This window comes from Capricornis sumatraensis, chromosome 16, assembly GCF_032405125.1.
Source record: "Capricornis sumatraensis isolate serow.1 chromosome 16, serow.2, whole genome shotgun sequence".
Lineage (NCBI taxonomy): Eukaryota > Metazoa > Chordata > Mammalia > Artiodactyla > Bovidae > Capricornis > Capricornis sumatraensis.
The window spans coordinates 51,519,020-51,579,967 of record NC_091084.1 but is presented as its reverse complement, the minus strand read 5'-3'; the positions used below and the strand labels follow the sequence as shown (position 1 = coordinate 51,579,967).

General features: G+C 42.2%; 3 protein-coding genes and 2 pseudogenes across 3 annotated transcripts; 4 read left to right on the top strand and 1 right to left on the bottom strand.

The window, feature by feature from the left end:
• The first annotated feature begins 3,898 nt into the window (after window positions 1-3,898).
• On the top strand, window positions 3,899-4,843 carry LOC138092201 (olfactory receptor 52B4-like). The gene has a single exon (XM_068988034.1). It carries the CDS (start codon window positions 3,899-3,901, stop codon window positions 4,841-4,843), a length of 945 nt encoding a protein of 314 aa, XP_068844135.1.
• Window positions 4,844-18,144: 13,301 nt separating this feature from the next.
• LOC138092200 (olfactory receptor 52B4-like) lies at window positions 18,145-19,102 on the top strand (annotated as a pseudogene).
• A 491-nt stretch (window positions 19,103-19,593) lies between these two features.
• On the top strand, window positions 19,594-22,284 carry LOC138092199 (olfactory receptor 52B4-like; annotated as a pseudogene).
• Window positions 22,285-33,568: 11,284 nt separating this feature from the next.
• Window positions 33,569-34,519, top strand: LOC138093038 (olfactory receptor 52B4-like). The gene has a single exon (XM_068989126.1). The coding sequence runs from the start codon at window positions 33,569-33,571 to the stop codon at window positions 34,517-34,519; it is 951 nt and encodes a 316-aa protein (XP_068845227.1).
• Window positions 34,520-38,093: 3,574 nt separating this feature from the next.
• On the bottom strand, window positions 38,094-51,004 carry TRIM21 (tripartite motif containing 21). Its single transcript, XM_068988619.1, has 7 exons — window positions 50,962-51,004; window positions 49,209-49,652; window positions 48,621-48,716; window positions 47,119-47,349; window positions 42,163-42,185; window positions 40,800-40,900; window positions 38,094-40,504 (listed from the first exon to the last, which is right to left on the bottom strand). Exons 2-7 carry the CDS (start codon window positions 49,614-49,616, stop codon window positions 39,966-39,968), a joined length of 1,398 nt encoding a protein of 465 aa, XP_068844720.1. The 5' UTR covers window positions 49,617-49,652; window positions 50,962-51,004; the 3' UTR covers window positions 38,094-39,965.
• Window positions 51,005-60,948: the final 9,944 nt, after the last annotated feature.

Genomic DNA, 60,948 nt, shown 5'->3' with positions numbered 1-60,948 from the left:
AACAGGCTAGAGGGGCAGGACCCTTGGAGGATGTTAATATGTGTGGAATGATACTAAACAGAGGTACTTCTAGCAGAAGTGAAGGGTGAGGTCCAGAAAGGGAGGTTGAGAGTATATGAACCAGGTGAAGTTACTGAAAGTTAGCAAATTAGCAGATCAGTTCAGTTCAGTCGCTCAGTCATGTCTGACTCTTTGTAATCCGATGGACTGCAGCATGCCAGGCTTCCCTGTCCATCACTAACTCCTGGAGCTTTCTCAAACTCATGTCCATGGCGTGAGATGGTTGGTAATGGCGTCCAACCATCTCCCGCTCTGTCACCCCCTTCTCTTCTTGCCCTCAGTCTTTCCCAGCATCAGGGTCTTTTCCAAATGAGTCGGTTCTTCACATCAGGTGGCCAAAGTACTGGAGCTTCAGCTTCAGCATCAGTCCTCCCAATGATTTCCTTCAGAATTGATTGGTTTGATCTTGCAGTCCAAGGGACTCTCAAGAATCTTCTCCAACACCACAGTTCAAAGCATAAATTCTTTGGTGCTCAGCTTTCTTTATAGTCCAACTCTCACATCTAAACATGACTACTGGAAAAACCATAGCTTTGACTAGATGGACCTTTGTCAGCAAAGTAATGCCTCTGCTTTTTAATATGCTGTCTAGGTTGGTCGTGCCTTTTCTTCTATGGAGCAAGTGTCTTTTAATTTCATGGCTGCAGTCACCATCTGCAGTGATTTTGGAGCCCCCAAATAAAGTCTGTTACTGTTTACATTGTTTCCCATCTATTTGCCATGAAGTGACGGGACCAGATGCCAGGATCTTAGTTTTTGAATGTTGAGTTTTAAGCCAGCTTTTTGACTCTGCTCTTCACTTTCATCAACTTCAGTTCTTTGCTTTCTGCCATGTGTGGTGTCATCTGTGTATCTGAGGTTATTGATAATTCTCCTGGGAACCTTGATTCCAGCTTGTGCTTCTTCCAGCCCAGCATTCCTCATGATGTACTCTGCATATAAGTTAAATAAACAGGGTGACAATATACAGCCTTGATGCACTCCTTTCCCTATTTGGAACCAGACTATTGTTCCATGTCTGATTCTAACTGTTGCTTCTTGACCTGCATACAGGTTTCTCAGGAGGCAGGTGAGGTGGTCTGGTATTCTCATCTCTTTAAGAATTTTCCACAGTTTGTTGTGATCCACACAGTCAAAGGTTTTGGTATAGTCAATAAAGCAGAAGTATATGTTTTTCTGGAACTCCCCTGCTTTTTTGATGATCCAGTGAATGTTGGCAATTTGATCTCTGGCTCCTCTGCCTTTTCTCTGCCTCAGAAAAGGAGATATCATTCATTAGATAACAGGTGCCATAGCATTAGGCTTGGCATGAGAAATAGAAAACAAATGGACTTACTGTAGATCACTCGGCAAAATATGAGAAAGATGTTGAAAATGACAAGGATCTGTGTGGGATTTCCCCAGGCAGGGTGTGGGAAGGGGCTTTGGGGAGCTACCAGGGAGACTTGCCTGTGTGTGAGAAATAGGAGGAGGCATTTGAGTAGGATGTTAAGAATTAACTTGTTTCAGAGTGAAGTCACTCCATTGGGACACCAGCCCCATAGGGAAATTCCCTAACCCTAGCTTTCTGGCTTCTTTCTATGGCTCTGATTTTAAATATTTCCCTCTTAGTCCCTGTCTCCACTTCCTGGCTGTGGTGAACTTTTGTAATACTCTAGGGCTTCCCTGATAACTCGGTAAAGAATCTGCCTGCAATGCGGGAGAGCCCGGTTCAATTCCTAGGTCAGGAAGATCTGCTGGAGAAGGGAAAGGCTACCCAGTCTAATATTCTGGCCTGGAGACTTCCATGGACTATATAGTCCATGGGGTCACAAAGAGTTGGACACAACTGAGCGCCCTTCACTTTCCGCTGAAGCCCTACCTTGTTGATTTGTCTTTCCTGGCTTCTTTCTTTTTGCCTTTATCTATTTTCCTTTTTTTTTTTTAAATCAGGCTGTGGGACTCACAAGTTTCTATTTGGTGCTCTCCCCTTGCCTTCTGATTTTCCACTTCCTGCAAGAGACAGGCTGCCCTCACTGGAGAGAATTCTCAGAGGGGAGCATGTGCTCAATGGGAAACAGTTTCAGTGTACATGCTAAGTTGCTTCAGTCATGTCTGACTCTTTGTGACTCTATGGACTCTAGCCTGCCGGATTCTCTGTCCATGGGGATTCTCCAGGCAAGAATACTGAAGTAACCATGCCCTCCTCCAGGATATCTTCCTGACTGAGGGATTGAACCCCACATATCTTACATCTCCCACATTAGCAAGCAGATTCTTTACCACTAGAGCCACCTGGGAAGCCCAACAGTTTTAGACCCAAGGCCAACTGATGAGTGATCAGTTTAGTGACAGAACGTTTTCTCTCAGCACCCACCCATGATTATAGGAGTTGATTTTCCTCCCCAAATAGGAAAATTAGAAGCATCGAGGGTAACTGGAGTAGAAAATATAGTGTTTATAGTGAGTATAAGATCAATCTTAAGAGACAAATATTTTAAGGTACTCATTCAATAGAAGGAATTCACATCTGTCTCCAATTCTTAAAACCTGTCTATTTACAATTTGCCCCTCTTTAAACCGTAAGTATATATTATAAGAGTCCAAAAATTTCCATTTCTCCCCTCTATCCCTGGTTAGTTATATGGTGCCTGAAAATATTTTTTTGCTCAAAATATATTACCTGAATAACTGAGTTAATTAATGAATCAAAGTGTACTAAGAAACAAATGTTCAATTTCTGCATGCAAAAAGACTTTAAATATCATGCAGCCCTCCCTCCTCATTCTGAGAAGAGATACCTTTCTTTTTTCAATTTCAGTCATTTCTACACTTAGTTTTCTAAGATGTGAGCTGGAGGAGTGCCTCACCTCAGGCACATAGGCCTTGTCAATGGCACCTCTTAAGGCCTTTTGACCCTCTTCACAAGTGAGGCTCCTATATGTGGTAAACACACAATTTTCAAATCTCATACCTATTAATTATTTCCTTGGAGTATTTGGCAAATAATTCACATTTGATGAGCCTCATATTCTTTAAGAGTGAAATGGAGATAATATCCAGTTCCTTGAATAGATAGTCAACATTGTAGTGCAAAAATATATAAAGTACCATATACCAAGTGATGACCCCAGCTGCTGGCATAAAGCAGTTGCATAATAGATATTAGTTTAATTCCTCCTTGAGCATTAGGTTCAGATCCATTTTACTCCAGGAACACCATTGGCCACTTAGAATCCTGTCTCATCAACTACTGTTTCAGTAAACCTCCACAGATAATTTTAAAAACTAGATCAACTGTTCTAAATGGATAACTTCATGACATCTAATGGCTGGTCCCCATGTAAATGGTTGAGTCTAAGTGTAAAGTTGTGATCAATGTCCTTCACAATCAGGAAAAATCTGCCTGTACAAATCCTCCCATACCTTCTCCAGTATTCTCTATGCCTAAGCCACCCTGACTGAAAATGTTTCAAGAATACATCTTTTTCTTTTCTTTCTCTGCTATATGATAAACTCCTCAACGTCAAGTTCAATTACAATCTTGCTACTGCCTCCCCAGAGATGTACCATGGTCCCTGCTGTATATTGATACCCATCTGTTGGTAGGAAAAGACATACAGCAGTATCTTTTTATTTGACTAGTTGGAAACCTGTATCTCCTTTAACTAGAGTAGCATTTGAGGCTACAGAACATATTCTATTCACCTTTATATATGTCTTATTATTTGCATGTTCAAAGAAGGCAGAAGTATGGAATATGCCAAAATCTCCTGCTGCTTTCACCGAGATTAGGAAAACCTGTGTTTTTATCTCTGTATGTGAATAAGAAGTGATGTATTTAGTGGTATTTCTAGACATGATGACTTTAAATCACACTGGTGTTAGCCACACAGTCTTCCGCTTGCTGGGCATCCCTGGCCTTGAGGACCAGCACATATGGATCTCCATCCCCTTCTTCATTTCCTATGCTATTGCCCTCTTTGGAAACAGTCTGGTCATCTGCATTATCCTCACAAAGCGCAACCTTCATGAACCCATGTACCTTTTCCTCTGCATGCTGGCTGGAGCAGACATTGTCCTCTCTACATGCACAGTCCCTCAGGCCTTGGCCATCTTCTGGTTCCATGCTGGGGAGATCTCCCTGGATCGCTGCATCACTCAGTTCTTCATCACACACAGCACTTTCATGTCTGAGTCAGGGATCTTGCTGGTGATGGCATTTGACCGCTACATTGCCATATGCTTTCCACTGAGATACAGCACTATTCTTACACACACATTGATTGGGAAAATAGGAGTTACCATCTTTCTGAGAAGTTATTGTACAATTTTCCCCATAGTATTCCTTTTGAAAAGATTGAATTTCTGCCAAAATAATATCATACCCCACACCTTTTGTGAACACATTGGCTTGGCCAAATATGCTTGTAATGACATTCGAGTGAACATCTGGTATGGACTCTTTGTCCTAATGTCAACAGTGGCTTTAGATGCCCTGCTAATTTTTGTTTCCTATGTGCTGATTCTCCATGCTGTCTTCCACATGTCTTCCCGAGATGCTCGCCACAAGGCTCTCAACACATGTGGCTCTCATGTCTGCATTATCATTCTCTTTTATGGACCTGCCATCTTCACGATCCTGACTCAGAGGTTTGGTCGTCACATTCCACCTCATATTCACATCCTGTTGGCTAATGTCTGCATTCTGGCTCCACCTATGCTGAACCCTATCATTTATGGGATCAAGACCAAGCAAATCCGGGAGCAGGTGGCTCACATATTTTTTCCAAAGCAGAAATAACTCCAAAGGAGGAACAGACTTTTCATCATCTCTAGCTGTTCATGATATGGACTACAGATGTGGTAAATGGAAACACTATTGATAAACTGAAACATAAATGTCTCAGTGAATTCTGTTTCCAGGGGAGGTCACAAGGTAGATTTCAGAGTTTACATCTTCTGCTGTCAAAGCAACAGAAAGTAGTACCATGTTTGACTGAGCATGGTGTGTCCTTCATAGAGCCTGTGGACTTCTAAATCATGTATCCTTCATGTCATTAGCTTGATTTGGTAAAAGATGAAATGAGTACTGATTTCTGGTTTTGAATTTCTTCAACCATTCCTGACTGAGTTTTCCACTCTTTGAGACATCTCGTGACATCCTTGGACAATCATATAAAAAGGGTACAATTTGTCAGTTGGGCAGGGTGTATAACTTCTGGAGCCTAATGGATAGCATTGTTTCTATATTTAATAATCCTATATTGTATATTTGAAATTTGTTAACTTGAGAGTTGATATTATGTTTTCTCACCACACACACTCATACACATATACATACACAAGTTCCACCTATGACAAGGGTGATGAATATGTTCATTAACTTGATTGTATTATTTTGCTATATATATATGTATATTTGATATATTTATATATCAAATCATCTGATTGTATACTTTATAAATATACAGTTTACATTTGACAAATATTTGAAAAAATTTTCTGGAAAGAAAAACATTTTATTCTAATGAATTTGCACCAGTAGCATCAGAAAAGCATGTTTAAGAGACCACAAAGATCTGAGTAGCCCCAAACTCAATACCATCTCAATGAACTTCCATAGAATGAGAAAACCCTCTTCCTCAGCAATCCTGAGGAAGCACCAAAGTTATTAATGATTGAGGAGAGGTTTACCTGGTGGTTTCACACTTTAAATCTTCACTATCAATTATATTTGTAATGTTAAACCAATGTGGGCAAGAGAGATGATTTTCCACATCTTTGATTGGAACTTCTTGATTAAGCTAACTCGTTCACCAATGTTTCACAAGGTTCTAGCACCTTGTGAAACCCTCACAAAGCTTAAGGTCACCCTGATTCTGAGCACACTCAAAAAACTGTTTCACCTCAAAGGAACATGAGACTTGCTGTTGCTGCTGTGTATGGCATAAAATGTATAACACATGAAAAGATGCTCAACATTACTAATTACTAGAGAAATGCAAATCAAAACTAAGATGAGATATTACCTCACACCAGTCAGAATGGCTATCATGAGAATACTCTACAAATAATAAATGCTAGAGAGGGTGTGGAAAGAAAGGAACCCATGTAAACTATTGGTGGGAATGTAAATAGGTATAGTCACTATAAAGAATAGTATGGAAGTTCCTTAAAAAACTAAAAATACAGTGACCATATGACCCTGCAATCCCACTGCTGGGCGTATATCTGGAGAAAAACATCCGAAAGAAAGCATGCACCCCAATGTTCATTGCAGCACTGTTTACAATAGCCAAGACATGGACGAAACCTAAATGTCCATCAACAGAGGAATGGATAAAGAAAATGTGATATGTACCTATTACTCAACCATTACAAGGAATGAAAGAATGCCATTTGCAGCAATGTGGATGGACCTAGAGATTGTCATAGTGAGTGAGGTAATTTCAGAGGAGAAATATCGTCTGACATTCTTTATATGTGAAATCTAAAAAGAAATGACACAAATGAACTTATATACAAAACAGAGACTCACAGACTTAGAGAACAAATTTATGATTTCTGGGGGGATGGATGGGGAGAAGGGATAGTTAGGGAGTTTGGGATCGACTTGTAGACACTTCTATATTTACAGTGGATAACTAACAAGGACCTACTGTATAACTCAGGGAAGTCTGTTCAGTGTTATGTGGCAGCCTGGATGGGAGGGGAATTTGGGGGATAATGGATACATGTATATGTATGACTGAGTCCCTTCACTGTTCACTTGAAACTATCACAGCATTATTAATCGGCTATACATCAACACAAAATAAAAAGTTAAAACAAATGTATGGCCTCTAAAGTGTTTCCTCATTAACATATGTCTCGGCCTCACGCATTCTGATTAGTTTTCCCCCAACGTGAATGAGTGGGTAAATATAACGGAGGTTTAGCACAGATGAACATGATCTGAACCTGGTGTAGCAGTCAGCACCCCAGCATCTCTGAATTAATATTCTGATCAGAAGTGTTTTCTATTGGAAGGTTTTTAGTCAAAAGGGGGAATGGTGGAATCCTCTGCCCTACTGAGGTCTGGGAAAGTCATTCTGGCTTCTGCATAGTTTAACTTAAATTTTGCTGACCAGAGCATCCTGTTTTGTGGCCTTTCAGACAGGCATTGTACAGCTGGTTTGGTCACTGAGGAAGGGAACTCATTTGAAATTCAGAACGGAGTAGCTGTGGTTCAGAGGTGGCTCTTATAAATCATGATTTTGTAAATGTTCCTGTTTTACTGAAAACTTGAATTTTCTGACTATTACTGCAGACCAGGACAAAAAAACCATAGGTGAGTGTAGTATTATCTCAGATGTGATTACTGCTTGTATTTTGCTTGTCATGCGGTCTCCTGTATTGTGACTGTTAGATGCCTTACATTTCCTCCCCAGTCCTAGTAAACGGAAATTTTTTCGAGGGCTGAGCCACAACACTGACCTCACTGGGAAATGAATCTAATTTCTGGGTCTCCAGCAAGATGCCATGTCAGTCTCCTCCATTCTCTGTACATCCCCTGCCCAACCAGTGACTCTTTGGCTACACCCTACTCATATAACTGACCTTCCTACGTACTTTCCCCAGACTGCAGATAGTTGTTGTTCTTATCAAAGGGACAGTGAGGGGACATGCCCCATTTACTGGCTTCCTGGTAACTAATGAGCCCACCTGATGTCAATTCCCCTCTAACTAGTAATCTCCCCTTCTCCGGGGAGCAAAGTTTGCCACCATGTTCTTCCTGTCACCCCCACTTACCCTGGGTGTCATGCAAGGAACTTGCCTCAGACATTTAAGTCCCCCATCCATTATACCATTGACGTCTCTGTTGCTGACTCTGGACTCTTTCTTCCATCTTTTGTGTGTGTGTGTGTGTGTGTGTGTGTGTGTGTGTGTGTGTGTGTGTGTGAAAGTTACTCAGTCATGTCTGACTCTTTGGGACCCCATGGACTATACAGTCCATGGAATTCTCCAGGCCAGAATACTGGAGTGGGTAGCTTTTCCCTTCTCTAGGGGATCTTCCCAGCCCAGGGATCAAACCCAGGTCTCCCACATTGCAGACAGATTCTTTACCAGCTAAGTCATAAGGGAAGTCCAAGAATACTGGAGTGGGTAGCCTAACCCTTCTCCAGTAGATCTTCCCAACCCAGGAATGGAACCAGGTCTCCTGCATTGCAGGTGGATTCCTCACCAACTGAGCTATCAGGGAAGTCCTCTTTTTTTCCATCTTAAATCTGGGCAAGCACAGGTCTCAAAAGCCTGTGGAGCCCAACAGGAACACTCTGTTGATTGTGCTGATGCTTATAAAAACCTATACATATGATAAAATTGTCTAGAACCACTCCCTTGAAATAAGTGCATGTAAAATTTTTAACGTCTAAATAAAATATGTGGATTTTATTAATGTCATTTTTTGTTTAGATATTCTACTATAGTTATGCAAGATGTTACTCTTGGGTAAAATTAGGTGAATTGTATGAGGGGCTACTCTTTATATTGTTTTTTACAACTACCTATAATTCTGTAGTTATTTTAAACACTGTTACCAAGCTGTATTGATCAGAACAGTATGGGATTGGCATCAGTTCAGTTCAGTTCAGTTCAGTCATTCAGTCATGTCCGACTCTTTGTGACCCCATGAATCACAGCATGCCAGGCCTCCCTGTCCATCACCAACTCCCGGAGTTTACTCAGACTCACATCCATCAAGTCAGTGACGCCATCTAGCCATCTCATCCTCTGTCATCCACTTCTCCTCCTGCCCCCAATCCTTCCCAGCATCAGAGTCTTTTCCAATGAGTCAACTCTTCGCAGGAGGTGTCATAAAAACAGACAAACCAATGGAGCAGAATGGAGCCCAGAAATAAGCTTTTACATATCTGGTTAACTATGGTCAAGAATGCTCAACAGAGAAAGATAGTCTGTTTAACAAATAATATTAGGAAAACTGGGTAATCAGGAAAAAAATGAAATTGGATGCCCATCATACATCACACACACACACACACACACACACACACACACACACACACAAGCCTCTCAAAATGGATTAAAGACCTAAACTCAGACTCCAAGCCATTAAAGTCCTAAAGGAAAAAATATCTTGAGTTTATCTTGGCCATAATTTTTTATGTATGACACAAAAGCACAAACAACAAAAACAAAAATCAACAAGTGAGACTACATCTAACTCAAATGTTTTGCACAGCAAAAGGAACAATTTATGAAATAAACATGCAAAGTATGGAATGAGAGAATATATTTGCAGAACACATATCTTGTAAGGGTTATTATCCAAAATATATATGTAGGGAACTCATACAGCTCCATAGCAAAAACATCCAAACTGCCTGCATGATACAGGATGCTTGGGGCTGGTATGGGGAAGGAGGTGGGAGGGAGGTGCAGGATGGGGAACACGTATACACCCGTGGTGGATTCATGTTGATGTATGGCAAAACTAATACAATATTGTAAATAAATAAATTTATATTAAAAAAATAAACATATACATGGGGTCAGAGTCAGAAGAAAAAAGACTTACAAAGAATCAAAAAGAACATGAAAATTTCTCAACATCACAAATCATCAGGGAATGAAAATCAAGACCAAAATTATTAATCATTTCACACTTGTTTTTTTAAAAAAGAAAGGAGAGAGCTATTTTATAGAAATAGGCTATTTTAATAAAAAAGAGAAAGCAAGCTTGTGTAGGATGTGGAAAAAAGGGAAACCTTGTGCACTGTTTGTTGGTAGAAATGTAAATTGGTTCAGCTACTGTGAAAAGCAGTACTAAATTTCCTCAAAAAATTAAAAATTAAAAATAGAACTATTACACGATCCAGCAAATCCACTTCTGGATGTCTATTAAAAGTAATTGTAATCAGGATCTTGAGGAGACATACGGAAACAACATAATTATCCAGGTACCAGTGAATAGATAAAAAGATGTAGTATCACACACACACATCTAGGTGCAATATTTATCCATGAGAAAGAGTAAAATTTTATCATTTGCCAAAACATAAATAGACCTCAAGGACACCATACTAAGTGGAATAAGCTAGTCATAGGAGGACTAATACTGCAGGATTCCACTTACATGAGGTGTCTAAATAGTCAAACTCATAGAAGCAGAGAGTAGAATGGTGGTTGCTAGGCACTGGGGAGAGAGGGAAATAGAGAATTGCTGTTCAGTGGGCTATAGACTCAGTCATACAAGATGAAAAGGTTCTGAGAGGTCTCTTGAACAACATTGTGCTTAGAGTTAATGATGCTGTACTGTGTATTTAAAATTCTAAGATGGTAGATTTCATGTTTCGTGTATGTGTGTTTTACCACAATAAAGAAAAATTCAACTATATGTTGTCTATAAGAAATTTATCTTAACTGTAAAGAATCAGATGGGTTAAAAATAATATGATAGAGTAAGACATACCTTGCAAACACTAACTTGAGATAAAGCGTATCTCAGAACAGTGAAAATTTTCAGGGGGAAAGAAGTGCATTATGAAGGATAGAATTATTGATTCTCCAAGAAGACACAACAATTGAAGTGTGTATATGCCTGACAGTAGAAGTCAAATTATGTGAGCCAAAACCAAATAGAACTGCATGGAGATAGAGACAAATCCATTATGTAGTTGGAAACTTTATCACCCTTCTTTCAGTATTGATAGATCTGGCAGGCAGAACATCCATAAAGATATAGTTAATATAACAAAACTATGAACTAACATGTTCTAATAGACATTTGTAGAGTACTATCTTCAATCACAGCAGAACAAAGATCATTTTCAAGTTCACCTAGAATATTCACTGGACTAGACTTCATTCTACAGGTTGTATTTAGAAGAGGTAGAGGAACCAGAGATGAAATTGCCAACATTCACTAGATCATAGAAAAAGCAAGGAAATTAAAAAAACAACAACAACTGTACTTCTGCTTCATTGACTATGCTAAAGCCTTTGACTGTGTGGATCACAATAAACTGAGGAATATTCTTGAAGAGATGAGAATACCATACCACCTTGCTTGCCTCCTGAGAAACCAACTGGACATGGAACAACAGACTGGTTCAAAACTGGGAAAAGTATAAGTCAAGGCTGTATATTGCCACCCTGCTTATTTAACTTATATGCAGAGTACATCATACAGAACTCTGGGCTGGATGACTCACAAGCTGAAATCAAGATTGCTTGGAGAAATACCAAGAACCTCAGATATTCAGATGATATCACTTTAATGGCAGAAAGTAAAGAAGAAAGTGAAGAAGAGCTTCTTGACGAGGGTGGAAGTGGAGAGTGAAAGAGCTGGCTTAAAACTCAACATTCAAAAAACTAAGATCATGGCATCTGATCCCATCACTTCATGGCAAATAGATGGGGAAAAAGTGGAAACAATGTCAGATTTCATTTTCTTGGACTCCAAAATCACTGCAGACAGTGACTGCAGCCATGAAATTAGAAGATGCTTGCTTCTTGGAAAAAAAGCTATGACAACCTGGACAGTGTTTTAAAAAGCAGAGATATCACTTTGCAAGGTCTGTGTAATCAGAGCTATGGCTTTTCCAGTAGTCATGCGTGGATGTGAGAGTTGGACTATAAAGAAGGCTGAGTGCTGTAAAATTGATGCTTTTGAACTGTGGTGTTGGAGAAGACTCTTGAGAGTCCCTTGGACTGCAAGGAGATCAAGCCAGTCAATCCTAAAGGAAATCAACCCTGAATATTCATTGGAATGACTAATGCTGAAGCTGAAGCTCCAGTACTTTGGCCACCTGATGTGAAGAACCAACTCATTTGGAAAAGACCCTGATGCTAGAAAGAATGAGGGCAAGAGGAGAAGGGGGTGACAGAGGAGGAGATGGTTGGATGACATCACCGACTCAATGGACATAAGTTTGAGCAAGCTGAGGGAGATAGAAAAGGATAGGGAAGCCTGATATGCTGCAGTTCATGGGGTCACAGTGTTGGATGTGACATAGTGACTGAACAACAAACAAGAAGACCTCATTCTGGGCTGTAAAGCACACCTTAACATATTTTAAAAATATCAATCTGATAAAGTATATTCTCAGACCAGAAATCAATGACAGAAAGCTTGAAAATATCCAAATATTTACAGGTTAAACAACATACTTCTAAAAAACACATGCATGAAGAAGGCTGAGTGCCGAAGAATTGATGATTTGAGCTGTGGTGTTGGAGAAGACTCTTGAGAGTCCCTTGGACTGCAAGGAGATCCAACCAGTCCATTCTGAAGGAGATCAACCCTGGGATTTCTTGGGAAGGAATGATGCTAAAGCTGAAGCTCCAGTACTTTGGCTACCTCATGCTAAGAATTGACTCATTAGAAAAGACTCTGATGCTGGGAGGGATTGGGGACAGGAGGAGAAGAGGATGACCGAGGATGAGATGGCTGGATGGCACCACGGACTCGATGGACGTGAGTCTGAGTGAACTCCGGGTGTTGGTGATGGACAGGGAGGCTTGGCGTTCTGCGATTCATGGGATCGCAAAGAGTCGGACACGACTGAGCGACTGAACTGCACTGAAAAAAATTTCAAGAGAATATTTTTCATATAGGATAGATTCTTGAGAGTAAAAAGAATTTATACTTAAGTTGTTTCTGACCAGGTTGAATATCTATGAAGTAATAAGAAAATATGACTTATTATTACTAGGATCATTTATGTGTTTTATTACACTGGAAACAATTAAATGAAAATTTGTTAAATTAACATACCAGTGTGATTCAAATTTAACAGAAATTTTTATCTAGCAGAGCTTGTTTTATAAAGTCTATTTCATCAAAAAATAATGATTCCCCACCCCCCCCCACCCCCCCGTATGTCTTAAAGTATTGTACAAGACCATAGTGCCCATGGCAATGCTTAGCCATCAAAAACAACTAAACAAGGGTAGAATTCTGACTGGTCTGGGAGTTTGGAGTTTAGTGACTCTGTGCTTTCCTATCAGTGTAAGAATTTCAGAAATAAATCTGCAGTTCAACAAAGTCAGGTTTCTTTTTTTATTCATCTCAGTGAGGGACACTGCACACTAGAGAAACAGAGGGAGTGTCTGACCAAACAAATAAAAGGTAGAGTTATAGGACTTAGAAGTGGTTTATGAAAAATTGTGTGTATTTATATCAAAACAGTTTGTTTTTAAAAGGTGAGATAACTGTCTTTCTGTGTCTTGGAAAAAGTAATGTACGAAAGTGGGGGTGGTGGTTTAGTGGCTAAACTGAGTCTGACACTTGTGGCCCCATGGACTGTAGCCTGTCAGTCTCTGTCCATGGAATTTCCCAGGCAAGAATACTGGAGTGGGTTGCCCTTTCCTCCTTCAGGGGATCTTTCTGATCCAGGGATCAAACCCTTGTCTCCTGCTTTACAGGTAGATTCTTTACTGCGAAGCCACCAGGTAAGCCATTGACAATAGTACTTACATAATTTGTGGAATATAAAGTTATTTCTAAGTTTAAAAATTTCATGTGTGCATTCAGGATGTGTAAGTTGCTCAGTTGTGTCCAACTGTTTGTGACCCCATGGACAGTAGCCCAACAGGCTCCTCTGTGCTTGGAATTCTCCAGTTTTATTTTTTAAATATAATATACAATCAACTTCTGCAGCTCAACTCCAGGAAAATAAATGACTCAATCAAAAAATAGGCCAAAGAACTAAATAGACGTTTCTCCAAAGAAGACATACATATGGCTAACAAACGCATGAAAAGATGCTCAACATCACTCACTATCAGAGAAATGCAAATCAAAACCACAATGAGGTACCATTTCACGCCAGTCAGAATGGCTGCGACCCAAAAGTCTATAAGCAATAAATGCTGGAGAAGGTGTGGAGAAAAGGGAACCCTCTTCCACTGTTGGTGGGAATGCAAACTAGTACAGCCACTATGGAGAAGAGTGTGGAGATTCCTTAAAAAACTGGAAATAGAACTGCCTTATGCCCAGCAATCCCATTGCAATCCCATTGCTGGGCATACACAACAAGGAAACCGGAATTGAAAGAGACACATGTACCCCAATGTTCATCGCAGCACTGTTTATAATAGCCAGGACATAGAAACAACCTAGATGTCCATCAGCAGATGAATGGATGAGAAAGCTGTGGTGCATATACACAATGGAGTATTGCTGCTGCTGCTAAGTTGCTGCAGTCGTGTCCAACTCTGTGCAATCCCATAGACGGCAGCCCACCACGCTATGCCATCCCAGGGATTCTCCAGGCAAGAACATTGGAGTGGGTTGCCATTTCCTTCTCCAATGCATGAAAGTGAAAAGTGAAAGTGAAGTTGCTCAGTCTTGTCTGACTCTTAGCGACCCCATGGACTGCAGTCCACCAGGCTCCTCCATCCATGGGATTTTCCAGGCAAGAGTACTGGAGTGTGTTGCCATTGCCTTCTCCTCAATGGAGTATTACTCAGCCATTAAAAAGAATACATTTGAATCAGTTCTAGTGAGGTGGATGAAACTGGAGCCTATTATACAGAGTGAAGTAAGCCAGAAAGAAAAACACCAATACAGTATACTAATGCATATATTTGGAATTTAGAAAGATGGTAACGATAACCCTGTATATGAGAGAGCAAAAGAGACACAGATGTATAGAACAGTCTTTTGGACTCTGTGGGAGAGGGCAAGGGTGGGATGATTTGGGAGAATGGCACTGAAACATGTAAAATATCATATATGAAATGAATCGCCAGTCCAGGTTCAATGCATGATACTGGATGCTTGGGACTGGTGCACTGGGAAGACTCAGAGGGATGGTACAGGGAGGGAGTAGGGAGGTGGGTTCAGGATGGGGAACCCGTGTATACTTGTGGCAGATTCATGTTGATGTATGGCAAAACCAATACAATATTGTAAAGGAATTAACCTCCAATTAAAATAAATAAATTTACATTAAAATTTTTTATTTATTTTAACTGGAGGTTAATTCCTTTACAATATTGTATTGGTTTTGGCATACATCAGCATGACTCCAGTTTTTAAGACTACTGAATGGGTTGCCATTCCCTTCTCCAGGAAATCTTCCCAATCCAGGGATCAAACCTGGGTGTCCTGCATTGCTGGAAGATTTTTTAACCATCTGAGCCACTGGGAAGCCCACAAGATTTCAGGATGAGTAAATAAAATTACTTTAGAAGAATATACAAAAACATTAGCACCTTTTCACATTTATTTTCTCACCAAAAATAAATGTGTATTTTTGGTGACTAAGCAGTAAATGGAATGATACTCTAGGTCGGTGAATGAAACAAAGTGTGACACAAATATTAAGAATCATAGGTGATCTACCAACTGTACATGGATATTTTTGTACCCTTAGAAAAAAGTGGAGATATTATCAATGACCCAAAAATATGACTGGTACAACTAGTCCAGAGATAAATATAAATAAACTCATCCTCACAAGAAAAACAAAAATTTGTAAATCATGTTTATGTAAAAATTTATGCATTGATACCGAAGATTGAACATCACATTAATATCTATTAGCTCAATATTTAATGGCAGTGTAGGTATTAAAACAGGACTGTGGAAAAGCTGGTTTTACTGGGAAAGACTTTTGTTGTAAAACATCCTAAAAATGAACACTCAGTGAGAAGTGAAGATCTGAGCATGTGAGGAGTGCAGGAGAGGAAACAGTGGGGAAAGGCTGAGGGGAGGCGTGGTGCATGGATGAACTTGAGGACTAGATCTTGGCCATTTGGGAGGAGGCACGGCTGGTGGAGACAGCTGTCCCTGGGGCTCTGATGTAAGTGTTTCCCCTAAGGGCTCTCCTGTCAGCGGATAAACAGCCAAGTGTCCAGATCCCAACAAACTGACTTTCATCACCATCTTAATGTCTGTTCCTGAAGACTCAGGAAAGGCTGGTGAGTGAATAGATGCCCAAGGGTAGGGTGGTTCCAGGATGAAGATAAAAACTGGGCTGGTCTTCTGTCTTAGACAGGCCAGAGGGGACAAACCTCTTGGAGGCTATTGACATACGTGCAGAATGCCTGGCAAAAATCAGAGGCATCAAACTAGTTGGTTACAGCCCATGTGGAGGGTGAGGTTTGGGAAGGGAAGTGGAGAGTCTGTAGGCAGCTGAGGTTAATGCAGTTTTTTAAAAAAAATTTAATTTTTACTTTATTTTGCTTTACAATACTGTATTGGTTTTGCCATACATTGACATGAATCAGCCACGGGTGTACATGAGTTCCCAATCCTGAACCCCCTTCCCACCTCCCACCCCATAATCATCTCTCTGGATCATTCCCGTGCACCAGCCCCAAGCATCCTGTATCCTGCATCGAACCTGGACTGGCGATTCGTTTCACATATGATATTATACCTGTTTCAATGCCAGTTTTATAAAGAATGTAAAGTGATCCAATATACAACAAGGGTCCTAAGAATTCAACCAGACATCAGAAAACAGAAGAGATATTGACTTAGACTAAAGACCTTTCTTCAAATATGTTAAAAGCCCTGACAATGACAGAGATCTGTCCTAGACTCCTAAAACAGGACACAGGAAGTAGAACAGGAACCTCTCAGGCAGGTGTGACAAGAGAACTATGGGGCAGGAGCCTCCTGGCCTTGTGTCAGACCAAGGTACTCTAACTTGGTCAGAGAACCAATGTCACAGGGAAATTCACCACTGAGCTTCTTGGTATTTCTGTCTGGCCCCAGTTTAAAAGTTCTTTTTGCTCCTCGCTTTCCCCAATTACTTGGAGCTTTCATAATTTGCCCTCCAGACCAGTCCTGCCTTTGTTGATTTGTGTCATCCTCGTCCTTTTCCTCCCTGCTATTTTTCTGGTTTCCTTTCCTAATCACCTCTGAGTCACACACCTGCCCTAACGTCCCTCTGCTGTCATCCCATCTGTTTTCGTGTGGGAGGTCAGCTGTTCTGGCTGCAAAGAATCTTCTCCAGAGCAGCCATGTGCCCTTGAGGAGAGAGTGCCCTGACTGAGCCAGCTGACTGGACTCCTAGGATTGCTGAATCTGATGGCAGAACATAAATTGGAGTAGATTTTCCTCCTCAGAAAGAAACATCAGGAGTGAAGACTTATTTTTGATAAGCATAAGATACAACTTAGCTACAGAGCGAGAAAGTTTAAAATACTCCTTTGTTAGGGGGAATTAACGTTTGTCTCCAATTCTTCAATGAACCTGCTTGTAGATTGGTTTTCTTTCAAACAAAAGGCCAATAGGACTCAGGCAAATTACTGTTTTTCTATATCCCCAGTTTGTAGTGTGGTGCCTGAAAATTTGTTTCTGCTTCCTGACTGACCAGATTAATGAATGAATGAATGAACACTAAGAACCAGATGACAATATTTCCACCTGCTGAAAAAAATCTTCCAAATGTCAATGCCCTATTTTCTAATTTCAGCCACATCTTAACTTAGGTCCCTAAAGTATAAGCCAGAGGAATGCCTCACCTCAGACACACAGGCCCTGTCATGTTATCCCTTAAAATGTCTCTTGAATCCATTCACAAGTGTATATGAGAGATTTCAAATCTCACATTCATCCATTTGGCCAAATCTCCAGTACTTCCTCCTGTCCTGCTCTCTTCAGTATCCTCTATGCACAGTTGCCTGGATCTGAACAAGCTGTGTTCATGGACATGCTATACTTCTATCTGAATACCCAATTTTCCTCTATTCATTCCTCTTTTTTTCATTCTTCTCCTTATAATAAACTAACCACCAAGGTGAAGTTCAAGTTCAAATTCAAGAAAATTCTTACAACCTTTCCAGATACATATAATGATTTTCACTTAATGTTCATAATCCTCTGTTTGTAGGAGAAATATATACAATCATATGTTTTATTTGATTATCTGGGGATATGCATATCTTTTAATGAGACTATCACTCATTTAAACAGAGAACATATATTATTGACTTTTCATGTTTCTTATTTGCTTGTTCACAGAAGATAGAGTGTGCGAGATAAAAGTCTTTATCACAAAGCCAAAAGTCTTTGTGACTTCACAAAGAATATTCCAGGAAAATTTGGATTTTCATCTCTGTCTGCTCTGTGAGTCTGAGGTGATGTCTCTAAAAGTTGCCCCAGATACACTTGCCTTAAACCACACTGGTGTCAGTCACACAGTCTTCTGCTTGCTGGGCATCCCTGGCCTTCAGGTCCAGCACATGTGGATTTCCATCCCCTTCTTCATTTCCTATGTCCTTGCTTTGTTGGGGGACAACCTCCTCATCTTCATCATTGTTACAAAGTGCAGCCCCCCTGAACGCTATACTTCTTCCTCTTCATGCTGGCTGGAACAGACCTGTCCTCTCCACGTGCACAGTCCCTCAGGCCTTGGCCATCTTCTGGTTCCATGTTGGGGAGATCTCTCTGGATCGCTGCATCACTCAGTTCTTCATCATCCATTGCACTTTCATGTTTGAGTCAGGGATTTTGCTGGTGATGGTATTTGACCGCTACATTGCCATATGCTACCCACTGATATACACCACTATTACATATACATTGATTGGGAAAATTGGTGTTATCATCTTTCTGAGAGGTTATTGTATGATTTTCCCTATAGTATTTCTTTGGAAAAGATTGACTTTCTGCCAAAATAATGTCATCCCACACACCTATTGTGAACACATTGGCTTGGCCAAATATGCTTGTAATGACATTTGAGTGAGCATCTGGTATAGACTCTTTGTTCTAATGTCACCAGTGGTTTTAGATACCCTGCTAATTTTTGTTTCCTGCATGCTGATTCTCTATGCTGTCTTCCACATGTCTTCCCAAGATGCTTGTCAGAAAGCTCTCATCATGTGTGGCTCCCATGTTTGCATCATCATTCTCTTTTATGGACCTGCCATCTTCACAACCCTGACTCAGATGTTTGGTCATCACATTCCACCTCATATTCACATCTTGTTGGCTAATGTCTGCGTTCTGGCTCCACCTATGCTGAACCCCATCATTTATGGGAACAAGATGAAGCAAATCCAACAGCAGATGGCCCACATATTTTTCCCAAAGTAGAAATAACTTTGGAGGACAAAAAGTTTTCAGTTTTTGTATTTATTGATGACATAAGCTATAGAATTGGTGGGTGGAAACAATATGGTAAACTGGATACTAGAAAATAGTGAATTCTATTTCCAGTGGAAGTTCACCAGGAAGTTTTCAGAATTTATATTTTCTGCTGTCAAAGCAACAGAGAATGTGTGTCATGTTTGACTGAGCAAACTTCATCCAGAACTTGTGAGTTTCCAAACTCATGTATCCTTCACATCACTAGATTGATTAGATGATGGATGAGTACTGTGTTTTGCCTTTTAATTTCTTCAACTATTTTTCTTGAGGTTATCATCCTTTGAGATATCTTGTGTCATCCCTGAACATTCACATACAAAGAGTACAATTTTCCAGTTATGTAGGATGAATAACTTCTAGAGATCTAATAGATATCATTTTAACTATAGTTACTAATATTCTTGGGTTGGCCAAGAAGTTCATTTGGATTTCCCTATATGATATTGGGCTTCTCAGGTGGTGCTAGAGGTAAAGAACCTTCTTAACGGTGCCAGAGACATAAGAGATGTGGGTTAGACCCCTAGGTTGGGAAGATCCCCTTCTTGGAGGAAGGCATGGAAACCCATACCAGCATTCTTGCCTGGAGTATCCCATAGAAAGAGGAGATGGAAGGCTATAGTTCATAGAGTTGCAAAGAGTCAGACATGACTGAAGTGACTTAGCATGATCACCCACCTAGAGCCAGACAACCTGGAATGTGAAGTCAAGTGGGCCTTAGAAAGCATCACTACGAACAAAGCTAGTGGAGGTGATGGAATTCCAGTTGAGCTGTTTCAAATCCTGAAAGATGATGCTGTGAAAGTGCTGCACTCAATATGCCAGCAAATCTGGAAAACTCAGCAGTGGCCACAGGACTGGAAAAGGTCAGTTTTCATTCCAATCCCAAAGAAAGGCAATGCCAAAGAATGTTCAAACTATCGCACAATTGCGCTCATCTCACACGCTAGTAAAATAAGCTAAAAATTCTCCAAGGCAGGCTTCAACAGTATGTGAACTGTGAACTTGCAGATGTTCAAGCTGATTTTAGAAAAGGCAGAGGAACCAGAGATCAAATTGCCAACATCTGCTGGATCATGGAAAAAGCAAGAGAGTTCCAGAAAAACATCTATTTCTGCTTTATTGACTATGCCAAAAGCTTTGACTGTATGGATCACAATAAACTGTGGAAAATTCTGAAAGAGATGCGAATACCAGACGACCTGATTTGCCTCTTGAGAAACCTATATACAGGTCAAGAAGCAACAGTTAGAACTGGACATGGAACAACACACTGATATTGGGCTTCTCAGGTGGTGCTAGAAGTAAAGAACCTTCCTAACAGTGCCAGAGACATAAGAGATGTGGGTTCGACCCCTAGGAAATAGGAAATAGGAAAAGGAGTACGTCAAGGCTGTATATTGTCACCCTGCTTATTCAACTTCTATGCAGAGTACATCATGAGAAACGCTGGACTAGAAGAAACACAAGCTGGAATCAAGATTGCTGGGAGAAATATCAATAACCTCAGATATGCAGATGACACCACCCTTATGGCAGAAAGTGAAGAGGTGCTAAAAAGCCTCTTGATGAAAGTGAAAGAGGAGAGTGAAAAAGTAGGCTTCAAGCTCAACATTCAGAAAACGAAGATTATGGCATCCGGTCCCATCACTTCATGGGAAATAGATGGGGAAACAGTGGAAACAGTGTCAGACTTTATTTTTGGGGGCTCCAAAATCACTGCAGATGGTGATTGCACCCATGAAATTAAAAGACGCTTACTCCTTGGAAGAAAAGTTATGACCAACCTAGGTAGCATATTCAAAAGCAGAGACATTACTCTGCCGACTAAGATCCATCTAGTCAAGGCTATGGTTTTTCCTTTGGTCATGTATGGATGTGAAATTTGGACTGCGAAGAAGGCTGAGCGCTGAAGAATTGATGCTTTTGAACTGTGGTGTTGGAGAAGACTCTTGAGAGTCCCTTGGACTGCAAGGAGATCCAACCAGTCCATCCTAAAGGCGATCAGTCCGGGGTGTTCTTTGGAAGTAGTGATGCTAAAGCCAAAACTCCAATACTTTGGCCACCTGTTGTGGAGTTGACTCATTGGAAAAGACTCTGATGGGGGAGGGATTGGGGGCAGGAGGAGAAGGGGAGGACAGAGGATGAGATGGCTGTATGGCATCACCGACCCGATGGACAAGAGTTTGTGTGAACTTCGGGAGTTGGTGATGGACAAGGAAGCCTGGCGTGCTGCAATTCATGGGGTTGCAAAGAGTTGGACATGACTGAGTGACTGAACTGAGCTGAATTTGATATAATTAAGCAGAAAACCTAGCAAAACATATATAACTTGTATTTCTCTTTGTCTCTATTAGGAGAAATTCAGGATAAGTCCACATTAACCTGTCTTAGGACTGGATGACTTCAACCACACTGATGTTAACCATATAGTCTTCTATCTGCTGGGCATTCCAGGCCGAGAAGACCTACACATGTGGATTTCCATCCCCTTCTTCATCCCCTATCTTTGCCCTCCTTGGAAATGGTCCACTCATCTTCATCGTCCTCATCAAGAGCAGCCTCCATGAACCTATGTATCTTTTCCTCTGCTGGCTGCAGTTGACATTGTCTTTGCCTCCACCACAGAACCCAAGGCATTGGCCATTTTCTGGTACAACAGTTGGGAAATCTCTCTTAATAGCTTCATTGCCCAACTCTACTTTCAGCATTCCTCCTTCATTTCTGAGTCAGGCATCTTGCTAATTATGGCATTTGATTGCTACATTGCAATATGTTACCCACTGAGATATACCACAATACTCACTGACTCTGTGATAGGGAAAATTGGTGTGGCTGTTTTCTTGAGAGCACATTGTATAATTTTCCCCATGGTATTTCTTCTGAAGAGGCTGCATTTTTGCAGAAATAACATCCTCCCACATACATTCTGTGAACACATTGGCTTGGCCAAGTATGCCTGTGATGCCATCCAAGTAAACATCTGGTATGGGTTTTTTGTCTTGATGTCAACAGTGATCCTAGTGATTTGGGAGTGGACAGGTTGTTCTCTGGCAGTCATGTCTAACTCATTAATATTCAGTTCAACTTTGGGAATAGTCAAATGTTATATTAAGTCCCAATCAGATTAAGAAAAAGTAGGCTTTCTGTCTTGGGCTGTTAAGTCTCAAGACATCTCACACATCCCTGGACACTCATGTAAAACCTTCATTTCTTCATATGCTTACTCAAAGTATGATGGGCATGAAGAGGTGCTATACTTCTAACTTTTGGCTTTTGGGGATTGTTTCTCAAAGATCATTCCCCTCAAAATGGTACAGAATAAATGCAGGCTTCCTTACCAGCAACTATTTTCATGTCACTTTCATGCAATCTATGATTCTGTCTCAAGGAACTGCATATCTCTAACTTCTCCATGTTCAGTCATGTTTTCAGGTGTCTTGGTACATTTTTCCTAAATGATCCATTTGCCTGGAATGTCCTCTACTTTTCTTGACCTTTTAATGAATTCACCATTTATCTTTCAAGGCTGAGCTTGGTGTCACCTACCCAGTGAGGTCATTACAACCACTTCATCTCAAGGTGAAGTACTACTTTCTCTACAACATGAGACCATATTGTTTACACTTCTTTTGAAAACATTTTCTTTTATATAAATATTCTATAGAAAAGTAATAAGATGAAGATTAAAGTTGCACTTGATTCTACTACACAGAGAAATTTGTTGTTCATTTTGGTGTATAATCACCCAGAATTTATGTGTGTGTGTATATATATATATATATGTATATATATATATATATATATATATATAATTGTAACAACTATAACTACATACATATCCATATCTTAGTTGTGACATATGGCATCTAGTTCCTTGACCAGGGAGCGAACTCAGGCCCCCTGCATTAGGGGTGTGGAGTGTTAGCCACTGGACCACCAGAGAAGTCCCAAGCTTTGCATGATTTTAGCCTTAAGGAAGGATATCAAGATTTTAGACTCATCTGGCACATTGGAAAATTGCTTCTAGAGAAGTTACTATTAATTTTTACTCTTGTCAGAAATGCATGTCAAAATTTGTTGCATCCTTACTAGCTTCCCTAGTTGCTCAGACGTTAAAGAATCTGCCTGCAATGCAGGAGACCTGGGTTTGATTCCTGGGTTGGGAAGATCTCCTGGAGAAGGGAATGGCAACTCACTCCGGTATTCTTGCCTGGAAAATTCCATGGACAGAGGAAACTGGTGGAAACTTAATCTAAAATTAAGTTTAGATTCCATGCTCTTCATTACATTAATAATAAATTTCTTCTTCTTCTGCTGCTGCTAAGTTGCTTCAGTCGTGTTTTGACTCTGGGAACCTATGGACTGTAAACTTCCAGGCTCCTCTGTCCATGGGATTCTCCAGGCAAGAATATTGGAGTGGGTTGCCATGCCCTCCTCCAGGGGATCTTCCTGACTCGGGCTCAAACCTGTGTTTCATATGTCTCCTGCATTGGCAAGCAGGTTCTTTACTACTTGTGCCACCTGGGAAGCCCCAAATTTCTTCTAAGTATTCTCAAATCCTTTAAATCTTTTCCTCCATTCTTTCTGATCCATCCCCACATTATTATAAACCAAATTAACAACTAGATTTAGGTACTCACCAGGGGAGCAGAGTGGTGCCATTAAATGATTATCAACCTAGACTACCAACAGAGCCCAGCAAATTTACACATCTGCTCAAGTCAGCTCATTTTCCCATTCCCACCTAATTAATGCTTCATGTACACACCCTATTCGAACCTTCAACCTTGATTCAAGAACCTACCTATTTAACTTTGACAGAAAATCTTGCCTGTTAAATCAGAACTAATCAGTAAGAAACTCACAGAAATTCAAGACACTAAAATTTAAAACACATCTATATCCAGCACATACATGCACATATCTGCTCCCACCATCATTTTCTTCCATCTTGCTGGAGGAACTGTCTCTCCTATCAAGGAATAATTCCTCTGTTTGTTCTCTGGACACTAATAAGAAATGTTAGGTTGAGCATTCAAAGCCATGAACATGCAAAGAATTATTTGTGCAAAAAATTGCAGTAATTGTATTGTATGGTGGTGGTGGAGGGGGAACACTGAGAAATTAACCAGTAGCTGTCCTGGTGAGGAGAATCCCTTGAGATGTCACATGGAGATATGAAAAATACCCAATATCAGCATACTTCATTAAGGAAATGGAAATTAAAACAACAGTGAAATACCACTACATACCTATTAGAATGGCTAAAACCGAACACCCTGACAGTAAATGTTGTTAAGAATATGGATCAATAGGACTCTTACTCATTGCTGGCAGAAATGAAAAGTGGAAAAAAAAAAAAAGGTAAAGCCACTTTGGAAATCGCTTCTTCAGTTCTTCAGTTTATTACAAAGCTAAACATACTCTTACCACATGGTCTAGCAACCAAGCTTCTTAGCATTTACCCAATGAGTTGACAACTTATGCTTACAGAAAAGCGTACACACAGATATTTACAGAAACTTTATGCATAATTGCCAAATTTTGGAAGCAACCAAACTATCTTTGAACAGGTAAATTGATAAAAAAAACTCTGGTACATACAAATAATGGAATATTATTAAACAATCAAAAGAAGTGAGATCAGTTCAGTTAAGTTCATTTCAGTCGCTCAGTTGTGTCCGACTCTTTGCGATCCCATGAGTCGCAGCACGTCAGGCCTCCCTGTCCATCACCAACTCCCGGAGTTCACTCAGACTCATGTCCATCGAGTCAGTGATCCCATCCAGCCATGTCATCTCCTGTCATCGCCTTCTCCTCCTGCCCCCAATCCCTCCTGGCATCAGAGTCTTTTCCAATGAGTCAACTCTTCGCATGAGGTGGCCAAAGTACTGGAGTTTCAGCTTTAGCATCATTCCCCCCAAAGAAATCCCAGGGCTGATCTCCTTCAGAATGGACTGGTTGGATCTCCTTGCAATCCAAGGGACTCTCAAGAGTCTTCTCCAACACCGCAGTTCAAAAGCATCAATTCTTCAGTGCTCAGCCTTCTTCACAGTCCAACTCTCACATCCATACATGACCAAAGGAAAAACCATAGCCTTGACTAGATGGATCTTAGTCGGCAGAGTAATGTCTCTGCTTTTGAATATGCTACCTAGGTTGGTCATAACTTTTCTTCCAAAGAGTAAGTGTCTTTTAATTTCATGGGTGCAATCACCATCTGCAGTGATTTTGGAGCCCCCCAAAATCAAGTCTGACACTGTTTCCACTGTTTCCCCATCTATTTCCCATGAACTGATGGGACTGGATCCCATGATCTTCGTTTTCTGAATGTTGAGCTTTAAGCCAACTTTTTCGCTCTCTTCTTTCACTTTCATCAAGAGGCTTTTTAGGTCCTCTTCACTTTCTGCCATAAGGGTGATGTCATCTGCATATGTGAGGTTATTGATATATCTCCCGACAATCTTGATTCCAGCTTGTGTTTCTTCCAGCCCAGCGTTTCTCATGATGTACTCTGCACAGAAGTTAAATAAGCAGGGTGACAATATACAGCCTTGATGTACTCCCTTTCCTATTTGGAACCAGTCTGTTGTTCCATGTCCAGTTCTAACTGTTGCTTCCTGACCTGCATACAGATTTCTCAAGAGGCAGGTCAGGTGGTCTGATATTCCTATCTCTTTCAGAATTTTCCACAGTTTATTGTGATCCACACAGTCAAAGGCTTTGGCATCGTCAATAAAGCAGAAATGAATGTTTTTCTGGAACTCTCTTACTTTTTCCATGATCCAGTGGATGTTGGCCATTTGATCTCTGGTTCCTCTGCCTTTTCTAAAACCAGCTTGAACATCAGGAGGTTCACGGTTCACGTATTGCTGAAGCCTGGCTTGCAGAATTTTGAGCATTACTTTACTAGCATGTGAGATGAGTGCAATTGTGCGGTTGTTTGAGCATTCTTTGGCATTGCCTTTCTTTGGAATTAGAATGAAAACTGACCTTTTCCAGTCCTGTGGCCACTGCTGAGTTTTCCAAATTTGCTGGCATATTGAGTGTAGCACTTTCACAGCATCATCTTTCAGGATTTGAAATAGCTCCACTGGAATGCCATCACCTCCACTAGCTTTGTTCGTAGCGATGCTTTCTAAGGCCCACTTGACTTCACATTCCAAGATGTCTGGCTCTAGATTAGTGATCACACCATCATGATTATCTGGGTTGTGAAGATCTTTTTTGTACAGTTCTTCTGTGTATTCTTGCCACCACTTCTTAATATCTTCTGCTTCTGTTAGGTCCACACAATTTCTGTCCTTCATCGAGCCCATCTTTGCATGAAATGTTCCCTTGGTATCTCTAATTTTCTTGAAGAGATCTGTAGTCTTTTCCATTCTGTTCTTTTCCTCTATTTCTTTGCATTAATCGCTGAAGAAGGCTTTCATATCTCTTCTTGCTATTCTCTGGAACTCTGCATTCAGATGCTTATTTCTTTCCTTTTCTCCTTTGTTTTTTGCCTATCTTCTTTTCACAGCTATTTGTAAGGCCTCCTCAGGCAGCCATTTTGCTTTTTTGCATTTCTTTTCTATGGAGATGGTCTTGATCCCTGTCTCCTGTACAATGTCACCAACCTCAGTCCATAGTTCATCAGGCACTCTGTCTATCAGATCTAGGCCCTTAAATCTATTTCTCACTTCCACTGTATAATCATAAGGGATTTGATTTAGGTCATACCTGAATGGTCTAAAGGTTTCCCCTATTTTATTCAGTTTGAGTCTGAATTTGGTAATAAGGAGTTCATGATCTGAGCCACAGTCGGCTCCTGGTCTTGTTTTTGTTGACTGTATAGAGCTTCTCCATCTTTGACTACAAAGAATATAATCCATCTGATTTCAGTGTTGACCATCTGGTGATGTCCATGTGTAGAGTCTTCTCTTGTGTTGTTGGAAGAGGGTGTTTGCTATGACCAGTGCATTTTCTTGGCAAAACTCTATTAGTCTTTGCCCTGCTTCATTCTGCACTCCAAGGCCAAATTTGCCTGTTACTCCAGGTTTTTCTTGACTTCCTACTTTTGCATTCCAGTCCCCTATAATGAAAAGGACATCTTATTTGGGTGTTAGTTCTAAAAGGTCTTGTAGGTCTTCATAGAACCATTCAACTTCAGCTTCTTCAGCATTACTGCTTGGGGCATAGACTTGGATAACTGTGATATTGAATGGTTTGCCTTGGAGACAAGGAGAGATCATTCTGTCGTTTTTGAGATTGCATCCAGGTACTTCATTTCGGACTCTTTTGTTGACCGTGATGGCTACTCCATTTCTTCTGAGGGATTCCTGCTTGCAGTAGTAGATATAATGGTCATCTGAGTTAAAACCACCCATTTCAGTCCATTTTAGTTTGCTGATTCCTAGAATGCTGATGTTCACTCTTGCCATCTTTTGTTTGACCACTTCTAATTTGCCTTGATTCATGGACCTGACATTCCAGGTTCCTATGAAATATTGCTCTTTACAACATCAGACCTTGCTTCTAGCACCAGTCACATCCACAGCTGTGTACTGTTTTTGCTTTGGCTCTATCCCGTCATTCTTTCTGGAGTTATTTCTGCAATGATCTCCAGTTGCATATTGGGCACCTAATGACCTGGGGAGTTCCTCTTTCAGCATCCTATCATTGTGCCTTTTCATACTGCTCATGCGGTTCTCAAGGCAAGAATACTGAAGTGGTTTGCCATTCCCTTCTCCAGTGGAGCACATTCTGTCAGACCTCTCCACCATGACCTACCTGTCTTGTGTTGCCCAGCGGGCATGGTTGGTTTCATTGAGTTAGACAAGGCTGTGGTCCTAGTGTGATTAGATTGACTAGTTTTCTGTGATTATGGTTTCAGTGTGTCTGCCCTCTGATGCCCTCTTACAACACCTACCATCTTACTTGGGTTTCTTTTACCATGGGCGTGGGGTATCTCTTCATGGCTGCTCTAGCAAAGCACAGCTGCTGCTCCTTACCTTGGACGAGGGGTATCTCCTTAGCACCGCCCTTCCTGACCTTCAACATGGGATAGCTCCTCTAGGCCCTCCTGCGCCCATACAGCCACTGGTCCTTGGGTTGTTCTTCCCGGCCACCGCCCCTGGCCTCCAGGCCGGGTGGCTCCTCCAGGCTGTCGCCCCTGGCCTCGGGCACGAGGTGGCTTCTCCCAGCCGCCCCTGGCTTCGGACGTGGGGTGTCTCCTCCCGGCCGCCACTAAGCGCGGGCGGCTGCGACCCAGCACAGGATGGAGACCCAGAATCAGAGTCACCAAGAAGGGGTGATCCAGGTAGGGAGGAGAGATTAGGACTACTCGAAGCCACAAAAGATGTGGGGAAAATTTAAAAGCATTATGCTAAGCAAAATAAGGTGATCTGTAAAGGTACATACTGTATGATACAAATCTTATGGAATTCTGGAAAAAGGCAAAACTACAGAGACAGTAAAAAAAAAATCCTTGGCTTTGAGGGATTCTGAGGGAACAGAAGAGGAATAAATAGGAGGCCTGCAAGTATTTTTAAGCTTTTGAAAATATTCTGAAAGGCACTATAATGGTGTACACCTGTCACTATACATTTTTTAAAACCCATAAACTATACAACACAGAGTGTACCCTGATATAAGCTACAGACTTTCATTGATAATAATGTATCCATATTGGTTCATTAGGGCTTCCCAGGTGATTCAGTGGTAAAGAATCTGCCTGCTAAGCAGGAGACACAGAAGACATAGGTTCAATCCCTGGTTAGGATTGGAGAAGGAAATGGCAAACCACTCCAATATTCTTGCCTGGGAAATCTCATGGACAGAGGAGCCTGGCAGGCTACAGTCCATGAGTTTGCAAAGAGTCAGACACTCACTCCAAATCTTCTCTCACAACTCCTTTCCTAAGCTCATATAACCTATTGGGCACACTTTCCACATGAGGCTTCCAGCACTCAGACAAGAAGGGTTAAGGACTTTCCGGTTATGTCACCGAGGAGATCGCAATAGAGGAGGTCCTGGGGGAAAAGAAAGACAACATAAATAAGACCATGGTCCCCAAAGATACTGAGAGAACAAATAACTTGCCCTGCAGTTTCTCCTCCAGCTTGATCCCCTGGCTACTGTACACAGTCTGCAGGTTATGAGAATGCCCTGCCATCTAGGCAGGGGCATGGCTCCAGAGGTGGTTCCAAATGGCTCTGATGACAGTTTGGAGTGAGGAGAGATGTAGGTTGGTACTGACCAGGGTAGCCTGGTGCCTCTTCGGGTCCTTCTGCCTGTGGGCAGGAATGGTGGGGATAAAGGAGGTGGGACATGATGAGTTTATTAATGAGAGACATGGGAAACGATAATGGATTGCCTTCACCATTTGGTCACCCAATAGAGGCTTTCTTTGGAATTCTCCATCCCTTGAGAGCAGAGTCAGGGCAGACCAAAATGTGTCTGCAGAAGCTTTGTGGCATGGTGGAAACAATGGAATGAGAGGCAAGAAATCTTAACTCAGTTCCTCTGTGACCTTGGGAAAATTGCCTTTCCTTCATAAGTAATAAATCATACAAGATTATTTTAAAATGGGGATCACCAAAAAGTTTTTGTAGAGTAACAGCAAATATTTTAAGTTTTGAACATTGTCTCTTTTGCAACTACTCAATCTGTCCCATGAAAGCAGTCATAGACAATATGTAAATATCTGGGCATGGCTGTGTTTCAATAACATTTTATATATAAAAGAAGGTGGTGGGCAGGATTTGGCCCACAGGCTGCAGTTTGATGATTGCTGATATAGAGTGACAACCAGTGTTGATATTTACATCTCTGACTCATGTATGGGCAATTCCAGAGGGAACCGGTGTAGCAGGAGGTTATCTTGTGAATTGCATTCCCAGAGGGCGTTCTTCCTTTTGGCGTAGATTAGAGGACTGTCAGGCTGGAAGCAGGGGCAAGGGTTGAATAAACTTTGGAATATCTACCTCCTTGAGGTAACTGATTTAATGAGAGGAGAGCCAGTATACTGAATGGAAATAGCCGAAGTTATGACTTAGATGAGTGAGAGTGAATTTGAAGGGTTAATGACTGTGAGTTTGAGTGGGTATATATATGAAGGAAAATTTAAAAGTGTGTGTGTGTGTGTGTGTGTGTGCTTATGGTGAAGGGCTGTTTTGTGTGAACAGGGAAAATGTGTGCTAGTATGTGAATCATCAAAATTTGTATGGGTAAATAATGTATGTTGTGACTGTATAAATGAATGTGTCTGATAATACGGTAATACGAATGGAAGATTGTGTGTGTGTATGTGGATTTGCAGCAAGCAGAGCTGGAATTGAACTCAGGTAGGTCTGAAGTCCATATAAATTTTCCTATATTACATTGTTTACATGTCTTAGACATTCTGGTGAAATAAGAGAATGAGATGGGAGTGGAGAGGATGCCAAAGACAAATGGTTAGGCAATCAACAAACAAAAATGTCTGTTTCTAAAACTAATGGAAGGTTTGACTCTAATAATCTGGGACTCAAATATCAGCTTAGCCACTAACAGGTTGTTTGACTTTGGGCTGTTGCTTATCTGAGATTAGTTTCTTTTTGCATGAACTAGTGATACTTTCAATTCCATAGGTTTTGTACAATAATTAGAAATAATAAATATATCTAACAGTAGTCATGGTTGCTATCATCAAAGAAGTATTAATGATAGAAATTGGATATTACTAGCAATAATAAATGAAAAGTAATATTAGATTTGGCAACCATGATATGATAGATTATTTTAGAAAAGGAAGATTTATACATAGTAGTGTATATATGTCAATCCCAATCTCCCAATTTATCCCACCCATCCTTTCTTCATATGCTTGTTCTCTACATTTGCAGATAGGTTCATCTGTACCATTTTTCTAGATTCCACATATATGCATTAATATACAATATTGTTTTTCTCTTTCTGACTTACTTCATTCTGTACGAGACTGGAATTGACATATACACACCACTATGCACAAAACAGACAATGAGAACCTATTGTACAGCAGAGGGGGAAAAAAAGAAGATGCAATCTGTTTGTAGGACATATATTTAAGTGCAAATCACTCAGTCATGTCTGACTCTTTGCAACCCCAAGAACTATACAGTTCATGGAATTCTCCAGGCCAGAATACTGGAGTGGGTAGCCTTTCCCTTCTCCAGGGGATCTTCCCAACCTAGGGATCAAACCCAGGTCTCCAACATTGCAGGCAGATTCTTTACCAGCTGAGTCACAAGGGAAGCCTAAGAATACTGGAGTGGGTAGACTATCACTTCTCCAGGGGATCTTTCTGACCCAGAATTGAACTGGGGTCTCCTGCATTGCAGGCGGATTCTTTACCAACTGAGCTAACAGGGAATATTAAGTTAACCTTAAAAAAATACATTCCAGTATACATTAGATGCAGACAAATACTGTTTGATTCTACTTACACAAGGTACCTAGATAATCAAATTCTTAGGGTCAGAAAGTACATTGGCAGATGCCAGGGGCTGGAGGTAAGAGTGGCAGGGGAGGGAGTGGGGAGTTAAGTGTTTAATAGGGACAGAGTTTCAGTTTAGAAAGATAAAATATTCGGAGATGGATGATGATGAGAGTTGAACAACAATGTGGATGCACTTAGTGCCACTGAAATGTGCAGTCAGATATGGCTAAAATAGTATGATTTATAATATGTGACTTACCACAATGAGAAGCACTGAAAAAGGAAAAGGAAGTTTTAGGTGTTATAAGTAAAATGGCATGGGGTAAAGATTGGGAGGGTGGTAAGGGGATAAATGAAGAGAGAGTGCACCCCTACTTTTGTGAAACCGAGATGAATGGGGGAAGAGACACAGTAAGGAGAAGGAGTCAGCCTAGAGGTGGAGTTTGAAATGACCGGAGTGACAGATTGATGGAGAGAAGGTTGGGGTCTAGTGCACAGATAGAGAGCTGAGCCTTGAGTGGGAGAAAGAGGGAGAAGACAACTCAAATATAAATTTGTAGCTGGCAGAATGAGGATGGTTGAGGGAAGTAACAGATATTTTTTCCTTGAACCAGGAACCAGGAAATCGCAATCACCTGATGAAGGGGACCCAGGTGGAGTGAGGTGGACATGGTGTGATTTTCAAAGCATCTCGTGGGTAGCCAAATCCTAGCTTCACCATATACTAGCCAGGTGACCTTGGGTGGGGGGTGGGGGATGAAAAACTCTCTAAGCTCTATTTGCTCTCCATCAGTAAAACGGGAAAATGACTACAGTCATTTCCTGCTATGTTGATTGAGAAAATGCACGTGCAGCCCTCAGAGCAAAGATACTCTCAGTTGATCTTGTCCTTGGTCCCTGTTTTCCAACCTGCCTCCACCCTTCCACATCGTTCCTACACAGCAGAGCCAGAGAGAGAGTGACCTCAAATGCAAACTTCACCATGCCCCCATGTCACGGCAAACCCTTCAGTGGTTCTTCCTGCTTCAACATAAAGCCTAAACTCCTTACATCAATACCCAGAACCCTCAGTGAGTTGACCCCTACTTCACTGCCTCACATTATTTCCTATCATTTCCTGCCATGTCCTCCAGTCTATAGTAACCCTGAATCATTATAATTTCCCTACAAACTCCTTTTTCTTTCAGATCTTTGTGACTTTGTTCATGTTCTTCCTCCTCACATGACTTTACTTGGCAAACTCTTGTTTATTTTTCAAGGTTCAACTCAGATTGGCACCTTTAGAAATCCTTTTCTGAACTTCTAGGAAGCTTTCCATGTTTCCACAGCTCCTGTGTTTAACTTTTCCTCTACACTATCTGTATTGTATAGATATTTTGTTTAATTGTCTGACTCTTCTCAGGGAGGTCCTCCAGGAGCCATGGTTTGTGTTCAGTAAGGTTTATTAAATTGATAATGAACTCAGTTACCATTTTCCTTTTGAGATGTATATCACATTCTGATAAGGTGGAAAATGCAGGGTTATTCACAGCTCTCAACTGTTTATAACAACCTGATGCTAAGGTCTATGGCATTCTAGAGCTGGGAGAACTCACTTACAAATATCTAATCTAGATTCTCCCTGACTTTAGTTTATTTGTTTATTTATTTATTATTATTTCGGGATTGGGAACACGTGTACACCCATGGCAGATTCATGTTGATGTCTGACGTTAGTTTTAAAGTGACAAATAAAAGAGAGACCCAGAGCAGGGAAGTAATGTTACCAAGATAACATAGCTGTTGAATAGAATGGCAAGGACTTTTAACCCATGTTTCCTGGTTTCTAAACAGGACCATTTCCACTTCTCACCCAGAGAAAAGTGATCTGTTTCCATTTCCCCCACTCCAGGTCCAGTCACCTTTTTGGAAAGAGGAAAGAGATGACTGCCAAATCCCATACACCAGCATCCAGATGACTCATTCTGGGCATGGCAACCCCCAACCACACTAGTCCCAGCCATTCACTCTTCATTCTGCTGGGGATCCCTGGCCTGGAAGACCAGCACACATGGATCTCCCTCCCGTTTTTCCTTTCCTACCTTGTTGCTGTCCTAGGAAATATCCTCCTTGTCTTCATCATCATGACTGAACGCAGCCTCCATGAGCCCATGTACTTCTTCCTCTGCATGCTGGGTGTGGCGGACCTTATCCTGTCCACTACCACTGTGCCCAAAGCCCTGGCCATATTCTGGTTCCATGCTGGAGAGATTTCCCTTGATGGTTGTGTCACCCAAATCTTCTTTATCCATGCCACCTTCATTGCTGAATCAGGAATTCTGTTGGCCATGGCATTTGACCGCTATGTAGCCATCTGTGACCCATTGCGCTATACCACAGTGCTCAGTCATGCAGTAATCATAAGGGTTGGTCTGGCTGTGGTCCTGAGGAGTTTCTCTGTGATCCTTCCAGATGTGTTCCTGGTGAAAAGACTGCCTTTCTGCCATAGCAACGTGCTACCACATACCTACTGTGAGCACATGGCTGTTGCCAAATTTGCTTGTGCTGACATTCGTGTCAATGTCTGGTATGGCTTGTCTGTCCTTCTCTCTACTGTAGTGGTAGATGCCTTGCTCATCTTAGTTTCCTACATCTTCATCCTTAATGCAGTCTTCCGTCTTCCCTCCCGAGGGGCTCGGCAAAAGGCCCTAGGCACATGTGGCTCCCACCTTGGTGTCATTTCCATGTTTTACTTGCCTGGCATTTTTACCATAATTGCCCAGCGGTTTGGGCATCATGTTCCTCCTTATATCCACATTCTGCTGGCAAATGTCTGCATGTTAGCTCCTCCTATGTTAAACCCCATCATTTATGGTGTTAAGACCAGGCAGATTCGAGAATGTGTGGTTAGTACTTTGTCTTCACAGTGGAAACTCTGCTGAGTTTGTATGACAGGTGATATGATTATCAACATAGGATATTGCAATTCCTTTGCTTACTTTGTAGAGATTTATGAAGTAAGGGTTGTGTTGACTGTGAGCAAAATTATTTGTTGTGATTTTGAAAGATAGAATGCTATGTTACCTTGAGAAAGGTAGTATTTAGGAAAGAGCATGAGCTGTTGGATCAAAATTAGATTTGAGTACTGGATTTTCCAAAAGTGATGTGTTTGACCTTAGGGAAGTTAGCTTATTCTCTTAGAGACTTCTCAGTGTATGCACAGGGCCCCAGAAAAACAGAAATATAAAAACCAAACTAAGTTATATTAAACAATGAGAATTATTTCCTATAATAAACTTATCTACTAAAACATCTAGACAGAATATGTATTCATTTAATAATATATACATTTGAGGTATAATAAACTTTTATTCTGAATTAGAAATGGGACCAGTGGAACAGAATAAAAAGCCCAAAAATAAACCCTTGTATATTGGTCAGTTAATCTTTGACAAGGATGTCAAGAATTCTCAAAGAGGAAAGGACAATCTCTTAATAAATGGTGTTAGGAAAATTGGATATTCATATGCAAAAGATTGAAATTAGGCCCTTACCTTACACCATAAACAAAAGTTAACTTGAAGTGAATTAAAGACTTAACTCTAAGTCCCAAAACTGTAAAAATCTTAGAAGAAAATGTGGAGAAAAACTTCTTGGCATCGGTCTTGGCAATGATTTTCTTGATATCACACAAAAACAAAATAAGAAGTCAGACTACATCAAACTGAAAAGCTCCTGTGTGTGCGCTCAGTCGTGTCTGACTCTTTGTGACCCCATGGACTGTAGTGCACCACGTTCCTCTGTCAATGGGATTTTTCAGGCAAAAATACTGGAATGGGTTGCCATTTCCTCCTCCAGGGGATAGTCCTGACCCAGGGATCAAACCCATGTCTCCTGTGTCTCCTGCATTGACAGGCAAATTCTTTACTACTGAGCCACCTGGGAAGACCCCATAAGCTCCTGCACAGCAAAGGAAACAATCAGTAAAATGAAAAGGTAACTATGAAATAGGGGAAAATATTTGCAAACCATATATCTGCTAAGGGACTGATATCCAAATATATAAGGAACCAATGAAACTCAGTTAGCAAAACTCAATAGCAAAATAACACACACACACACACACACACACACACACACACACTCAAAAAGAAATAACCTTACTAAAAAATAGGCAAAGACCTGATTAGACATTTTTTGAAGAAGACATACAAACTGTCAATAGGAACATGTAGAGATTCTCAACATCACCAGGGAACTGTGAGTTAAAACTACAATGAGGTATCACCCCAAACCTGTTAGAATGTATATTATCAAAAAGATAAGAGATGAAAAATGCTGGCAAGGATATGGAGAAAGGGGAACCATTGTGTGGTATTGATGGGGATGTAAATTTGTGGAGCCAATATGGAAACAGTATGGATGTTCCTTAAAAAATTAAAAGTCTAATTATCATATGATTCAGAAATTGCACTTCTGTGTATTTGAAAACAAAATCGGTATCTCAAAGAGATATATACATCCCCATGTTCACTGAAGCATTATTTACAATAGCTAAGGCACAGAGACAACCTAAATGTCCATTGAAAAATGAATCGATAGAGAAAATATTACACACACACACACACACACACACACTTATGTTATCCAGCCATAAAAAGAAAGAAACCTTGCTATCTGTTACAACATGAGTGAACCTTGAAAATATTGAACTAAATGAAATAAGCTAAATACTGTATGATCTCATTTATAAGTGGAATTAAAAAGAAACTCATAGAAACAGGGAAAAGATTGGTAGTTGCCTGAGGTGAGGGTGTAGGGGTAGGGTAAACAGGTAAAAGTGGTCAAGGGTACAAATTTTCAGTATTAAGATGAGTATTTTATGAGGATGTAACATATAGCATGATGACTATAGTTAATAATACTTCATTGTATATTTGAAAGTTGCTAAGAGAATAGACTTTAAAAGTTCTCACCACAAACATATATTAATACAAATGCAACTATGTGAGGTGATAGATGTGTTAACAAAGTTTATTGTAAAAATTTTGCTATGTGTATTAAATCATTAATAAGTGCACCTTAAACTTACAAAATGTTATATTTTAATAAAGCTGGGAGAAAAAAAGAGAAAAATGTGGTACATACACACAATGGAATATTATTCAATCACAAAAATAAGGAAATCTTGCTACTTTAGACAACATGAATAAACCTGGAGTACCTTATACGAGGGCTTCCCTTGTGGCTCAGATGGTAAAGGATCTGCGTGCAATGCTAAATGAAATAAGCCAGAAACAGAAAGACAAAAACAGTATGATTTCTCGTATATGGATAATCCAAAAAAGAATTGAACTCACAGAAGTAGAGAGTAGAATGGTGGTTTCAAGAGGCATAGGGGTAGGGGAAATGGAGATATTGCTTGAAGGGTACAAACTTTCAGTTTGGGGATCTAATGTACAGTATGGTGACTATAGTTTAAAACATGGTATTATATACTTCAAATTTGCTGATTTGATCTTAAGAAATGTTTCAATATAAAATATTTTCATAAATAAGTCAGGGGCACCATAATCTTTAAATTTCTTGACCATGCTTTTATCATATGGCTGTAATAGAACCAAAAATTTAAAGTATAAATAGGATCTTGAATACTGACAAAGAGTAAGCACTGGACAGATTTTTAATGTTTTCCTGTCTTAGCTTGTTTATCTTTAAAACTTTGCTATAATAATTTCTGCTTCTTCTATCAATATTTCAAAAGGAAGTTGTGGTATCAAAGGAGATCAAAAAGCCGAGACATTATTTGAATTGTAAAGGATAATATTAATCAAAGTTAGAAATTGGTGCTGGTAAATCTCTCATTTCTCAAGAGAATTAAAAAAAAAGTTTTTGGAAGCATAGTTGATTTACAGTGCTGTGTTAGTTTCAGGTGAATGGCAAAGTGATTCAATTATACATGCACATGTATCTATTCTTTTTCATATTCTTTTCCCTTATAATACAAAATATTGAGTATAGTTTTCTGTGCTATACAGTAGGTTCTCGGTTATATATTTTATATAAAGTAGTGTATATATGTTAATCCTAAACTCCTAATTTATCTCTTCCAACCCCCTTTTCTTCTTTAATAACCATGTTTGTTTTCTACATCTGTTTCATATGCGAGGTCATTTATATCATTTTTTAAAGATTTCACATATAAGTGTTATCATATGATACTTGTCTTTTTCTGGCTTACTTCACTTAGTATGATAATCCTATGTGTGATTACATACACTCTTCTGGAGTGTACCTGGATCACTTATTAGTAGTTATTGGTGGGGATAAAAGTTGAGATACTATGAAACCTCTACTATTTAATTCTTTTTGGTGGAGATGCAGGGGATGGCAGTATGTCATCTGTGTAATATATCTGCAAACATCAGGGTAACCCAATATGCCAAGGTGTTCAGATTTTGAGAAATAAAAATTTATTTAAGTTTATATCATTTTGGCAGTGTCCTCATATCAGCATATCAACTGAAGGGGAAAAAAACACCCCATCAATTACATTGGCCACCCCCAAAGCAGAGAAGTAGAAAAGCTGATTTCATAATCTACCCTTCTAATAAAAAATATTTCTTTTTGACCCATGTTGGATATACAGAAATCCAACCCTTCCGCAGCACATCCCATTCATGATGAATTGAATTCTCCGTATTCTATCTAGTGTATCAACTAAAGCACTGGTCACCTTTGGCAACTTACATTGAGTTAGCTCTGTGATGTTGTCTCTTGCCTGAGGATTCTGTTGTTGCTATCTTTCCATCAAAGTACCTTCTTTCTGTCCAATGTTGAGAGAGACCTAAAAACAACAGCTTTTTTTGAGGTCACTGACATCTTTGTGTAGTATCTAAGTTTTTCATGAAATATTTAGCATATGTGCTAAGGGCAATCTGAGATTCTATTTTAGATAAGGAATCACATTTCCTGGAAGGACAGTGGCTCTCAGGCAGCCTGCTGATGTTCACATGTAGAACTTCATTGTGTCAACTTAAAAAGTTTAAATTCAAGAAGTGTGCTGAAATCAGGTGATGCTATTACCCCCTTCCTGGCCTTCACACCAGTTAGGGTTCAACTGGAGGAGAACAGGAAATAAATATTTATGAAAATTGCTTATGGTAAGAAATTCACTTATACATCTGGGAGGGCTGGCAAGACAAGTCATAAAATCCACAGGGCAGATTATCCAGGAAGGTGAAGTTCAGACTCTTGGGCGTGAGTTGAAGCTGCTATTCACAAGTGGACTATCTTCTTCACAGGAGTCTCAGATCCACCCTTAGACTTCCACCTGATTGAACATTAGGCCCACCCACCTTATCTAGGACAACCTCCCTTACTTAAAGTCAAATCATTATGGACTTTGATGACATCTACAAAAATACCTTCATAGCAACAATCTACATTAGTGTTTGATTGAAAACCTGGGGGCTTATAGCCTAGGCAAGTTGGTGTATCAAAAAACTATCACACTGGCCATTTATGTTGATATGTTCTTTAACCAACACCACTATCAACGAGATGTGGTTAGGAGATAACAGTGGAAATGAGGGATCACAGCTGGTTAGATATTTAACACAGCAACCTAAGGTCTGCTTAATTCAGCCTTTATTTTAAAAGTTAATGCCTGTTTTCCTATAGGCACTGTGAAGCCACTCTTGATCAGATGTATGTTGGGAAGATAATCTTCGAGGTATACAAGATAGGAATGATGGGATAGATTGAGACCAATTTATTTAGGAAGTCCTTTGCAAGATACATGGGACTTCCCTGGTGGCTCAGATGGTAAAGCATCTGCCTACAATGTGGGAGACCCAGGTTCGATCCTTGGGTTGGGAAGATCCTCTGGAGAAGGAAATGGCAACCCACTCCAGTACTCTTGCCTGGAAAATCCCATGGACAGGGGAGCCTGGTAGGTTATAGTCCGTGGGGTTGTAAAGAGTTGGACTTGACTGAGTGACTTCACTTTCACTTTGCAAGATAAATCGTAGAGACTGGACCAAAAGCCTAGAGATGGAGAGGAAAAAGCAAAACTTGAGTCACATGAAGAAGGCAGAAACATGCTTTAGTTGATCCAGATGAGTTTGGGGGCCAAATGCAAGTAGTTTGTTCCATGGAGGGAATCATAAAGCAACATAGGGCAGGAATCCTGGTGCTGTAGGTCATTTGACATAGACCGCGGGTGACCTTGGTGCCAGTTTGCCTGTGGCATCCTGACACATCTGCAGAGACGAACGTGGTTTGCAGTTCACGGGCACATGAGACAGGGCCACTGGCTGAGGAGTGGAACCAACAGAGGGGTTGCTTGTGTCCAGAGAGAATCATCTAGATCCCTACCAGCAGGTCTTAAAGTGGACAGAGGATCAGAGGGGCTGAGTTTTTTCCTCTATCATTGAAACCAGGATTGAAGAAGGGCCGCAGAGGTCCAGCAAAGGCACATTCAGAGAAGGTGTAGATGAGGGAGCCGTGGTCAGTGATGTTGTAGAAAGAGACAGTGCTGGCCTCATAATCTAGGAAGATCCCAATTCGGCTTGGAGGCACCTGAAGGTGGAGGGGAGTCTGGGGGCAGGTGCCAGCCTCATATTTTTGTTTGTTCCACAGCCAGATTATCCAGAAGCCATTGTCAGAGTTGAGCATAAACTGCCCCTTCCTCCTCACATTGTCTCTACAAACACCCAGGTCCCAGGCTTCCTTTCCCGTCACATCTACCTCCCAGTAAACTTTCCCGGAGTCAAAGCGCTGGGCACCCAGTACCATGGGGTAAGTATCAAATCTCTCCTCATTTTCTGGCACATCCTGCCGGGTGTTTGCAAGCCTCACTTGTCTCAGATTTTCCGAAAGGATGAGCCATGGATTGGCTGTCTGTGGATCCAGGGTGATGTGTACTGCAGAGAGAGGGCCACAGTCAGGCTGGGAGAGTGTGCAGAATTAGCAACCCTGTGCCAGTGGTTGGGGGATGAGGATGAAGGGGTGATCTTGAGCCTCACTGTGTGAGGAGATGACTCCTAGCCAACTCTGACCCCTGCCCTGACCTTTGAGGGAACCACCTTCCCTATTTCTGCACCTGCCCCACCTACTCTAACCTGTCATCTCTCTCCAACCCAGGGATGCACTGGGCACCCTCTTTATCCCCTTCACTCCCTTGGCAAGCCAGTCCCACACCCCTGGTGCTGGCCTCACCTCCACACGTCCTCAGCATCTTCTTAACCCCGGGCACATAGAATACATTTCTCAGGTCTGTGGAGGCGACATCCACCTCCTTCAGGTTCCATGATTCACTCCTGGGGGAAAAAGAATTAGAGACCCTGTCTCCAACTCCTACCTCATCCTGCCCAAATCCGATGGCTATGCCACCTTTGTGGATGACTGATAATTTAATCTGATGCAAATTTGCAAACAGCTCCTGTGTTAGGGGGGCTTCCCTGGTGATGCACTGGTAAAGAATCCACCTCCTAATGCAGGAGACATGGGTTCAATCCCTTGGGTCAGAAAGATCCCCTGGAGAAGGAAATGGTAACCCATTCCAGTATTCTTGTGTGGGAAATCCCATGGGCAGAAGAGCCTGGGGCTACAGTCCATGGGGTTGCAAAAGTTGGACACAGTGAAGTGAAAGCTGCCCAGTCATGTCCGACTCTTTGCGACCCCATGGACTGTAGCCTGCCAGGCTACTCTGTCCTTGGAATTCTCCAGGCAAGATTACTGGGGTGGGTAGCTGTTCCCTTCTCCAGGGGATCTTCCCAACCCAGGGATCGAACCCAGGTCTCCCGCATTGCAGACGGATTCTTTACCATCTGAGCCACCAGGGAAGCCTGGACACAACTCAGCAACTAAACAACCACAACAACCACAACAATCTGTGTTAGGATCCCTGGGGACGGAGGACAAAAGTAGGTAGGATTTTGTTTCTATCTAAGCCTTGATGGCTACATGAGCATCTGCATCATCTGGCCAGCCTGTATGTCTCTCCGCGTCTTAGGTCATTATACAAGTACCTTCTGTTTCACTTCATAACTCAAGGTATCCGATACAAGCTGAATCACCTCCATGAGGAACCTCAAGGAGTCTCGCCCATGCTGCTTACCCATGGCTCTTACCATGGGAGTCTTACCCATGGCTCTTTCGGAGAGGTTTGAAACCAGTTAGATACTTTTTAAAAGAGTCCCAGCAGGCTGTAAACTCAACTTCCCTGTCTGTTGTAAGTTCACTTTGTGAAGATATGACACGCCAGTTACTTTGGGCACCTTGCCAACTGTGTGTGTTCAGTTGCTCAGTCATGTCCAACTCTTCGTGACCCCAGGGACTGTCGCCTGCCAGCCTCCTCTGTCCATGGGACTCTTCAGGCAAGAATACTGGAGTGGGTTGACATTCACCAACTGAGATGTCCATTAATTAGCTTTCTGAGACCAGAACATATTTTAAGGAGGACTGGGTCTTTGAGAACAGGAAGGAAGATGGGGATGACTTCAATTCATGTTTTTTTAACTAAAACTCTTTTTTAAGGTATATACTGCCCCCTCCTCTAATGAAGAAAACCTTTCCTTACCTTTCCAGGACACTTTTCACCTCCTGAGGAGACAAGAAACAGACAGTAAGTTCTGGAGTCACAAGTTTACAACAGATTTGTTGTGTGGGTAAAGTGATGTCACCCTGAGGTCTACAGAACACTGCTCTACCCCAAGCCTCTGGACCAAGGCCTGAAAAACGCCTCTGACCACCTTGAAATGGATGAGGAAGCAGAAACCCAGCATGGGTGTGACCTGTAATCAGGCGAAGGAAGCTGCTGCTGTTGCTGCTAAGTCTCTTCAGTCATGTCCGACTCTGTGCAACCCCATAGACGGCAGCCCACCAGGCTTCCCTGTCCCTGGGATTCTCCAGGCAAGAACACTGGAGTGGGTTGCCATTTCCTTCTCCAATGCACGAAAGAGAAAATTGAAAGTGAAGTCACTCAGTCGTGTCCAACTCTTAGTGACCCCATGGACTGCAGCCTACCAGGCTCCTCCGCCTATGGGATTTTCCAGGCAAGAGTACTGGAGTGGGGTGCCAATGCCTTCTCTGAGAGGGGAAGGAAGAGTAGCTTACAAAATCTGATTCAGAAAACAAATTTACAAGGTCAGATTCTTGGTGGGGGAGAAGAAAGGAGCAAATAGCGCTGCCTGGCTGAGGCCCAGACCCAGTCACAGAGAAAGAATGGCCCAGCCAGGACACACAGAATGCACAGAAACTGCTCTCATGTGTGGACTTGCAGTGCTGGGGAGGAAGGGCTTAAAGTGCTATCCTATGCTATGGTTAGTGTTGTCCCTGTCACGTATGTGAAAACAAAGCATCTGAGAATGTTCTGTAGCAGGGCCTAGGGTCCTTATCCAGGAACTGGCAGGCTCCTAGGCCCTGTCAAAAGTGCCTCAGAGAGCTCCACTCAGAGAAGGGTAGAAGATTTCGATCATGGGAAGAAGAGAGCTGCTAAGTCAAATCAATCTTGTTGGCTTTTATGCACAAACAAATTTTTTCATGACTGTATCTGACCAAGAGACAATGAAAAGGTATGGGGAAAAGAGGAACCACAGAATGTTACAGCAGAGGGACTTTTGAGACCATGTAGTCCAAAGTTTCCCAAAGTGAGGCAAGCTCATCATTGCTGGGTGTGAGATGATTTTTAAGTATAACACACATCAGTGAATTTATTAAAAAAAAAACAAACTATTTAAAAAATAAATTCACTGATGTATGTTCTACTTAATACCTCTTACTCAGGTGATAATACCGCTTATTCAGGTGAACTTGGTTCTTAGCTTCAGTCTATCACTAAATCTCTTAACTTCTTTGCACCTTAAGTTCTCTCATCTATGAAATAGGGGTAATAATAGTAGCATCCACCTCATTGCATTGTCATGAGGGGCTGAATGCTAACAATTTTATGTGCTATTTAAGAATTTTCAGTTATTTATAGTATTATGAAATAAATTAGAATTGTGTTGCTGAAGAAGACTCTTCAGAGTCCCTTGGACTGCAAGGAGATCAAATCAGTCAATCTGAAAGGAAATCAGTCTTGAATATTCATTGGAAAAGACCCTGATGCTGGGAAAGATTGAAGGCAAAAGGAGAAGAGGGATGCAGGGGATGAGATGGTTAGATAGTAGTGCTGACTCAATGGATATGAATTTGAGCAAACTTTGGGAAGCCTGGTGTGCTGCAGTCCATGGAATTGTTAAGAATCAGATACAACTTAGTGACTGAATAACAAAAAACAAAAATTAGGAAAAGCAGCAGTAACAACACATGGCTACTATTGCTTAGAACAATTTTTTTTTTTTTTTGGTATAACTTGTTTAATTATTTATAAACTCCTATTAGGTAAGTACTGTTATTTATATTCCATTTAAAGATTAGTAAACAGGCATAGAAAAACCAAAGTGACAAGGATGGCTATATAACTCAATAATCTGTGCAATGACATATACATCAAAGCTGTATTACCAAATGAGAACACTGGCTGAGGCCAAATAAGGGAGAAACAAAGTCATATTTTAATATTTCTCTAAAATTCTCATTTCTTTGTCCTTATTTTCCTGGGAGAGCAAAATAACGTGCACAAGGTTTAATTTTATCTTCTCAGTTATTTTACTTTTAGCTTTATTTTGTCATTTCCAATCTACTGTTTTTATGTTCAGTAGGTCAGTCAGTCAGTTCAGTCACTCAGTCGTGTCCGACTCTTTAAGAGCCCATGGACTGCAGCACGCCAGGCTTTCCCGTCCATCACCAACTCCCAGAGATTTCTCAAACTCAGGTCCATTGAGTCAGTGATGCCATCCAACCATCTCATCCTCTGTCGTCCCCTTCTCCTCCTGCCTTCAGTCTTTCCCAGCATCAGGGTCTTTTCAAATGAGTCAGTTCTTTGCATCAGATGGCGAAAGTATTGGAGTTTCAGCTTCAGCATCAGTCCTTCCAATGAATATTCAGGATTGATTTCCTTTAGGATTGGCTGGTTGGATCTCCTTCCAGTCCAAGGGACTCTCAAGAGTGTTCTTCAACACCACAGTTCAAAATCATCAATTCTTTGGCACTCAGCTTTCTTTATAGTCCAGCTCTCACATCCATACATGACTACTGGAAAAACCATAGCTTTGACTAGACAGACCTTTGTTGGCAAAGTAATGTCTCTGCTTTTTAATACGCTGTCTAGGTTGGTCATAACTTTTCTTCCAAGGGGCAAGCACCTTTTAATTTCATGGCTGCAGTCACCATCTGCAGTGATTTTGGAGCCCCCCAAAATAAAGTCAGCCACTGTTTCCACTGTTTCCCCATCTATTTGCCATGAAGTGATGGGACCGGATGCCATGATCTTAGTTTTCTGAATGTTCAGCTTTAAGCCAACTTTTTCACTCTCCTCTTTCACTTTCATCAAGAGGCTTTTGAGTTCTTCACTTTCTGCTATAAGGGTGGTATCATCTATGGATCTGAGGTTATTGATATTTTTTCCTGGCAATCTTGATTCCAGCTTGTGTTTCATCCAGCCCAGCGTTTCTCATCATGTACTCTGCATACAAGTTAAATAAGCAGGGTGACAATATACAGCCTTGACGTACTCCTTTCCTGGTTTGGAACCAGTCTGTTGTCCCATGTCCAGTTCTAACTGTTGCTTCTTGACCTGCATACAGATTTCTCAGGAGGCAGGTCAAGTGGTCTGGTATTTCCATCTCTTTCAGAATTTTCCACAGTTTGTTGTGATTTACACAGTCAATAAAGCAGAGGTAGATGTTTTTCTGGAACTCTCTTGCTTTTTTGATGACCCAATGGATGATGGCAATTTGATCTCTGGTTCCTATACCTTTTCTAAATCCAGCTTGAACATCAGGAAGTTCATAGTTCATGTACTGTTGAAGCCTGGCTTGGAGAATTTTAAGCATTACTTTGCTAGTGTGTGAGACGCGTGCGATTGTGTGGAGGTTTTAGCATTCTTTGGCATTGCCTTTCTCAGGGATTGGAACGAAAACTGACCTTTTGCAGTCCTGTGGCCACTGCTGAGTTTTCCAAATTTGCTGGCATATTGAGTAAACCATTTTCACAGCATCCTTTTAGGATTTGAAATAGCTCAACTGGAATGCCATCACCTCCATTAGCTTTGTTCGTAGTGATGCTTCATAAGGCCCACTTGACTTCACATTCCAGGGTGTCTGGCTCTAGGTGAGTGATTACACCGTTGTGGTTATCTGGGTCATAAAGATCTTTTTTGCATAGTTCTTCTGTGTATTGTTGCCACCTCTTTTTACTATCTTCTGCTTCTGTTAGGTCCATACTGTTTCTGTTCTTTATTGTGCCCATCTTGGGCTTCCCTTGTAGCTCAGCTGGTAAAGAATCCACCTGCAATGTGGGAGACCTGGGTTTGATCCCTGGGTTGGGAAGATCCCCTGGAGAAGTGAAAGGCTACCCACTCCAGTATTCTGGCCTGGAGAATTCCACGGACTGAATAGTCCACGGGGTTGCAAAGAGTTGGGCACAACTGAGCGACTTTCACTTTCACTTACTTTCAGTTTGCATTGAAATGTTCCCTTGGTATCTCTAATTTTCTTGAAGAGATCTCTAGTCTTTCCAGTTTTATTGTTTTCCTCCATTTCTTTGCATTGATCACTGAAGAAAGCTTTCTTATCTCTTATTTCTTATCTCTCTTCCCTTGCTATTCTTTGGAACTTCGTTCCTTTTCTCCTTTGCCTTTTGCTTCTCTTCTTTTCTCAGCTATTTGTAAGGCCTCCTTAGAGGCAGGTATTCAGTAGGTATTTTATAACATAAATGATAATAAAATTAAATAATATTTATGCAACCATATACTGTGTGCCAGGCACTGTTCTAAGCATTTTATATTCATGTACTGAAATCAAGCAGACCCCATGTGGTTCTCCCAAGAACAGATCCTTGTGTTCTCTCTCTTTTTTCTTTTTATAAAATTGAAATACAATTGATTGACAATGTTTCAGGTATATGGCAGAGTGATACAGTTATACATATATAGCTCATAGAAGTGTAAACATGTTACATTTATAACTAAAGCCCGGGAAACTCCTTGTCATTTACCTTATTCCCTGCTGCCCTTGTTTACAAATGGAGAAATTAGGTCTAGCAAAAGAAAATGACTTAATTTAGAGTTATGGAAGGAATTGGTGGCAAGGTTGGGGCCCTGAGATACGTAATATTATAATATCCATTTAACATAGGAGAAACCTGATCCTCAGAAAGATTAGGGTACGTTCTCAAGATCATAAATCTGATTGTGTGTTAGAACAGACACTTACTAGAGATGTCCATTTTTTTTCATTGCTGCATGGAATTTTCCTTTCTAATTTGTACATTTCCAGGCCTTGAATGCAAACCACTCATAGGTCTGAATTCCAGTTTATTTAAGAAAATGCCAGGGACCAAGTTTCTGTATTCCCTGAAGGTAGCCCCGAGGCGCTCTGGGTTTTTTCAGTTACTCCCTGAATCTCAGAGGGGAGCTGTCCTCAGGCCTCACCTGTAGGAGCTCCAGCGCTGAGCCCCGCCTCCTCCTCTCCAGCTCTGCGATCAGCTCCTGCAGGGCCTGGATCTGCTGCGCCAGCCTGGCCTCTGTGTCGCCCAGTGTTCTCAGCTGTTGCCTCTCCTCCTCCTCTAGTTTCTGCAGTTGCTTCTGCTCCTCTTCGGCCAGGAAGTTTTTCTGCCTTATAAACTCTTCATGAATTCTTAATTTCTGCGCCTCTACCTTCCCCTTTGGTGTCAATGGAAAGAAAGAAGGGGTTTTTAATCATAATTCCCTAAGATTTGGGAATGGAAGTATCCATATCTACTCCTACTCCACTCTGGCTCTGTCTGGGAATACACACATACCCAATTTTGCTGGGAAGGAAGGTGGGTGAGGCTTCTGGGCCTGAGGGGAATGGGACTGGTGGGGTGCGGTGGGGAGGTGCACCACAGTTGCTCTCCTGTCACAGCTGCATCAGCCTGTGGTATCAGAGATTTCCTCAGCCTCCTTCAAGTCACCCCTGCTCCCCCAATGTGTCCCTTTGTCTTCATATCTTAGTAACTGAGTGAGTAACACCTGGCCCTACTCCAACAGACCTGCAAAGCCAGGCTCATAACCTGGTTCCTAGGTTTGGGAGAAAGGAGTCTTTGAGATAGTCTATGGTTGCCCTCTTCTGCTTCTAACTGGAGGGTCACTCAATACCACCACAGCCTGCCTTACCCTTCCTGGGTCTCAAGTCCGCCTCTTCTGGGATCTCTTGGCCGTGAGCTCCTTCTGCTCCTTTCTAGTCCCTGACCCACCCCACCTGCTAATCCCTGGGGTGGAACAAGCTGTAGCTCTCCATTACATTTTGGACCAGTGAGCTGGACATGGTCAAGTAACTACCTGGTCAGACTGGTTTTCCTGTCCTAGGCCTTTGACAGTGAAAGTGTTAGTTGCTCAGTCATGTCCGACTCTTTGTGAATCTATGGGCTGTAGCCCGCCAGGCTCCTTTGTCCATGGGATTCTCCAGGCAAGAATACTGGAATGGGTAGCCATTCCCTTCTTCAGGGTATCTTCCCAATCCAGGGATTGAACCCAGGTCTCCGATACTGCGGGCAGATTCTTTACCATCTGAGCCACTAGGGAAGCCCATCTTAGGCCTTTATGGTTCACTTAAATATGGTTCTCATAGTCACTGTCATTTCTTGACAACTTGTCATTTCTTGACATTGGGCATCTCTCCTGGCATTGCCCTGTCCCAAACTCTGAGGCCATCTCCAGAGACTGGGCTGTCATCTCCAGAGACTGGGTTCAAGAAGCAGGACCATTAGAGTATATCTTGTCCCTCAGCACCTTTTCCTAAGACTCGCTCTCCATCTGATTGGAAGCTCTTTTTGATCTCCACACTCTTTTAATCCCCTTCATCAAGAGACCTATGGGGCAGCTGGTTCTTGGGGAGTGAGATATAGGGACTGGCATAGCTGGACCCTCCCCAGGCTTCAGATCTAAGATTCCCTTCAGGATATGACTCTTGCCTTCCAGGATGCTTTCTTCATTGCAATGTCCAGTTCCAGCTTCTCAGCCATCTCCTGCTTATCTCTTAGTTTCTTTAGTGCCACCTGAAGCTTCTCCTGCAGAGAACGAAAGCAAGATGATACCCAGTCAGGTCAAGAAGTAGGGTGCAGTGGTGTGAAGTGGGGGGAAGATCATACTGGTTCTTAGAAGAGCCTGAGTGCAGAGGACAAGGAAGGACTAGAATCTGTTTGGGGTAGGAACTCTGTGGATGGGAAGGGTTTGGAAAAAGCCTGATATTTCTTACAAAATAGGGCCACACAGTTCATGTACAAAGGGTGGGGGCACTGCTTGTTCTTAATTAAGCAGGAGGCCACAAGGAAAGAAGATTCTTGAAGCATTTTCCCATAGCACATCCCTGCTCTGTGAGAATGAGAAAACTGTGCTGAGCTTGCCATTTCCCCCTTAAATAAGCCATAGAAGGCAGGAGACCCCTATTCTTTCCCCAGCCCCGCAGGTAACTCTCTCCCATTCCCAGCTCTGGGAAACAAAGCCATCAACAGGGCCCCATCTCCTTTTTACCTGTTCCTGCCTCTGTGCTGAGGCCTCACCTGGTACTCCTGAGCAGCCTCCTCAATAGGGACCATGGGATGATCACGGTGTTTCTGGGACTGGGAACACACCCAGCAAAGGGCCTTCCCATCTTCCTCACAGAAGAGGTGAATTTTCTCTCTGTGCACCACACACAGCTCCCCGTGTGGGCCCTCCTTGGCACCCTGGCTGATTTTTCTAAGGTTGTCCACCATGTTGGCTACCTGTCGATTGGGCCGGAGATTCTGGAGCAGGAAGTGGCGCCGGCACACAGGACAGACGCTACCCCCTTCTTTCCCGACCTCAGAGATGCACTCCTGGCAGAAGCTATGACCACATTCAATGCTCATAGGCTCCACCATGGGATCCAGGCAGATAGAGCACGTGACCTCCTCCCACATCATTGTCAAGGGTACGGCTGAAGCCATTGGGGTGATGCTCCTCTTCGGTAGTGCTGGGGAGATCTTGCGGTGAGGGGAGGAGAGGAAAGGGAGGGAAGAGAAGAGCCAGGTAAGAAAAGGGAACCACGAGAGAGGGTGAACTGGAGGGAGTGAAAACAAGAAAAGACAAGGACCTCAACCTGAATAGCGCTCCTCTTCCATAGTCTGGGTCACTGATCCAGTCAGACAGAAGGGGACACAGTCCCCAAGAGATAGCAAAAATTGTTGAGAACCTGAGACAGCTGCTTACAATTCGACTTTCATCATGTTCATCTCTGCTTAACCCCTCAGAGTCCAGGCTTTACCTATTGATCTTCTGCCTCAGGCCACTGGTCTTCTACTCTGTTGAGAAGCTAATCTTAACAGTAGCGACCATTGACTGTGCTCCTTCCATGTGCCAGGTGCTCCATGCTTCACATACATTCTCATTAATCTTTGCAATAGGCAGGAGTTATTGGTATCTATCTAATTATCGGTAACATGAATATATATAAGAATGTTTATATTTATGCTTACATATTTTCATAAGGATACATGTATATCCGTAAGTACATGGGCTTCCTAGGTGGTGCAAGTGGCAAAGAATCCACTTGCTAATGCAGGAGACACAGGAGACAGCAGGTTTGATCCCTGAGTTGGGAAGATCCCCTGGGGAAGGAAATGGCAACCCACTTCAGTATCTTACCTGGGAAATCCCGTGGACAGAGGAGCCTGGCGGCCTACATACAGTCCGTGGGGTCGCAAAGAGTCAGACACGACTGAGCACACACACATACGCATATATATATGTGTGTATATATGTATGTGCAAACACACAGAAGCGTGTGGTTTATTAAGAACTTCCTGGGCTCTTCTCTCAGCTACCCGGAACCTGGCCCCGCCTTTGTTTCTTCTAGGGCGCAGACCCATAGTTTTCTAATATCCTAAGCAACCCTGTCTCTCTCACCTCCAGAGGGAGCCTTTTGGGGACAGCAGTCTCAGGGATCGCGGACCTACCCCCACACCGGGCTCCCCGGACCACCCCCGAGCTAGGTTGCCATCCTAGTTCTCCCAGTTTCCCTGGTTTTTCTTCCCAGCTCAGGTGCCGGTGGAAGCAGAGCAACCCGAGCTCCTTCCAGGGGACATCCCAGTCAGGTTTACAGCCCAGCCTCCTCCCAGGCTGCAGGGGAAGAACTGCAGGGTTAGGATTGAGGGAGACCTGTTGCGAAAGAAAACCTGAGATCGAAATCTCTACGGGTGGGGACGGCTTGGATGAGGCTCTTCAGACCTGGGGCAGGGGAGAGAGGTCCCCCAGGGAGAGCTGGGGTACCTCGGTCTAGCCAAGTTCACTCACCGTTTCAAGAGACGCAGTGGATGGCAGCCGCTTCCTTATTTCACTTTCGATTCCTCGTCCGCCGCAAATCTGAAAGGGAGGCGGGCAGAGCGGGAGGAGAGTGGGCGGGGCCAGGGGAGGAGGAAGGCGGAGGGGTTGAGGTGCCGCCAGAGTCTGGAGCTTCTGGGAGGCTGGAGGCGAGTGAAAGCTCCGCAGCGTTTAGTCCTTGCTTTGCGTTCCCTCCCGTGTCCTCATTGTGTAATAGAGTGAAGCATCGTATCTGCTGCGTGGAGGAGCCATGCAGGCCTACGTGCTGTGCCGTCGTGTGGGAGCTGCTTTAAAGGAGGTTTGGATGGACAGGGGTGCCTGGAGGTCTCCTCTAAAGGCCATCCTCTGTTCCTATTTCCAAAAACAATTCCTTTTCAGGAGACTTGATATTCTTTTAACATCAGGGGGAGAGCGATTTATTCCACAGTACCTCAGCGCATTATCACACCAGTGAGTGGTAAGAAGGGACTTGACATTTATTGAGGCAACAACTGTGTACTTATCCTTGAGCCAGGGACTTTCTCAAGTTGTTTTATTATTATTTTAAATTATGGTGAAGTACGTATAACATTTACCATCTTAACCGTTTTCAAGTGTATAGTTCAGTGGCATTAAATACGTTCACAGTTGTGTACTTCACCACAGTCCATGGAGTCTCAAAAGGCTGGACAAAACTGAGCAACTAAGCACAAGAACGGAGAAGGCAATGGCACCCCACTCCAGGACTCTTGCCTGGAAAATCCCATGGACAGAGGAGTCTGGAAGGCTGCAGTCCATGGGGTCGCTGAGGGTCGGACACGACTGAGCGACTTCTTTCACTTTTCACGTTCATGCATCAGAGAAGGAAATGGCAACCCACTCCAGTGTTCTTGCCTGGAGAATCCCAGGGACGGGGCAGCTTGGTGGGCTGCTATCTATGGGGTCGCACAGAGTCGGACACGACTGAAGCGACTTAGCAGCAGCAGCAGCAGCAAGCACGAGAAACCTCAAAGAGCCAGGGAGTAGTGGCAAATTCCTATTTATAAGAATCAGAGTTTTTACTCTGATGGAAGAACTTCTTTCTTTACTAGACCCTTAGAACAAGGCTGAGCCCTATGTTGGGGGATGGAAAGAAAATGATCTGTAAATGAGTTACTAGTTTGAGGGAAATAGGAGCTGCAATCACCTCCCTTCTTTATTCTCTGAAGAGTGTGTTTATAATGGCTATAAAAAAATGCCATCAGCTATTAGTTGTTGATCTTAGGTGTGCACCAGAATTTATGGTACAACGTTCTTATATCATAGAGTGGGGTTTCCAAACTGCTGCCATACCTGAGCCTTCAGCAGTGCATCTCATATTTTTATTGGGCCATCTTTTTCTGGTTGATGATGTACATTGTAAGACCACTGCATTCCATAGTGCAATGCCATTATCATAATTTTTTGACTATAAAATCAGTTTCTTGGTTGTAAGTGATGTTGTTGGAGACCCTGATGTTGTAAATCGAAAAACAGTGGTGCTGGTAGAAGCAATGTAAGATGGCAAATGAATCTGTCTCTGGTATAGTAGCTATTTTGTGAGGATAAATTGCTGTTGGTTCAATGTCATTAACATGCCACTAAAAGACTGCCTAGATTCTCTTAGAAATAGGGAAAAATCAGGCTCAGAGTTGGTCTTATATGTGCAGGTTTCTATAGCAGTAGGAATACAAATGCTGCTTGAGTATGGATTCCTCAGGTTTATCCATTTACCACTACTGATAAGGACACTTGTACAAGAGTCCATTGAATAAGCACCAGGTGACTGAGAAGAGGCTGATCAACATCCACAAGATGGGTCATCTTATTTACCTGATTGTTGTTGTTTAGTCTCCCAGTATGTCTGTTTCTTTGCAGCTCCCCTGGACTGTGCATGACAGGCCTCCCTGTCCCTCATCATCTCCTGAAGTTTGCCCACGTTCATGGTCTTTGTATTGGTGATGCCGTCCAGCCATCTCATCCTCTGATGCCCTCTTCTTTGCCCTCAAATCTTTCCCTGCATCAGGGACCTTTCCAGTGAGTCATCTGCTTGCATCAGATGACCAAAATACTGGAGCTTCAGCTTTAGCATCAGTCCTTCCAGTGACTATTCAGACAGGATGGGTCATCTTATTCACCTGATTATTGGGTGCCTTCTCTGCATTATATGTCCTCTGGTGGGAATTCACATAGGACAAAAACATTTTCACTCTGGGCCCTATCTTAAATGTTCAGTGTATACTTCTACCCATAATTTGTTGTCATCAATCTTTCAATCTTTTTTTATCTGTAAGATAAAATCAGATGATACATATACATCATATATAGCAATTCTTCTTTGGTTTCAAGCAAAATGGACAAGTTATTGCTTCAAGTTCTGTACACTGGGAAGAGTTTCCATCACCATTGTCTTTCAGGGTGATTTATATTGGATACTAATCTTGGGCACCATCTCCGATTCTCATGAACCGCTCTTATTCTCTTAGTCAGCACCCTACCAGTGCTGGTTACTGTTCTGTACCCACACTTTTGGATTTTATGAGACATACAGGGCATGGGATTCAGATTTCTGAGCAGTTGTTATAAGCAAATGGCACAAGTGCAAAAAGAGAGTGGGAAAGATAAATTTCCTTCATTTTTCTCCCATGGACCTTTCCAAGGTGAAGTTCCTCCTTGTAGTTCTGATGAGCAAACCCACTGACTGAGGGGTCTGTCATATATTTTGGAAACTCGTTATGAATGTCATCCAGTGTGATGATGTATTGCATTGTTTTGTCTTTTTCCTTGCCTCACTTCCCTTTTCTCCAAGGCTGATTTTTTTGCTTCTTTTTTTCTTACTCTCATTGCCTGCTGAATAAAGATCACTAATTTAATCATACCTCAGCTCATCTAGAGGATCTGGTCAATCTTCCTTCAATATTTGCAGTGCCTGAACTTTGGCCACCTCATGCGGAGAGTTGACTCATTGGAAAAGACTCTGATGCTGGGAGGGATTGGGGGCAGTAGGAGAAGAGGACGACAGAGGATGAGATAGCTGGATGGCATCACCGACTCGATGGACATGAGTTTGATTGAACTCCGGGTGTTGGTGATGGACAGGGAGGCCTGGCACGTTGTGATTCATGGGGTTGCAAAGAGTCGGACACGACTGAGTGACTGAACTGAACTGAAACCCAGTAAGAAACCAGGTCACAAGGGAGCCTTGGAAACCCAGCATTCAGGAATTAACCTCTTGCAATGAAGAGGGAGAAGGGATATATTTGAGAGCAAATGACTGGCTCAGTGTTTTATACATGTCTCATTTATACCTCTCTAGATAGTCTTGTCATTTCAATTTTATAGAGTGGATCCTGATGCATTTAGAGTCCAGGTACCTGGCACAAGGTACCTAGTTTAAAAGTAAGGAGTTTAACTAAGTTCTGCTTGATTCCGTATACAATGATCTTAACTATAATCCAGGCACGCTTTTAAAATATATATATATTTAAGGCCAACTTGTCCTTAAAGTCTCGACTCAAACGCCATCCTCTTTTATATAAAACATTTCCTCTTTTTCTTTGTCCGCTAAAGTAGAGAATACTATACCACTTTAGTTTTTAGGCACTTTTACTAAAGAATACACTTGTCAATGGAAGAGCCTCAGGAGATACAGTTTCAATCTCTGGGCCGGTAAGATCCCCTGGATCTTACTGGAAGTGGCAACCCACTCCAGTATTCTTGCCAGGATGATCCCATGGACAGAGGAGTCTGGTGGGCTACAGTCCATGGAGTGTCAAAGAGCCAGGCATGACTGAGCGTGCACTCTTGTTTAGAGGCATAAACTACTAGAAGATAGGATTGGTGCCTAATTAATCCCTAGGTAAAACACAGTGAGTAAATGAACCCCAATTTTGTGAGCTGACGTATCACCTTTGGGTGGCCTCGGCCTGCAAAGGTTTAGAGTGGGGCTTGGGTTCCCAGTCAGAGATTGGGACCCGGTTGAGGCAGTGAAAGCACCAGATCCTAGCCACTAGACCAGTGGTCAGTGACAGGGCCCTGGCCCTTTGGCTTTGTAGGAAAGAATTTCCACAAAGATGGAAAGTAGTGAAGCAAGTAAAGTATTTACTAAGAGGAAAAAGAGTATAGTACGTGTGGATAGACACACGGGGCAGGCTCAGACGGAGAGCCCCTGAGTTGCACCCTCATGGCAGTTTGAATTACTTTTATGGGATATTTCTTTTGGTTTTCCTTTGGCAAATCATTATAATTTGCCTGGTTCACAGTCTATATTTGGTATATCTCAGGATCCTTCCGCGTGTGCACATGGATCTCTTAGCCAAGATGGGCCCTTCCAAAGAGGCGTCTTGTTAGAGCATCCCTTGACATTGCTACCCCTTTGGCCTGCAAGGAGCCTTTTCTGTGCGTGTGTCATTGGGGAAGTCTCTTGACTTTGAATTGAGAAATATGTAGTCTAAGCAGGGCCCAGCCTCTTCCTGTAACTTTCCTGCTATTCTTGTCTTGGAGTTTTGGTCAGTATAGAATGACTCCCCAATTGCTTTACTATGGGGGTGGTGTGGGGGCCATCTGCCTCCTGCCTCAAAGACTCTTGGATAATTTAGATTTTAGAATGAGCTGAATGGGGAGCAATCTCTCCTAAGCATATAGAATGAAGTTTTACCTGCTTACTTCCATTTATCATTTTCTATCCCATCCCTGATTTGAGAGATGGTCTGGCATTAGCCATATTTATTACTTTTAAGGCAAAGAAAGCATTTTAGAATTAGGTGCTAGAAAAGCTAAAGAAAGCATTTCATCAGAGAAATGGCAATATTTCAACAAACAGTTAAAAATCCATTAAAAAGTGATCTCTTTACCCCTAGGAACTGAAATATGACAAGAACCTTCCAGAATTTTAAAATCTCAATGAATAAAAAAAGGGTTATGGGAAAGCTTATATTAGGCTGCAACCCATTGAGGACAGAAACTGGTGTCCTGGTTGAAAGAACCACCTGGAAAACCCCAGGAACTGCTAACTGCCTCAAGCAGGCAGAATCTGGAAATATCCTGTCCAGGAAACACTGGAAACTGGTGTGGAATAAAGAGGAGCCAGGACTCACAGATGTAGAGAACTAGTGATTGTGAGGGGCAGTATAGGGGTGGGGGAATTGTTACAGGGAAGAACTGATCCCATGTTGGATCTGCTGTTTCTTTAACCTTTGCTTCTCATTATTATTTTTCACAAAAGGATCCTGTTTATCCATAATGGCCTGCCTTGGGGAAACCTGACCCTCTGTCTATGTATTATCCCAAAGTGCCTTTGTTCAGGATCCTGTCCACTTGTGGATGGCAGGAAGGAAGAAATGAACACATCCTCTCCCCAAGGCTTGCCATTCTAGGGAACCTTATGCAAGATAAATACCCTTAAAAAAAAATTTCCTCACCTTCTCCCATCTCTGTTCTACTAAAGAAGCTGGCATCCAGACCAGATAAGATGATTGTTTTGAGACATTAATCTGCCATCTTCTGGGTCAGTCATATTCCTTGCCTCAACACTTCATCTCTCGGATTTACTGGCCTGTTGTGTGGCGAGCAGAGCAAGCTTGGACTCAGTAAGAGAATGGGGGAGTACAAACTATTGGGTAAAGATAGCCTCAAGAGTGTATTGTATGACATGGGGAATAGAGATAATATTTTGCAGTAACAGTAAATGGAAACTAACCTTTAAAATTGTGTAAAAAGTAATAGATATTTAAATAAAAAAGGAGTCGGCGCATCCTGCAGTGTAGTCTCTCACCTCTACATTATCTTCTCTCCACACTGGAGGGAAAGGAAGAGGGAATGGCTGAAGTTAGTTCTACAAAATAACTATCCAACATTCTCAAGACTCATGGTCATGAAAACCAAGGAAAAACTGAGAAACCATCACAGACCAGAAGAGACTAAGGAGACAGGATGACTAATTGCAGTATGGTACCTACATTGAGTCCTGAAACAGAAAACAGACACTAGTGAGAAAACTAGTGAGATCCAAATAAAATCTGTGAGCTTTCATTAATAGTAATGTACCAATATTGGTCCCTTAGCTTTGACAAATGTACCGTGTTTATGTATTATGTTAACATTAAGGAGACTGGGTGAAGGGTATATGGAAATTCTCTACACTATCTTTGTAACTTTTCTGTAAATCTAAATGTATCACCAAATAAAAATGTTTATTTTAAAAGATGCCAAACTCTGACTCTGAGTGGTGGAGAAAGTGTGGCATGTGGAAGGACAATGCAGAGGAGTCCAGACAGATGACTGAAGCTTGTTCTCAATATCTTATGGAAAGGAAAGGGAGTATGTACGGAGCTTATAAAGTGAAAAAGTTGGCTTAAAGCTCAACATTCAGAAAACTAAGATCATGGCATCCAGTCCCATCACTTCATGGCAAATAGATAGGGAAACTGGCTGACTTTATTTTTCTGGGCTCCAAAATCACTGCAGATGGTGACTGCAGCCATGAAATTAAAAGATGCTTATTCCTTGGCAGTAAAGTTATGACCGACTTAGACAGCATATTAAAAGGCAGAGACATTACTTTGCCAACAAAGGTCCGTCTAGTCAAGGCTATGGTTTTTCCAGTGGTCATGGATGGATGTGAGAGTTGGACTATAAAGAATGCTGGGCACAAAAGAATTGATGCTTTGGAACTGTGGTGTTGGAGAAGACTCTTGAGAGTCCCTTGGACTGCAAGGAGATCCAACCAGTCCATCCTAAAGGAGATCAGTCCTGGGTGTTCATTGGAAAGACTGATGTTGAAGCTGAAATTCCAATACTTTGGCCACCTGATGTGAAGAGCCGACTTATTGGAAAAGACCCTGATGCTGGCAAAGATTGAAGGCAGGAGGAGAAGGGGATGACAGAGGATGAGATGGTTGGATGGCATCACTGACTTAATGGACATGGGTTTGGGTGGACCCCGGGAGTTGGTGATGGACAGGGAGGCCTAGCGTTCTGCGGTTCATGGGGTTGCAAAGAGTCAGACATGACTGAGTGACCGAATTGAACTGAACTATATGATGTTCCTTTCTGAGTGCCCTCCCATTCTAATATAATTCTAACAACCATCCCATGAAATAGCAAATGTTCCCAGTTTACAAGTGAAGCATGAGTTTCAAGGAGTTAAAGTCATTTGCTCATTATCACACCTGATGTGTGACAGATCCTGAAATAAATCACTGCTTTTCTGCCACATTATGTTTGATCCCTGAGTGTATTAACAGGTGAGAGCTGTTGCTTCATTATTACCACTTTATTTGCAACCACCTTCATTCCCCAGGTACAGGCATAAATTTAGATAGAAAACTTTTCTCCTCTCCAACAGAATCTCGATGTTTAAAGCACTCATGCACGTGTCTTTGGCTACATGCCTAATTTCTCATTCTCTCCAGAAATGGAAATTCCTGGCAGCCTCTGTTGCCCCAGAGGAACAGACTACGGCTCAAACTCTATTACCAACCAGGGTTCTTGGCCTTCCCCAACAGAAATGGACTAATTGACTAGAGGGGAGACAAGAACTTCAGGCAAGGCTTTACTGTGGCCCTGCTATAGAAGGGGTTAAGTGACAACCAGCAACATGTTCCCTTCCTTGCTTGCTCCCTGAGGGGCACAAGCTTGAGGGTAGAGGTGTGTCTATTGGTCGAGCCAAAGGGGTGGCTTAGGTGCTTTGCTCACCTCTGAGGTGATGTCTGCAAGGAGGGCTTGTGCAATACCCTGCATTTTTTCCCAACACCGTGTTTTTCCTGCAGGCTCTTCCAAAGAGGCAGGTTTTTTTTTTTTTCAGTCTCTTTTGTATCTTTTGGGGCCAGAATTTGCCTCAACTGGGACATGAATGCAGTTATTTTTAGTCCTATACAGCTTCTTTGTATTTTGTTGCTCCAGGAGAGGTGTGTCCAAGTGCAAGTTTTGCGACACTGCAGCAAAGGGTCCCAGGTCCCAGCCTTCTCATAACCATCCTCTTAGTCCCCACCTACCTCAATTTATAGCCAGGCTGTTTGGGGGGTTGGCTCTTCGGGAAGGAGCAGGTGCACTTTATCCTCTTTCTGGCGCCTCCTATGGAAAGTCATCAGGATGGACTGCTTTTTTTTTTTCTTTAAATGTTTATTTGGCTGCACCCTGTCTTAGTTGTGGTACATGGGATCTTTGTCGCCTCATGCAGGATCTTCCCTGTGGCACCCGGGCTCTCTAGCTGTGGCATGTAGAATCTAGTTTCCTGACCAGGGATTGAACCCAGGCCCCCTGCACTGGAAGCCTGGAGTCTTAGCCACTGGACTACCAAGTCCTAGCATGTACTGCTTGATACTTTCTTTCAGGTCCCCCGGCTGCCTGGCCCAGCACTCAAGGGGTTCAGAAAGTTCAACTTCAAAAATCTCTTGGATTTGCATACAGATCCCAGCAGACCTGTTATTTCCCTAACTTCATCAGGAGAATTATAAAGTACTGGTCTTCATTGACAGCAGAAAATGCTTTTCACAAACACTGGTTCAGATGAGAGGAGATGCAAGCTCTGGAGGCACGGTGAGTTGTGGGCCTGGGGAGTCGGAGCCGGGGCCTGGGGCCAGGAGACTGAGCCTGGAGGTCTTGCACCACCGCCCTACACCAGCAGCGTTTTAGCCCTACATGTGCTGCCTCAGGGCAGCACTGAATGGTCTCTGCTTAGGGCAGGCAACTATCCTTCAGGTCTTTCCATAACCTGAGAGGTGAGAGTTACCTCAGGGCCTTTGCTGATCCTCCTTATTATAACATACTGGGCTTGGGTGGGCATCAGGAATGAGTTCTTAACCACATTAGTGTCCTTTCTGAGCTTGATGGTTCCTTGTTGAGAAACATGGTGACATGATAAAAGGAAACACTGCTCCTTCTCAGTCCTCAGTCAACTAGCCAAACCAACAGAACAAGCCCCAGATAACTCCCACAGGGCCTGCTCTTTGCACAGGCTGAAACTGACAGCTTCCCTGCATCTTACTGTGGGGCTTTTGATTATGGGACAAAGATAGTCAGAGGATGGATTCTGCCTTAATCTGGGGTCAAAGTGAATGAGCAAACCTCCCCTTAGACTGTATATTCTGACTAGTTTGAGCAGGCATAGAAGGGTTACTAATCCTTAGCTAACCCAAGTCAAGAAGGCTGACAGCTATGTAACAGCTCATCAGAGTTAACATTTGTTCACTAAGGGATTATGATTTCTTGATAACCTCACCGTAACTCGAGAGAGAACTTTCCCTTTTACAGGTGAAAGCATTAGGAGGTAATGTTAGGAAATCTGCCCATGATCATGTAATTAATCATTAGTGGAGGATTTAAACTTAGGCAATCTGGGTCTGGAACATACACTTCTACTCTGTGCTGCCTAGCCTGGATAATATATGTGTAAGATGCCAACTCTGAACATTCCAACCTCTGAAATGCTAATGTGAGGAGACTCATGATTTTAATAGAACAGCCATTAATCATGGTATTTAAGGCCTTCAAGGAAATTAAAGAGATATCACATTTGCAGACATATGCTGCTAAGTCACTTCAGTCGTGTCCGACTCTGTGCGACCCCATAGACGGCAGCCCACCAGGCTCCCCCGTCCCTGGGATTCTTCAGGCAAGAACACTGGAGTGGGTTGCCATTTCCTTCTCCAATGCATGAAAGTGGAAAGTCAAAGTGAAGTCGCTCAGTCGTGTCCGACCCTCAGCGACCCTCAGCCTACCAGGCTTCTCCATCCATGGGATTTTCCAGGCAAGAGTACTGGAGTGGGGTGCCACTGCCTTCTCCGTGCAGACATATGAGACCTGCTAAAACCATTTGAGACCATAGAAGGCTGGGTTACAATATATTCACAGATACCAGTGATTTACACAAACAAGCCTCTAAACAAGATTGATTCTACCTACCTACCTATCATTTTAACTTAAATATTCAACACTAGAGACATTCTGGGTTCATTCCAGACC

What these genes read in the sequence shown, in the direction of transcription:
- LOC138092201 (XM_068988034.1), top strand. Translation starts at nt 3,899, where the DNA reads ATGATGACTTTAAATCACACTGGTGTTAGCCACACAGTCTTCCGCTTG.
- LOC138093038 (XM_068989126.1), top strand. Translation starts at nt 33,569, where the DNA reads ATGGCAACCCCCAACCACACTAGTCCCAGCCATTCACTCTTCATTCTG.
- TRIM21 (XM_068988619.1), bottom strand. Translation starts at nt 49,616, where the DNA reads ATGGCTTCAGCCGTACCCTTGACAATGATGTGGGAGGAGGTCACGTGC. An exon ending in AGGCTGCTCAGGAGTACCAG is followed by an intron (nt 48,717 to 49,208) that starts GTGAGGCCTCAG and finishes CGTTCTCTGCAG; the next exon opens with GAGAAGCTTCAGGTGGCACT. An exon ending in CAGCGCTGGAGCTCCTACAG is followed by an intron (nt 42,186 to 47,118) that starts GTGAGGCCTGAG and finishes TTGTCTCCTCAG; the next exon opens with GAGGTGAAAAGTGTCCTGGA.